General features: G+C 48.9%; 1 long non-coding RNA gene across 1 annotated transcript; it reads left to right on the top strand.

The window, feature by feature from the left end:
- Positions 1-30,087: 30,087 nt before the first annotated feature.
- LOC307111627 lies at positions 30,088-50,960 on the top strand. Its single transcript, XR_013814610.1, has 4 exons — positions 30,088-30,264; positions 31,027-31,091; positions 31,266-31,367; positions 50,400-50,960. It is a non-coding gene; the product is annotated as an uncharacterized lncRNA (long non-coding RNA).
- Positions 50,961-57,500: the final 6,540 nt, after the last annotated feature.

Below are 57,500 nucleotides of genomic sequence, written 5' to 3'. Positions count from 1 at the left end.
AGGGGGCGCGGGCCGTCCCGCGGGGGACGGGCCCCGACGGCGGGCGCGGGGAGCGCGCGACGAGGCGCCCGGGCAAGACGCGTCGAGAGCCGGGACACGCGCACGCACGCGACGGAGCGTGGACGGCAATCACGACGGCTGGCCGGGGACCCGAACGGCAACTCGGGCGCGCCCTTTCCGAACGGGGCCCGCGCACGGCGAGGGACGGACCCTCGCGCCCCACACGCAACGACGCCGCAGCGGCGGGGCGGCGGCGGCGGGCACGGAGCGGAGAGCCGCGGCGGACCCGGGAGGCGACACGCGACCGCGGGGCGCGGCCCCCCCGTGACGGCGTCGGGCAAGGCGGGCACGACGGACAGGCGGACAAGGCGGAGGAGACGAGGCGACCGCCCCCGGGCAGCGAGGCGCGGGGGGGAAAGGCGCGGCGGCGGCGGCCTGAGGGGCGGGCGGGGCACCGGGGCCACCGCGAGGTGCAAAGTCGAGGACATTTCGCTGGGCGCGAGAAAGAACGGAAGGGAAGGACAAGACCGGGAAAGCGAGTCGGTTCGTCGCATCGGGACAACGCGGGGTCTCACCGCCAGAGAGGCCCCTCCACAGGCCCATGGCCGGTCCCGCGGAAACCCGAGAAACGCCGACTGGCTTTCTCCCGCCAGAAAACAACCTTCAACCAACCTCGCGGAGGTGCCAGGCCCCGCCGCCCACCGGCCGCGGCCACCGCCTCTGACCCCCGGGCGCGCCAAGAGGGAACCTAGAGTCCTCCTCCTTTCTTCTCCCGGGCGCAGCACGCGGCCCAACAAACACCCCCCCGGCGACAAGCACCGCGCGCCACGAGAGCACTCTTCCTTGCCCAGGGCCGCCACCAACACCCCCCCCCCGCCCCGGAGGTGGGGGGGGGGGGCCGAGGGGCGACACCCGCACGGCAGGAGGCCGGCTCTCGGGGCGGAGCCGGGCAGACGCCACCGGGGGGAGGGGGTTTGTTGCGTCGGCGGCGACCCCCGGGAGGGGTCGCGCACGCAAGAATTCAAAGACGGTGTGGTAGCAACAACGGAGGAAGGTCCCGGGCACAACGACCGAGAGAGAGCGGACACCGAGGTAAGGCACCGGACCTGGACGGGCCACCGAGTAAACAACGCGGGGATCCCACCGCCACAGACACACAGGGCGGCCCCGCGACGCCCGGGACGCCGGGCCGGTCCTCCCAAGCGCACAAACCTCGAAGCCTCCCCCTCCCGCCGAGGGGCCCCGGCCCCGCCACCGCGGAAGACCACACGCGACCCTCGAAAACCACCACAGGGGAAAGCCGCCGCGGCTTCCTCCAGCCGTCCACCAGCCGTCCACCCGCCCGGGTCCGACCCGGACGGGGGGGCTCGCATCCCGGGCGGAACGCCCCCCGAGGACAAGCCGGGCCCCCAAACCGTGCCCGCGCAACACGCAGACCCCGCCGGCTGCGAACTCGGGACGGGAGCGGACGGAGAGAGCCGCTCGCTCGAGGCGTGGGAGCGGGCACGCCAGGGGACGGGAAAGGCCTCCGCGCCCCCACCAGACCCCTTCACGCACGCGCCCGAATGAGCACGCGGCAAACACGCCCGCACGCAGCGCAGCGCAGCGCAGCGCTTCCCCGCGACGGACGCCGGCCCCGGCCCGGCGGGACCCTCCCCCGACTCGGAGGGGGGAGGCGCGGGCCACGGTAGGGCAAAGGCAACAGCTGCGTCGTCGCTCGGCCCCTCAAAGCCGGCGCGAGAGGGGCCCGAGTGCCCGAACACAGAGGCGGCTACCGAACGCGCTTCCAGAGGAGGGGCGGCGGCTGGGGGATCCGGTACCCCAAGGCACCCTCTCGAATCGCTAGAGAAGGACTTCCTCACCGAGGGCGCGTCGTCCCCAACCCCAACGCCAGCAACCCCATCGGGCCCGCGAAGCCACACTTCCGTGCGACACTGGGGGCGGGGGGGGTGGCACGGGGGGGGGAAAGTCCCGACCTGGACAGAGAGTCAGCACAGGGAACACACGCGAGCGCTCGCGATAGGGGCCATCGAGAGAGGGAGGGAGGGAACGAGCCCGTGCTGCCTCGGGCCTTCGTCCTCTTTTGACTCACCGGGGGGCCTCCATCCACAGTTAGCTAAAAGCAGAGAGCCCCGCGATGCTGCGTCGGGAAGACCGGCAACGACGCAGACAGGAAAAAAAATAACTAGCGACGGAGGAAAGAACAGACGGCAGCAGGAAAAAAAAAAAAAAAAAAAAACCTCTCACGGGTCAAGCCAGCGGCCGGCCATCGCTGACTCGGCCTCATCGCGATCGCCCGGCGCGGCACACAGCGTTTCGAAACCCGGGCCCCCCTCACGCGAGGGGGGACGGGCGTGCCTTCCCCTTGTCCGGCCAAGACTCCTCCCCCGGTGCTCCTTTCCACGGCACCACCGACAGCGGCGGCCCGGCGGGGGGCTCGCGGGGAACGGGAAACGACACCACCTGCTCGGCCTCAGGCACCTGAAGGACGTCCTGGAGCGCTCCAGGGGCACCAACCGAGGGCCAACAGCGCCCGCACGCCCAACGGGGGAAGGCGCGTGCGACGCGACGGCGGGACGCCCCCTCCCCGCCGCGGGGAGGGGCGGCCCGCAAGACGCAGCCTTCGGGAAGGCTTAGCGGAGAGTGTCCGCTCCGTCTGAGAGACCACGGGCGTGAAACACCGAGGTCGGGCCGGGTTCCGCACCCCTTTTCCCTCCCTTCCACACGCCGCCACCGGACGGGGGGCGGGGGGGAGAGGCGAGGGGCCCGCGGGCAGAGCGAGAAGAGCGATCCCATTCGCCAAGGAATGTCCGTCCCTCGTCTGGCGCGGCTTAGGCCCGGCCCGGGAGAGCGCAACGTCACCACATCGATCAAGCGCGGCAAAAGCATCGAGAAGGAAAACGAGGCAAAAGCAAACCCGTTCGAAACGGGCCTGTGCTTTCCGAAGCCTCGCCACGTAAGCCCTGCCTTGCCACCTTTCCTCCTCAGGCAGAGGTCCGGCACGGTCCGCGGGGACGGGGCCCGAGACTCACAGCAGCCGGCGCGCGCGCAAGGCCCGAGGCAGGCAGGCGTAACGGCTGGCTGGCTTTTTCCTCTCGTGCGGCCGGGAGGGGGAGTTGTCAGGCTTCGGGTCGCGGGCCGAGAAGCTCCCGGGGACAACTTCCCCATCGTCCAAATACCCAGGGACAGCGTGTCCACACTAATCTCGTGGTACAAAATGCCAACTTCAGGCAAAACATGGACTGTGCCCGATGACGGGGCGTCTGTGTACAGATCACGCCGGCCTCCCGGAAGCGAGTCACGGCCACCGGAGACCCCACAGGACCCCATCGCCACCAAAGAAGGGCGGGGGGGGGGCCATCTGGTCGACCCCCGAAGCCCGTAGTAAAGAGCGTGCCGCGGAACAGGCGGCAGCAAGAGGAGCGGGCCGGCCCGTCCAAGGCCTCCCTCACCATCTCGCCCGCGCGGGCACGGCCCCGGTCAAACGTGCTTCCGAATCGGGACTTTGAAAGAATTCCGCGGGGCGCCTACGACCACCGTGTCTCGGGAAGGGCCCGGCCACGGCGACGGCGTCGGCGTCGGCGTCGGCGTCGGCGTCGGGCGGCAGAACTCGCTTGCCCTCCCAGAATCCGCACCGGGACTGTGGGAAAACGATGAAGAACCCGTGTCCGAAGGCCGGGACCAACGCGTGCGCCCGTAACGATCCGCCTCGCCCTCCGGCGTCCTCCACGCACGGTCCCTGCCGGCCCCCACCTACGGAACTCCGCGACTCTGATAAACGGCGAGAAAGTCGAGTGCGGTGAACGGGGAGCACTCGGGCACACGCCCGCCCGTGCAGCCGGGTAGACCATGGAAGGCGCGCGCTCCCGCCTCCGGATCGGGACTCTGAAAAACTTCGCGGAAGGCGCCTCTGATGAACGGACCCCGCAGGAGCAAACGCGTACACACGGCACGGGTCGGGTCGGGTCGGGGCAGGAAGGCGTCCCGGCGCAAGCCACCCTCTGTGGCTACGCCCGCGGCGGCGGCGGCGGCGGCGGCGGCGGCGGCGGCGGCGGCGGCCCCGGCCCCGGCCCCGGCCCCGGCCCCGGCCCCGGCCCCGGCCCCGGCCCCGGCCCCGGCCCCGGCCCCGGCCCCGGCACCGGCACCGGCCCCGGCACCGGCCCCGGCCCCGGGTCGACACGTCCCGGCGGCGGCCACTCACACCTTCAATAGCCCCGCAGGTCCAATCTCCGGAGAACCCGACAGGCACCGACGGAGCGGCGCGAGTCACCCTCCACGGCTTCGCCTGCGGAGGCAGCGGCGGCGGCGGCCCCGGTCGGTCCTCGCGGAGAGGTAACAGAGAGCGCTGGTCGACCCGCCCTAGCGGCCCACCACCGCGGCGGCAGCGACTCACTTCCCTCAATAATGCTGCAGGTCCAATCTCCGGAGAACAGGCCAGCCACTGACGGGCCGGCGCCGCCGGCACAATCCTGAAAGCGTTGCCGGCATCCTGGAACTTAGCCCCGGGCAGTGAGGCCGATTCTCCGCCTTAGAGGCTCCGCAAGGAAGAAACGATATAAAAGCGGCCGCCAGGTGGCTCCCGACAACCGGCGCGAACGTCAGCGGCGGGACGGATCCAGATCCCTGGCCGGCAAGGGCGCCCCACCGCCCGCCCGGGGGGCCGACCGCGTCCCGTGCCCCCACCCCCATCCCCAACATCCTCCGGGACGGCACGGCGGCAGCGGAAGGGGGCGTGGGGGAGTCGAGGGGGGGCTTAGGAAAATCTTTCTCGGGGGATGGCCGCAACACGGGGTGTGGGCCGGCCCACTCGCAAGTGAAAGACTTCCCTGGAGTCGCGCCCCCCCTCCCCCCTCCCCCCCTCTCTCTCTCTCTCTCTCTCTCTCTCTCTCTCTCTCTCTCTCTCCCTCCCTCCCTCCCTCCCTCCCTCCAGGGAGGACATAACAAAAACATTTTTGCAGCCCGGGAGCTAAAACCTAAACGAGGCAGAGACACCGGTTCATAAAACCATACGGGTTTTATTTTATTTTATTTTATTTTATTTATTTTATTTTATTTTATTTTATTCTTTTAATATATTTTATTGTTTGGGGGGGGGTGTCTGTTTCTTTTTTTTTACAGAGAGAGGAAGGGAGACAGAAACATCAATGAAAGAGAAACATCAATCAGCCGCCTCCCGCGCACCCCCCCCCCCCCCCCACTGGGGATGTGCCCACAACAAAGGTACATGCCCTTGACCGGAATAGAACCTTCACTCCGCAGGCCAACGCTCAATTCTGGCCAAGGGCACATGCCCGGGTTGCAGGCTCGATCCCCAGTAGGGGGTGTGTAGGAGGCAGCCGATCCATGATTCTCTCTCATCATTGATATCTCTCTCTCTCTCTCTCTCTCTCTCTCTCTCTCTCTCTCTCTCTCTCTCCCCCCGCCCCCCCCCCCTTTCCTCTCTGAAATCAATGAAAAAAAAAATTTTTTTAAACATCAGGAATCAGTGTAGAACAGTGTTTGACAACACTTGGGAGTCATGGCTAAAGAGCAGTACACTGTAGAACAGAGTTTGAAAACACTTAGAATTCACTTCTAAATGGCACGAAACAGAGTGATAGTGTTTGAAATCACTGCTATAGAGCAGCACACTGTAGAACAGTATTTTTTTAAAAATATATTTTATTGATTTTTTACAGAGAGGAAGAGAGAGGGATAGAGAGTTAGAAACATCGATCAGCCGCCTCCTGCACACCCCCCACTGGGGATGTGCCCGCAACCAAGGTACATGCCCCTGACCTGACCGGAATCGAACCTGGGACCCCCGAGTCCGCAGGCCGACGCTCTATCCACTGAGCCAAAACTGTTAGGGCCCACCCTCCTCTTTTCATTCTTCTCTTTTGTGGCCCACAACCTCCACATCCCACCCAATATCTATGATTTTCAGCACAGGGAGGAAGTATTTCCATGTCCTATCGACTAAGCCCAGAAGCCATACAGGCAATGAACGGTAAACTCGACCCCAGAAAACTTGAGGAGAAATCTGTCTCTGCCCAAAGACAAGAATGTGGGGGCAGGAAACTTTGGTGGTGCCTCCGATTTCAGCAAGTGGAAGAGAATATCACGTGAATACATACTAGTACATACCACATGCAGCTTTTGTTCCGGTTGTGGCGCGGGGCGAGGGGGTGATGTATCGGGCGTCCACCCGCCTCTCCGGACAGTGTTTGAGCTGGAAGCGGCTGCGGAAGGGCAGGCCCTTCCGCCAATGGAGCCCTGTAAGCTCTTCACCAGCCAATCACGGCGTGGGTGTGGCCTTGCCTCCCTGTGGGCGGGGTCGGAGAGCCCCGAGGCGGTGCACGTGGGAAACAGAGAGAAAGGCGCCTAGAGGAACGCAGCGGGGGTCGCTGCTGGGTGAGTTGCGGGCCCCCGGGACGGGGGGGGGGGGGGGGGAGGCGGCGGAAGTCTCTTCCTGGTGATCATTTAGCGTGGTGCCCCCTGTTTTCACACAGTGCAGTTAGTGGGACCGGTAGTCGACCCCAAACTTCGGCTGCTGCCCCCTGAATCGTGGGCACAGTGCAGGGAATGGGTCAGGCCCTGGGAGCGGACCCCCATTTTCAGCAGGGTGCCCTCCTCCCCTAGGGACACGCCAGGGATGGGGCCGAGACTCAAGGACCTTCCGGAACTGGCAGGAGGGACCCCTGATCGGGGGCTAGAGGCTGGAGAAACCTGACTGCAATGGAGTTGCGAGAGGATGACTTGAGGTGTTTTTTGGGGAGCAGTCATTGTATTTTCCCGTGAAGGCGGAAGTCCTGGGCCGCTTGAGGATGAAGACGATACTTCATAAAAAGCCCGTGTGCACAGTTTCCCCTCAGGGAACTGCCTTGGCTGCAGAAGCTGACGCGGGTGCGCGGCCCGTGGTGCGCGGGTGCCCTGTCCAGCTGGCCGCCCTCCTCCCTCTGCGGGACTCTCAGCGCTGGACGTAGAAATCTGGTAAATGTATTGATTTTTAATAGGAGTCAGTGTCCTGAGAAAGCCGCAGCCGAACTGGGTGCACTGACTTCTGCAGAGGTAGAAAGTTCTCATTGACTACAAGTGCAAAGGGCTTCAGTCTTTTCTCTGGTGGAGACACAGAGTAAAGCAGCTGCCAATACTCTGCACCTCCTGCCGGAGTCACTCTCCCTCCAGACAGAACGTTGCAGGGATAACACTGTCACTGTTCGAGTGCTGGAAATATGCTTTGAACATCTCTCTCTGTGTCTGTGTATATATACACAAAATTACCTTCGAGTGATTTTCTGAGTAAAATGAAGGTCTGTGATATATATTTGATTTCAGATAGGAAGGGGGAGTGAGAGAGAGGTAGAAACATCCATGATGAAAGAGAAGCATGGATCGGCTGCCTCCTGTACGCCCCCTACTGGGGATCGAGCCCGCAAATCCGGCCTGTGTCCTTGATCGGAATCAAACCTGGTACTCTTCAGTCTGCAAGCCAAACCTCTATCCAATGAAACAAATCGGCTAGGGCTGAACACATCTTTTATAGAAAATTAATTAGAAAAGAAGGGTGAAATGAACAGTTTGCATAGTTTACAATATAATTTGCCACAAAGCTCTAACCGATTGGCCGCAGGATGTGATTTAGTGGCTATTGCCTGCCATAGCCAGGAGGGCACAGTGGCCTTATGGTCAGGCATAGACGTCTATGATTTCTTGTCAGTAAGTAAAGTGGTTCATCCAGGAGCTGTTTCAGATTGACTAGTGCCCCATTAAAGGTGTTTAGACAATTAGGGAAGAGGTAAAAGTCAAAGTTTTCCAGAATGAGTGTTGCTCTTATAAAAGTGGAGGCTGAATTTTTAGTTTTACCAAATTCATCATGTTGCTATTTTGAGATGCACATTTTCTCCAAAGGGTTTCTTTGTTTCTTTGTTTGTGGTGAAGTTAGAGGGAGACTGCGAATTGTGGGTAGATGCGCCTGGTGGGAAGGTGCTGGTCATGGCAGCCCTGGGTTGATTTCTGGACTGTTCCCCTCACGCACAGCTAAGTCAAAGACCTGCAGTTTACTCACAAAATTGATGGAAGGCAATTGTATGAAAATGCTCTTTAAACTGAATGTGTTGTTCATAAGCTGGAGCAAAGAAAAAATGCAGTGATTTTGGCTATACTACTCTGTGAATAATACTTTTGAAAAACGTCATCACTAAATTGTGGAAGCCCTGTTGAATGATACATAATTCTTTTACTGCACAAAGCAGAAGAGACAGGCAGCGTACAACTTCTAGTGTCACCATCCCTGAGCAGGGATGTCACCCAGCGTGTGCAGGCCTCCGAGCAACTCAAGTGCTGCACCAGGTGCCGGGGTTTAAAGTAAGACAGACCTCCGGAGGCATTTCTGTATTACTTTCATTCAATTCTGTTGATTGGGATTCTACTTGAAGTTCTACTGGGGAAAACTAAATGTTCTGGTGGGATTCCTATGTGAACCTTTGCGTAGCAGCTAAGAAACTTTGGAGAGACAATAGCCAGTTTTGGTTAGTGAATAGAGCATTGTCCTGCAATTGAAGGGTCCAGGGTTCGATTCCAGTGAAGGACACAGGCCGGGGTTGTGGGCTCGATCCCCAATGTGGGGCATGCAGGAGGCAGCCGATCACTGATTCTCTCTCATCATTGATGTTTCTCTCTCTCTCTCTCTCTCTCTCTCTCTCTCTCTCCCTCCCTCCCTCTCTCCCCCTTCCTCCCTCCCTTTCTCTCTCTCTCTCTCTCTCTCTCTCTCCCCCTTCCTCTCTGAAATAAAAAAAAAATTGTATTACAAAAAAAAACTTAGCAGAGGTGTCATATTGGTGTCACTACCAACCATGAAATAGACTTAAACTACTGGTATTTGGGACACATTCAGGGCAAGACTTTATATTTCGGCATTAGCAGTCTTTAGTGACGTCATTCTGCACATTGATAAGACACAAGCTCTGTACGTGTGTTGCCAGTACCAGCTACAATGTGTCTGACGGACACCTGCAGGGACAGACACTCGTTCCAATGCCCCATTCCACCTGAGCTCCGTCCTGGGCCTGTGCAGAGAGCAGCAGCTGCCAAGGAATGGCTTCACTGGAGAGGGCTCCACTTCACACAGGATATTAAACATGTTCGCAGATGTTCTACAGGCTCTGTAATCAGGAATGCCTAACGAAGAAGTTACTAGCATGGAGAAGATTGTCTTCAGTGAAATAGACCTCTCCAAAGTTTTGAATCCGCTTCACAAAGGTTATAATAGGAACCCAAGATCTTGAATCACATCTGCAAGTTTTTCTGTAACAGCCAGAGACTCAATGTCTAATAGTCTCCACTGAAATCACTCATCTTCTCATCATTCATTCATCCACTCACTCATTCACTCATTCATTCATTCACTCACTTGTTCACACACTCATTCATTCACTCACTTGCTCCTTCAGTCACTCACTCATTCACACACTCATTCATTCACTCATTCATTCTTTGCACAAGTGTATGGGCAGGTCAGTCTCACCCTAAGACCTGGATGGCGGATGGTGAGCAGAACACCTGTCCTCAGCAGCTGGTGCCTTCACAGGTGATACCCACAGAGGCGCTTGGAGGGGGCACTGTCCCCCGTTTTGGGGAGGGGGTGTCAGGGCACGTGCATGTCACTACGCAAACCTGAGGACACTACACACAACCACTGTCCCCTTCATGGGGGAACGTGCATTGTAGGTCCTGAGGTTCACGCTTTGCTTCATCCCTTGACAAGTATTTAGGAGCCTGTTTTGTGAAACACTTTTTAAAGCTTTATCTTTCTAAGAAGCAAGTTTCATAGAAATCACTTCGAGGTGTGTGACCCAATCCTGAAAGCTCAGCAGCGTGAGCTTGAACTTCCGGAGGCGAGTGCTGACAGAAGGATCAGCGTGTGGCTCGGAGTCAGGCCCATTCTGAGCCTGTGCCCAGCCTCTCCCTCAGAACTGAAGTATGGTAGCAACCATACTTAGGTAAAAACTGCTGTTTGAATTTTAACCCTGCTATTCTGGCTTCTGCACGCACTTACTTGCTTAAAGTAATTTTCCTGTGCCTGTGGACCAGAACTACAGGAGATTGATTCCCACTGACTCAGTAGCTCCAAGAGTAGAAACTGTAGATAACCTTTAGAGACAACCTGCTTTCGCAAGATAGGGCCACATTCCAATAATGTCCAGCAGATTGTGGCTGGGAGCGGCCCTGCAGGCTGTTCCCAGCCTTTAGAATTTAGAATTCAGAACAAAGGAAAATTTTTGTGGTTTGGACCTTTAAAAGGACTGCCTTGGGACAGTGCAGTCGTGAGGGTGAATTCCACCTGCGTGTGGTGCTCTCACGGCCGTCCTGGCCAGCTCAATAAATCCTTGCCTGCTTTTTTAAATCAATTAGCAGCCTCCGGTGGTCTTATTTTTGACTCCAGGGTTCGACCCCACAACAAGAACAGGCGCTTTTTTCTGTCCCTGTGTCAGGGATACATTGGCATTGTTGGTTGGCATTGTTTTCCTGTCATATTTAGCTGCCACAGGAACTTAGGAGATGAAGACAATGGTTTTGGGGAAATGTCCTGGAAACTTCTATTCTCCCGTTGAAGACATGGATCGCTCTAGCTTACATTCACCAGTTTGTTTCGTGAATGAAGTGACTACTTAATTATACAGCCAAAGATATCTTCCCAACTGCGCATTGCTTTCCTCCTGTGCCTGGGACACAGCAGGGCTGGATAGTAACAGAGTGGAGGCAGTGGTTCCTTGGCCAGGTTTGCTTATTACTCAGTCAGGTGGAAATTCAAGATCATAGCACAAACTTTCTCTTCCAACTTGTAGGAAATGGATGGTTTCATATCTTTTTCTTTTCATTTATTCATTTTTTTTTAATCCTCACCGAAGTATATTTTTCCCATTGATTTCTACGAGAGTGGAAAGGACGGAGCTACAGAGAAACATCGACATGAGAGACACACATCGCACGAGTCCCTACTGGGCTGGGAAGCCTGCAACTGAGGTTTGTGTCCTTGAACAGGAATCGAACCCATGACCCTGTGGTATTCAGGTGGATGCTCTAACCACTGAGTTAACCGGGTAGGGCTCATTTTGTAATTTAATTAAATATAAGCATCAGAGGATTAATATGCTCCTCAAAGATGAGACTGCAAACTAGAAACGTGTTCTTACATCCAAAACAGCAGTGAAACAGCAAGAAGTGTGCTTGTTGTGAAAAACTTGCAAAATATAGAAAATCAATGGTTTCATATGAGTGTACACCAACTTTACACAGAATGATGATAGCGTATTTGCAGGCATTCCATAATGTTCCTACAATCAGCAATGTATAAATTATCTATATAAAAGGCTAATATGCTACTTGTCATTCCAACCTTCCAAATGGCCACTATGACACACACTGACCACCAGGGGACAACACTCAATGAAGGAGCTGCGGTGAAGCACACAGAGAATCGGCACTGCAGACCTGGCGCCCCAAAAGCAACACTCGGCTTCCCCTAAGTGGGACACAGGCCCTGCCACTACCCCGAAGTGACAGTTCACCAAACCTCAGCCAATTCTGCCGAGATCCCATGGCACAAAATTAGGCCCACAGCCAAGCCCAGCCTGGAAACAGTGGCTGTGGTTGCCGGGTAATGATGTCATGTAGCAATGCCCACCTTCCTCTCCCTAGCGACGACTAGCCCCTTGCAGTTTCTTCAGCCCACAAACACAGGTGGAAACATTCCACACTTTAAGCAAATGTCTGTGAAGTGTTTTCCCATGCCTCATCTCATTTGATCCTCACAGAAGTCCTGCAGTAGGTAGATAAGAGACTTGGTGGTAACCTATTTTCTTTTCATTAGCCAGAAAACGGAAATATAGAAAGCTTAGAAACTTGCCCCGACTGAAAAGAAGTAAGAAATGGTGGACCTTGAAAATGACTTCAGGTTTTCTCACAGCACAGAATACAGTCAAACACTGCTGTAGTTAAATATTTTACCCTTTGTTCTCCCTGTGTGATGTACAATAATAATCTGCTTCGTGTTGATATTTAATGTTGTGTTGCTGACAATTACCTGAAAAAGAAGTTGGGGTCCTTCACTGGGCTGTAAAAAGTTTAGCTACATCAGAAAGCAGGTCTACTTAAGCAAGTTCATTGTATCCTTTTTAATAAAATACTAATATGCAAATTGACAGAATGGCAGAACGACTGGTTGCTATGATGTGCACTGACTACCAAGGGACAGACACTCAATGCAGGAACTGCCCCCTGGTGGTCAGTGTGCTCCCACAGGGGGAGCGCTGCTCAGCCAGAAGCAGGCTCAAGGCTGGCAAGCGGAATGGCAGTTGCAGGAGCCTCTCCCGCCTCCACTGCAGGCCGGCGGTAAAGAGCGAGGGGTCCCAGACTGTGAGAGGGATGTCCAACTGACAGGTTAGGCAGGCATCCCCCAAGGGGTCCCAGAGTGCAAGAGGGTGCAGGCTGGGCTGAAGGACAACACCCCCCCCCCCCGCAAGATTTTTGTGCATCTGGCCTCTAGTCCTATATGATAAAAGCCTAATATGCTGTGTCCAGTTGACCAGTTGGCAGTTCAAGCAATCAAAGCGTAATATGATAATAATATGCTAAGGCCGTTCAACTGCTTGCTATGATGTGCACTGACCAGCTGGGGGCAGACGCTCCACCAGTAGGTTAGTTTGCTGCTGGGATCCGGCCAATCGGGACTCAGTGAGATGGGATAGACACACCCTGGAGCCCTCCCATGGTTCTTCCCCAGCCGGCAAACCTTCCGCGTCTCTCCCTGGCCCCAGTCGTGCACTGGTGGGGTCCCTCAGCCTGGCCTGCACCCTCTTGCAATCAAGGACCCCTTGAGGAATGTCAGAGCGCTTTTTTCGGCCCGATCCTGCAGGCCAGACAGAGGGACCCCACTGGTGCACAAATTTGTGCACCAGGCCTCTAATATCCTATATAATAAAAGGCTAATATGTAAATAGACCGAATGGCAGAACAAGCAAATAATTGGTTGCTATGATGGGCACTGACCACCAGGGGGCGTGCACATAACATGGCAGGCGTCAGCCACGGCGGGATGGTTGAGCAGGTGAGCAGGGGCACCAAACCAAGGTAGGGTGCCTGTCATGTCATCAGGGCAAGTCTCTAGTGGTTACTGAAAATTCTTTCTCCCGCGCAAGAACGGTCCCACCGGGCACTCGCACCTGCTGCTGGTACCTGGCACTGGTCTCGATTGCTAGGCACCATCTGCAGGTGTGAGCGGTGGCTGCCAGCTCTGATCACCCCTGAGGGCTTCTCCACCTCCCCCTGCTCCTGAGGGGCAATCAAGGCAGCAGCTGCTGCTCACACCTGCTGACAGCGCTGCCCCGCTCATACCCGCTGCTGGCGCCGACCCCAATCACTCTGTGCCTTCAGGTGGTACAAGCAGGGCCAGCGCCATCAGCGTGTGGGAGCAGGGCTGCTGGCAGACGGGGATAGGGGCCATGGCTGAGGGGCTGGGTGGGGGTTTGGAGGATGGGCCAAGACCCACCCCTGTGCCTACCACAGCCTCGTGGTCCACAGTTCCTTTCAAGGTGCACGAATTCATGCACTGGGCCCCTAGTATATATATAAAAGGCTAAGTTGACTCATGCATGTGTGATATGTATACAGCTCTCTGGCACCAATCGCACACGTGTTTCCAGCTGTTGTTTTCAATCATGAATCTGGTTCACACTTCTATTATAGAGAAAGGGCAAATAGCAATATTAAAATATTTCTCCTACTTAATTTACTTTCAGTGTGCACAAATTCGTGCACCGGGCCATTAGTGAGTAATAAGCATGGAAATTTTTGTCTTAAGGGGAAGAGACCTCTTTAAAATTCTTAACCAACTATTCAATGATTATAAAGGGAATCCTAGGTCAGAGGTCAGCAAGCTGTTTCTGTAACAACCAGAGACTCAATGGCTTATGATTTCTGCAGAAACTCCAAACCTCTTCTTATTATTGGATATCAGTCATTGACTCTATGTAAATAAGTACCTGTGGCTCTATTAGAATAGATATTTTCTTGTGAACAATAAAGTTTGAATTTCATATAATTGACCTGTATTAGGCAACTAGGCTTCCCTTGAATCTCAGAGAATTAGGCAAAGGACCTAGCCTGCTAGGACCTTGGACTCATGGGGACATTTCTGTTTTACTAGATGGAGCAACAATGTAGTGGGCTTCCTATACCCACATCTAGGAACACATGACTCTTCAGCCAACACTGTATGTCAGGGCCAGTCAGACTCACTAGATTCTGCTTGGATTTGCTGTATTTTAGGTTCATCAGATCCACCCGGAGTTCAGTGACTGATTAGACAAGGCCCAGTGCCCCTGCCACTAGGGGATCCAATGTCTCCCATCACATTTAGACTTTCCCATTGAGAGGGTGCAGTTCCCAAGGTCTGGTTTTCATTGAAGAGTCTTCATGCAGCTCTTTAAATGTGCTGTTTCCAGTCATCAATACAATTCCCCATGCATTGGTGAAAGGTATGCCATGTGGGCACTCCCAGAGTGCAATAGGGCTCACATCACCAATCGACTCCAACATCAACACCTCCCTAAACTTTTGAACTGCTTCTTCATAATTTAAAATGAGGGAGAATGGGCATTTACATGTCACATAGAGTAGCACACCACCTCAGAGGTCAAACTCTCCCCTCACCTTTAGTGTCCTACTGGGATTTGAGTCTAGTCAAGGTAGCAACTGTCATAGAAGAGCTCACTGTCTTTATTAACCTTGTGTGTTTCCTCTTGAACATTTTACTGTTCCCTGACAAATCCTGAGTTATTCTACTTTCCTCCTGTGTGGGTTATAACACAACCATGATCCATCCAATTTTTCGCACATCTGGCTTGAAACCTGTGACAAAATTGATCTCTTCATGCTGAATCAGGTATTTTGGAAACAAATCAAGTAAACCATCCATGTCCACGGTTCTGGAGCACTCAGAAATATTTCAGAATGTCTGTGTTATCACCACAGACATGGAAAGAGAACTCAAAATCCCCATTGGATTGCAACCACAGCCCCCACTCCTCCATTTAGTGATGCCATAGCCCAATGTTTACTAAGTGTCTTGAGCAGAATCTGGATTAGAACTTGTTTTTTTTAACACTGAATAAATGATTTATCTTTTTATAGGCACAATTCCTCATTAACTGTCTGATGCCTAAGGCCCTACAGCGCACCTACTACAACGCAGTCTGAACAGAACCTCACCCTGATATTAGTGAGGAAAAGGTAAGTGCGGAGAAATGTACTCATATTATTCCAAAAGAAAATAACATTGCTCATCAACATCATACAAATCCATCAGTAGGACAGGCAGTGACTACTTCAATGTCACAGGCTACAGGGAGCTTTCTATGAATGAACAGGTCTAGGTAGACAGAGGGATTCCTTGTTTGACAGGAAGGCACAAGGCATCACCTCATATAACTGCTTTGATCAGCCCAGGTTTGATCAGGTATGGCCCACACTAATAGATGTAGTCTTCCCATGCAGGGCCCTTAATGACTGTGAGTGACATCACACCCAGGTCATAATGGACAGCTCAGGTTGCATGGTAACTTGGTGGCCCATGTTTAAGATTTGTTCTTTGTAACCCAGGAAATCCTGTGGGACAAATCTCCATCCATTCCCAGGGTGATGACAGCCCCTCACCCTGAATGTTTGTCCCTCTGGACAACTTTTGACTAAAGGGGATGGAAGCCACCAGTGATGCCCTGATGGACTCAGCCAGAGGCTGGTGCCTTTGCCGCCCACAGGTCTGTGGGAGCCAGGACACCCATGCAGCTTGGCCCCTCGTTACCTCTTTCCCAGCTCTCACCAACCCAGGGAACCTTGATGATCAGATTTGCCAGCTTTCTACCATGAACCTTTCCAATTTTTCTCACTCTGGCTTGGGATCATTGACATAAACATATACTCATACCCTGAAGCTCTTTGTGCTGAATATGAGTCTTGGCTATAAGTCATGTAAACAATCCATGTGTGCTGTTTTGGACAACTCAGAAATTGGTCAGATGATCTATGTCATCACCACAGACATTCACACCAGAAGCCAGGAGAGCCATTGGATTGGCACAGCGATTTTCACTCCTTCACCTAGTGATATTGTCGCCCCGTATTTAGAAACTGCCTTGTTGGGTGGACTCTGGAGTTAGAAAGTGGTTCTGTAACTATTAGTGATTTACTTTCCTTCTTTTCATAGACACTGTTCCTCATTAACTGTCCGATGGCTAACACCCTGCAGTACTTGCTGCTGACAAGTCTGAACTCAGGCTTCATGTCATCCTTAGTGAACCAAAGGTAAGTAAACAAGGATATGCTCATGTTACTCAGACAGGGAAAAGGTATCTTCTTTATTAAACAAAAGGGGGAAGTGACAAAGTGTCTTTGTAAAATTAGTTATGTATTCTTAGGATATAACCTTGTTAATATTACATCAATGTCACCAGTACATCTTCATAGCACAACAGAGCATACTCCATTATGTGCTCACAACCCAAAGTCTACTTTCCTTGTATTTGACCCCCTTGACCCTCCTAATCCTCACTCATGCTTTTCCGCTTTGGTACCAACCATGATTTCATATACAGGCCTGAGATTTTGTTGGTTCCTTTGTTCTGTTTGTGCCTATTTCATTCCACAGATGTGAAAAAATACAGATTGTGCCAACATATTCTCTTAATTAAATCCTTCCCGTGGTGGCTCCACTGTGATAAGCATCATTAGAGGCACAAATATCTTTTTGCCCATTAAGTAAAAACTGTCCTCACACATCGGCCCAAATCCCAGGGTGAGGAATTTTCCAATCATGTTTCTTTTATGTCCCTTGCCGGAAGCCAATTCCAGCATGTCGTAATTACAAGAGTTTCATTAAAAGGTTGATGAAACTTGGGGGCTCAACAAGGGCTGAGTCACATATGTAATCACCTATTGGAATGGCTAAAAGGCACTTCCCCCAAAACTGAATAGGATGATTGTTTGCTGCCAGACAGCTCAGGGCATCTCAATCTTCACGTTATTGCCTCCTGTTGGCCAACCACCTGAACAGCTGTAGGCTATTCCCCAATCTGACAATGCTTCTGTACCCTACTCTTTGAAGTATTATCTCCACCTTGCCTTAGGACAAATGCTGGAACTAGAACCCCTGCATTCTCTCACTATTGATGGGAAATATTGGGCAGAGCCATGAGTCAGCATATCCTTTCATGTCAGATCATTTGACAGTCAAGCAAAGTGAGGGAGGAGGTGAGCTGCTGGGAACTCTGCCCATCGAGTCAGTTTCCTTACCTCTGCACTTTGGAAATATTAACAGATGTCTGTCCTGCTTCAGCTGCCCACTCGGTGGTTGCTGATCAATGTCATGCTAAATTACCTGTAAGTCCAGCCAAACCTTTCCATCCTCTGTCAATAGCACATTATAGATTCTCATTAGTCCAAGAGCTGAAATGGAAGAGTGATCATGGGCAAAAGGGCCACTACTTACAGAACGTCTCTGTGCCTCCAGGATCATCCCAGGTTTGATCAGGTATGGGCCAATTAAAAGTGATGTCATAGTCTTCTTGGGTGTAGCCACCTTTATGTCCCATGGTAAACATCACACCCAGGTCCAAATGGACAGCTCAGGTTGCACAGTAACTTGGTGGCCCATGGATAAGCATTTCCTTTCTGAAACCAAGGAAGCCCTTTCTGACAAATCGCAGTTTACCTTCAGGGGTGACGACAGACACTTCTCCTCAATGTTTGCCCCTTCCAGCAGGGACTGCTGTGGACTTGACCGTGGATGGAAGCCACCTGTGATGCGCAGATGGACCTGACCCAGAGTCTGGATCACTTGCGCTTCACAGGTCCCTTGAGAGCCAAGACCCCGCTGGAGCTTGCCCTCTAATGTGACTACTATCCCAGCTCTCTACACCCTAATGGGCCTGATGCTCATGTTGCCCAGCCTCTGGGTCCAATATCTGCTGTTTCTCTGCGACTCAGGAGGGAGTAACTTCGTGGAGGGGCTTTGCTGCCTTTGTCCTGCTCGCCATGGTTCTTCTGAGTCTGGACACTAAAATGACAGAAGAAGGGAACCCTCAAATGCTTGTGTACTGGGTGGAGATGATGCTACGTGTTGAGAGGTTGTCCCAGCACGTGGCTTCTTTATTAAGTAGGAACTTTTCCCCCCAAATTTGACTCAAAAGAAGGCCAAGAGTTGCTACTCAGAAGAACGCTACTTACTTCTGGATGGTATCGGGACTTGGTGGGGAATCCTAAGCACCTACACTGTGACTCACACACCGGCCTTCCTAAGGTCCCAAACAGAATCACCATCTGCCAGGGACACTGGTAGGACCATCACGTCTGCTGCAGTACATGGAGGAAGACACACAGCAGCTTGGACCTGTGACAGTGCCTGTCTTTTTCCAGGTTGAACCCAAAAGAAGCAAACTTTCAGGTCACTCCATGGAGTCATATACCAAACTGAGGAATAATCTGCCTCTAAAATTCAGAGGCCCCCTGGGTGCTGTTTATCCATCTTGGCAGCAGGTGGGGCCAGATGCCAGCAATCATTGTTTACGTCAAACAGTTGCCTTCCCAGCAGAATAGCACTGGACACAACAATACTTCACTGAGTAAGAATTCTGAATTTCAGTCAGATTTCTTCCTCAGCTACTGACTCTAAAAGTGTATCAACTCTAGAGTAGTATTGTCCCACTCACTTGGTCCATTCTGCATAACATCATCATTGTAATCGACCAGCAAGAAGTATATCCTGTGGAAGAAAAGGCAGTGAGGACCTTCAGCCTGTAGAGATGATTCATCCCAGAAGAAAGGTAATGAAGGTATAAGGGGGCCTTGCCACCTGAGAGAAGGCAAATTTGATTGAACTATGGAAACACAAGGAGGCATTTGCCTGCACTGTAGGTGCATATGGTACAAGGTGATGTGGACTTTGAAGTCACTCAAGCTAAGTAACCACATGGTACAGCAGCAGCATCTAGGGTCTCCTTTAGTTAAGGAAAGGTTGAGTACGCTGCCACTTTCCAAGTTGTTTCTTCTCCTCTCTCTCTTTCTTCTCCATCTCCTCCTCCTCCTCCTCTTGCTTCTCATCCTTTTCCTACTCCTTCTATTTCTTCTAAACCTTCTTTCCTCCTCCTCTACTCTCTCCATCTTTTCCTCCTCTCTCTCCGGCTCCTGTCCAACCTCCTCCTCCTTCTCTTCATCCTTCTTTTTCTCAAGACAAACCGAAAGAGTAATGAGGACGTGCCCAAATCCGCACTCCTGAATCTTTCAAATTCTTCATGGTGGCACAAATCTCTCATATCCATCAGGCAGGCGGTATAGCTTCTAATTTAATACTTGCACAGTTATAGGCAGTTCTAATGGATTTGTTTAGACTTTCACTCCATCCAAGTCAAGTTGCCTTGACTCATTGGTGATGACTGTGTGGGGTAATTCCACTGGTATAGCTATTTCAGTTATGGATTTCACAACCAGGAGCAACCACAGAATGGGTGAGACAGAATTTAGACCTATTTCAAAATGGACTTGAGCTAAAATTCACTGGTCACCTGACCCTCAAAAGCTTCTAGTCTTAGTGGGGAGTTATGGTATTACTTTGGTTTCTGAGACCAATTTCTGTTCATAACCATTTTCCTGTGGTCGCTGAAATATCTAGTTCATTGTTTCCCACAAAGAGATAGTTACTCAGATAAAACTTTTTAAAAAGGGCTCTGAGTCAAATGGCCAAGCAAAGCATTCCTTCTTCTACATTAGAGCAAGAAACAGTGGGCATTTCCATGTCACAATTTTTGGTCCATCTTTGGATGCCTTTTTCAGCCCACCATCTCAAGAAACTTCATATGACTTTGATAATGACCTGACCTGCAGATATAAATGCACGATCTCTGTCTTGTCACCCCAAATTATTAAATTCTCTTTCATCACAATGTATGTTTCTTTGAGCATTGTTCCCCCACCATAAATTATTTCCTTACATAATCCATGTTTCCCTGCTTGTGTAAATTACAGAATTCACGTGGCTCTTGTAAAGGGTCGCACACTTCCCCCAGGGTCACACTCTGTCCCTCACCTTTAGTGTCCTGCTGGGATTTGTCTCCTGCTGCAGGAGAGCTCACTGCCATTATCAACCTTGTGTGTTTCCTCTTGCACATTTTCCCAGTCCATGAACAATTCTGAATTATTCAAATTTCCTACAGGTTATAGCCATGTAGGTTATAACTGTACCTTGAACCTTTCCAATTTTCTCACATCTTTGTCTTGGAACTGTTGAGAAGGTAAATCTACTCATGTCCTGAATATTTTCAAGCTGAATCTGGTTCTTGGATATAAATCAAGGAAAACCTCCATGTCTGCTGTTGCGGACCACTCAGAAACTTTTCAGAACATCTATGTCATCACCAGAGACATGGAAACTAAAAACTAAAAACACATTGGATTGCCACAGCAATCCTCAGTCCTCCATTTAGTGATGCTGTAGCCCAATATTTAGAGATTGTCTTGAATGGACTCTGGAATTAGAACTTAGTGTTTGTTTTAATGATTATCTTTTATTTTCATAGACATCTTCCTCCGTAACTGTCTGATGGTTGACGCCATAAGCACACCTGCTACTGCTCAGTCTTAACAGAGGCTTTCCATGATCCTAATGAACAGAGGCAAGTAAACAAAACTATGTTGGCATTATTTGAAAACAGAGAAATGTCTCTTACTTTCAGAAAAAAGAGCAAGACTGACAAAGATTCTTTTACAATTATCCCATTATTAAATATTGGGGGATAATGTAGTTAATGACATTATATTAACTTTTACTAGTACAACTTTACAATACAACATAGCATACTCCAGTATGTGCTCAAAACCCATAGGATAGTCTCTCGGTATTTGAACTCCTTTGACACTGCACCTTCACTCATGCTTTTTCCCCTCTGGTGACCGCCATGGTTTTGTCTGCAGGTAGGAGATCTTCAAGGTGAATGGCCCAATCTCTGCCCATCGTGATGGATTCATCGCCCACTGTCCTTCACAAACATCCAGAATGGTCCATTGTAGCGCAGCAGTCCAGTTTCTGGGTGGTCATTGACATCATGCAAAGTCATCGGTAAGCCAGGCCACGACTTTGCTTCCTCTGTCAGCAGGTCATAGGGAACCTTCTATGCGCCCACAAGTCTAGGCTGAAAGAGGACGTCGTTGTTTGGTGGGAGGACCTGAGGGCAAGTGGGTCACCTCTTATCTCACAGCTCTGATCCTCTGAGGTCCCGTCATGTATGAACCATTTTAACTTCATGGTCTTCCTGTGTGTGCCCTCTTTAGGCTCCCTGTGTGACATCGCACCCAGGTCACAATGGACAGCCAGGTTGCCTGGTAATAGTGGCCCATGGTTAAGCACTACTTTTCTAAAACCCAGATAGCCCTTTTTGGATAAGTCACAGGCCATATCCTCAGTGTGAGGACTGCTCCTTACCCTCACTATCTGCCCCTCAAGGCTAGGACTGCTTAGGCCTAAGAAGGGGACGGAAGCCACCAGTGATGCCACATAGACCTCAGCCAGAGACTGGAAATCTGGCTCCTCCAGTCCGCTAGGGACCCTGGATCCCTATGGGGCTTGTCCTCTGGGGAGGCTTCTTCACACTCTCGAATGTTCTGAGAGAGGCCCAGGGCCAAGGGTGCTGGGGCCCTGTGCCTGGCTAGGACTTTCTGAGAGAAAGGCCAGGGAGTGATGTATCAGGGCACTGAGCCTCCTAAGACAATCTAAGAGAGAGGCCCAGGGCCCAGGGCCATTGCTTCAGGCTTCGCCCGTCTTCTCCCTGAGCGAGGCGCAGCCCTTTGGTGATGGGCTCTCTGTGCGGGAGCTTCAGCTCAGACGCTGGGCCAGACTCTGAGGCTAGCATAGTCATTAATGATGTCATGCTGACATTGACAAGTCACAGGCATTATTCTTTTTCTTCTTTGAATGCTAATTGTCTCTGTGTTTTCTTTCAGTTTCACCATAATCTTTGCCTCCAGATACATATCAATGCAGCAGATTTCTTTTTAAAACCTGGTATTGAATATTGAATATCTTTCCCCATTTTAACCTTACATTACTCTCCCAAGGGCAAATATGAAAACTCAAGGTATCTGAGGCCCGGACACACCTCCATGACCAGCGGGCTGCCTCGAGGCTGGGGACTCTGTGCTTCCTGCCATCAGCAGATCCAGCCCCAGAAAGAGATCAGTTTACAATCATTTCTGAAAACTGCCAGAAATGGATGGCCTGTTCTAAGCTGGGTTACCCAGTAAGGACGGGGGTAAGAGAGAGGCGTTTTGCTCCAGAAACAGAATTCCCAAAAAGGCCCAATTCATTATTTCCCCCCAAAATGGTCGGAGGAGAGTAAAATCCCAACATGAGCTTTGAAGGCCGCTGTACCCAGGGGATGGCGTTGCCTGCTGAGGAGGAGCAGCAGGGGACACGGGCAGTTTATCCACAGGCCGCAGCCAGGAAGCTGGGCTGGAGCCTGGCGGGCCCTGGATTCTCTAAGAGGTTCTTCTAGAAACAGACCCCTCAGATGCTTCCCCTCACTTCAGGTAAGAAGTTATTGTTAAGGCACTTGGGGAGTTCCCCTTTCAGCTTCAGAAAGGAGGCGCAGATACGGGAGTCATCAGTGCAGCCACCCTCCAGGCTTTAGCGGGATTCCTGAAGGTGGGGGACCCCGTAGAAGTGGACGAAGGCTGCTGCCGCCACCATGACACTAAAAACCCGATGTGACTGGTTCCATGTGTCATACTTAACAGGACCGAGCGCTCTGTAACTCGAGCCGCCTCGAGGCCAGCTCTGGGGATGCACAGCCTAGCCATGAGGAACAGCCAGCCCAGCTGGCCCACGTGTGGTCTTGACACAGCCCCTGGTGAGAGTCAAGGGCTTGGTGAGCACAACACTGCTCCAGCCAGGGCCCAGGGACATCCCTGGCCTTGTCCGCGGGTGTTTAGGGGGGGACCCACTGTGCCACAATGGTGGCGGGAATGCCCAGGACACAGATGATGGAGCGGTACATGAGCCAGGGCTGCGGGGAGCAGGAGCAATGGAGCCAGGGCTCAAAGCTCCGTAATGTAGAGCAAGCCCCGCATAATGCAGTTTGCAAACTGTCCGAGAGGCTTTCTGGGAAGAACAATAGGTGGCGTGAAAGAGCCAGGAGAAGCTGAGGCAGAGCTCTGTGCCCAGGAACATCCCCAGCCCACCTGCCCCAGCAGGGGCCGGAAGTACCTCTGGTCTGAGCAAGGTCAAGGTTCACAGAAAGAGAAACAGCAAAAAGAACAAGTAACCAGAGCCATGCAGTGAGAGCCCTTTTCTGTGCGGGTGTAGACGCTGCTGGGAGCAGCCTGCGCGGAGGGCCTGGCCTGTGCACTGCAGCAGGAAGCTGTCCTGGAGCCGGTCAGGGAGCACGGGCTACAGTGCGGGCCTCAGCGTCCCTCCCAGACCTCATGCACCCACTCCATCTCCTCCCTGGCTGGCTGGGTGCTCGAAGCCGAAGGGCAGGCCCCCCACCTCCCCCTCCCCCTGGGGCACTGCACATGCTCCTCTTCAGCGCTGGTTGGGTCAGCGATTCCCCAGGAGCAGTTCTCCAGCAGGTGCCCCAGCTCACCCAGGTCAGCCTGTTACTGGAACGAGCCCTGTTGCACTCGGCCACCACTGGTCCCTTCTGAGTAGAGATCTAGCTGGTACCTCAATGCCCTGCACCTCCAGCTGGGGAACAGCCTGGGTGTGTCACCCCAGGGAGCAGAGACCTCCTTGTGAGGTTAGGCAAGCCGGCAACGCCTGAGCTGGGGCACACCGCCCTCCCACTACACCCCGCAGCGGGCCAGGCGGCTTGCAGCTGAGCCTCCTGATCTTCATGCTCTACCAGGCACCGTTCTTCTGATGGCAACTGACAGTGGGTCTCAAGGCTCAGAGCACAGGACTGGCCTGCAGGGAGCAGACACTCATTCCAAGACCCCACTACTGCTGGCTCCATCCTGAGCCTGTCAGAGAGCAGCCGCTGCCTAAACGGGCCTCATCTGAGTGTGTTCCAGCCTCATGCAGAGCACAAGGCATGTCTGCAGGTGTCCCGGAGCGTTCCCCTCACCAGGTATGGCCATCAGGATGGAAGAGAATGTCTTTAGTGAAAGAGACCACTCCAGGGACCTCAGCCAGCCATGCAAAGACTATCGAGTTATTCCAAGGTCCCGAATCAGAGCTGCAGACTTTGTAACAGCCAGAGAGTCGATGGCTTAAGGTGTGTATTTAAACTCCAATGTCTTCTCATCAGTTCAGCGTCATGGACAATATGTGAGCAAATAGGTGAGGCTATATTCCAATAAAGCAGTGATTGTAGACACCAGGGTGTGAGTTTCACATAATTGATTGACATGTGTTAGGCTGCAGGGCATTGTTTGGACTCCAAGACAGAGGCCCAAGGTCCTGGGCCGCCATTGAACTCTCTGAGAGAGAGGAGCAGGGCCCACGGTGGGCCTCACTAGGAGTCTCTGAAAGAGAGGCTGGGCTCTTCAATGCTGGCCTCTGCTCTTTGGGGTTGGGGAAGGCTCTTCAGGGCTAGGTTTTGCCCTCTGAGGCCACAAGGATTAGCTCAGCGGCTTTGGGGCTAGGCTGGGCTCCCAGGTGGATGTCATGCTGCATATTGGCACATCCCAGGCTTTGATTGTGTGTTCTCATTGGCAACTTACAATTAGTTACATGGAGCACCAGGCTGGCCTGCAGGTAACCCACACTCATTGCAGCCCGCCCCCTGCTGCTGAGTTCCATCATGACCCTGTGCCGAGAGCAGCAGAGGCCGTGGACTGGTTTCATTGGAGTGTACACAAACTTCACACAGAAGTATACAAGCATTTACAGTTGTTCCAGTGTTTCTATCACCAGGAAAGTCTCAATATTGATCAATTAGCTTGGAAAAGATTGTCCTTAGGGAAATTGACCCAAAATTCTTAACCAGCTCGGCAAAGACTAAAAATGGAGTCCAAGCCCTAGCTGGTTTGGCTCAGTGGATAGAGTGTCAGCCTGCAGACTGAGGGGTCCTGGGTTCAATTCTGGTCAAGGGCACAGGCTGGGTTTCGGGCTCGATCCCCAGTAGGGGGTGTGCAGGAGGCAACCGATCCATGTTTCTCTCTCCCTTTCCATTCCTTTCTGAAATCAATAAAAATGTATATTTTTTTTAAAAATGGAGTCCAAGACCCTAGAGCAGAGGTCTGCAAGCTGTTTCTGTAACAGCCAGAGACTCGATGGTCTCTGCAGAAACTCCAAGCCTCTCATACTTTGACAGCAGCCATACACCCTGTGTAAGCAAGTAGCTGTGGTTCTATTAGAATAAATCTTTTCTGTGGAAAATTGAGTGTATATTTCATAAATTGACCTGAATTAGGCAACAAGACATCCCTGAGAATCTGAGAGCATTGGGCACAGGGCCTAGGCTGCTGGGCCCTGGGACTCACTGGGACATTTCTGCTTCACTAGATGGAGCAACAATGCAGTGGGTGCCCTCTCCACACCGCTAGGAACACTTGACTCGTTAGCCAATCCTGTACATCAGTGCCGTCAGACTCACTAGATTCTGCCTGGATTTGCTGTATTTTAGGCTGATCAGATCCACCGTGAGTTCAGTGACTGACTGGACAAGGCCCAGTGCCCCTGCCCCTAGGGTTCAATGTCTCCCATCACATTTACACTTTTTTTTAAAAAATATATATTTTATTGATTTTTTACAGAGAGGAAGGGAGGGGGATAGAGAGTTAGAAACATTGATGAGAGAGAGACATCGATCAGCTGCCTCCTGCACACCCCCTACGGGGGATGTGCCTGCAACCAAGGTACATGCCCTTGACCGGAATCGAACCTGGGACCTTTCAGTCCGCAGGCCGACGCTCTATCTACTGAGCCAAACCGGTTTCGGCCACATTTACACTTTCACATTGAGGGTGCAGTTCCCAGGTCTGGTTTTCAAAGAAGAGTCTTCATGCAGCTCTTCAAATATGCTGTTTCCAGTCATCAATATAGTTCCCAATGTATTGGTGAAAGGTATGCCTTGTGGGTACTCCCAGAGTACAATAGGGCTCACATTACCAATCGACTCCAACAATCCCACCTCCCTACACTGCTGAACTGCTTTTTTTTTTTTTTTTTTTTTTTACAGAAAGGAAGGGAGAGGGATAGAGAGAAACATAAATGAGAGAGAAACATCCATCAGCTGCCTCCTGCACACCCCCTACTGGGGATGTGCACGCAACCAAGGTACATGCCCTCAACCGGAATCGAACCTGGGACCCTTGAGTCTGCAGGCCGACGCTCTATCCACTGAGCCACACCGGTTAGGGCTGAACTGCTTCTTTATTGACAAGAGACAGTGGGACAATGGTAAGATATGTACACATATAATACCTTAATTAAAAAATAAATTAAAATTTAAAAAAATAAAGAAGAAAAAAAATGCTTTAGATTTTGTAGATGACTCATACAGACTTCCTGGAAAACAAAAGAATGAATTAATGCAAAGAAAGAAATGAAGACCTTTCGAATAAAATTCATATATGTGATCATTAAAAAAAAAGAAAAAGAAAAAGAAAAGAGACAGTGGGCACTTCCATGCTGCCCCCTTTGGGCCATCCTTGGATGCAGTTGTCTGCCAACAATTCCAATCAACTTGTGAGGTCTTCTGAAATCACCCACACTGCAGATACAAATACAGACTCTTCCTGTGGGCCCAAATTAATAGGTTCCCTCTCATCCACATTTATGTTTCCTTGAACATGTCCTCGACCACTAATTATTTCCACACAGATTGCACAAGTTTCTGCCTGGGTAAGTTACAGTACTCACGTAGTTATTCCATACAGTAGCACACCACCTCAGAGGTCAAACCTTCCCTTCACCTTCAGTTCCCTGCTGGGGTTTGAGTCTAAGGTGGCAGCTGCCACAGGAGAGGTCACTGCCTTTATTACTCTTGGTGCTTCCTCCTGCACATTTCTCCAGTCTCTGACAAACCCTGAATTACTCCAGTTTCATCTCATACCGGTTACAACACTCCCATGATCCATCCCGTTTTTCCTCACATCTGGCTTGAAGCCATGGTGAAATACACCTATGCATGTCCTAAGTCTCTCCAAGCTGAAGGAGGTGTGCTGGCTATAAACCAGGGAAACCATCCCTGTCGGCTGTTGTGGATTACTCAGGCATTTTCAGAACATCTATATCATCCCCTCAGGAAACTCCGATTTTCTCCACATCTGCCTGGAAGCATAGAAGGAAACTATTGATGCCCTGAGGCTCCTCAGGCAGCATGGGGAGCCCTGGACATGACTTCAGCAGGCGATCTCCAGTGATGAGAGGGAGCATGTCCATTTGTGCTGCTGGGGGCCACTCTGAACTGTTTCAGATTGCGTGTCATCACCAGGGACACGGGAACTGGATGCAGGAACCCCGCTGGTTCCCACTGCAGTCCTCATGCCTCCATCTAGGGACGCTGTAGCCCAGTGTCTATCTAGCTCTTGCCTTGCTGGGCAGGAGCCAGGAATCAAAACCGGGTTTTATAACACTTAGCCATTGACTTCCTTTCCTTTTCAAAGATGCCGTTGCTCACTGACTGACTGAGGGTTAATGTTCTTCAGCACAATTGCTACTGCCCAGCTGCAGCAGATTATTCACCTGGGTTTTATTGAACAAATGATAGGTAAACAAATACATGTTCATATTATTCAAACACAGAAAAACGTCTCTTCATTTCTTGAACATTAAATACTCAAAAACTATTTTGTGATTACTTTTTTGAGGGTAACCTGGTTAATCGCATAATAAACCTTCACTTGTACAACTTCATGGTACAACATAGCACACTCAGCTATGTGCTTGCCACCAATGTCTGTCTCCTCTGCCCACTTGCATATGAGCCCCCCATTATTCACCTAGTGCTCCCCCCTGCCTCCCCTGTGGTAACCACATGATTCCGTGTGTGTGTGTGTGTGTGTGTGTGTGTGTGTGTGTAGGAGACTTTTTTTGTTTGTTTCTTTTGTTTGTGCCTTTACATTCCACTGATGAGGGAAAATATAGAATGTGCCAATTTACCCTTTTGACTAATGACATCTCCCACTTTGAGGCTTCACTTTGGTGAGCATTACATGAGACACAAACATCTTTGAATATTTCTGACCACCGAGTGAGAACGTCCAGCGAACTTCTGCCCAGAGAACTTGTGAAGGGCCTCCTAGTCATGCTCCTCAGTGCCTCCGCCTGATGCTGCAAACCCTAGGCAGAACCCTGAGTCAGCATCTCCGTCCACAGCTGGACATTGCCAGCCACGCACAGTGAGTGAGGAGGCGGGCGTCCCACCTCTGCCAATGGGGAGGGCTTTGTTGCCCACTGTCCTTCACAGACGTCCAGAGTGGGCTGTCTGCTGCAGCTGCCCCTCTCTGGTTGGTCATCGATACCATGCAAAGTCATTCGTGAGCCGGGCCACAGCTTTCCTTCCTCTGTCAATAGGTCATAGGATACTTCCCAGGAATCCACAGGTCTAGGCAAAAAGGTGGATTCATTGTGTGGAAGTTGGTACTGAGGTAAATTGGACCACAGATTATATTACTGCGCTGGTCCTCCCGGGATCGATCATGTATGCAGCACTTTAAATTGAATTTGTAGTGTTCCTAGTCTTTTTATTCCTTCTCCTCCTCCTTCTCCTTCTTCTCCCTCTCCCTCTCCTGTTTCTCCTCCTCCTTCCCCTCCTGGTTCTCCTCCGTTTTCACAAGTCAAATCAAATGGTTGGTGAGGATGTGTTCCAATGGACACAATCCTGCATATTCAAATCCTTCCCGTGGCACAAATCTCTGCCATTCACCCAGGAACGTGGTGAGGCTTTTGATTTCCTTCTTATCCAGTTGCAGGCAGTTCTAGAGGCTTCTGCTTTGACTTTCTCACCCTAGTAGCCCCCACTCATCAGTGATGAGTGTGGGGCTCATCCTGCTGCTTTGTCCATTTCAGTTATGCCTCCTGGGACCAGGGGCCAAGGATGGTCCCAACGTATCTCCCCACTTCAAAATGGACCTGAGCTGAGACTCATTGGTCACCTAACTCTTAAAGCTCCTAGATTTAGTGCAGGGCCACAGTTATATTTTGGTTTCTGAGATTAATTTCTGTTCAGAACCATTGTCTTTGAATTATCTTATTCATTGTTTCTTCCATATAGATAGCTACCCTGGCTAAAAATAAATTAAAAGGCCTTCAGACCACTGGGGAAGGCATGAAGTAACTTCTACAGTATACATTTTTTGTTGTCTGTTGGGGATCTTTTCTCAGGAGGTTCTGGTCTTTCCTTTATTTGAGAATTATGGGTGTGTAAACTGGCTCATGCCAGGAGTCGGTTAATGTGCTGAGCGAATGGTTTTATGGTTCCAGTGACACCATTGTTACTTCACCTAGAACATTTCTGCTTCAGTAGGTCCAGAGAAGAGTGAATTAGGGACGATTAAAGAAAGCAAGAATGATAGAGGAAAAGAAAGCATGGAAAAATATAAAAAAGAAAAACAAACCAAACAAACAACAAAACCACAGATAAAACAGAAAATGGGTGGAATAAAAAGAAATATGAAGGAGCAGAGAGGAAATACAGAAAATAAAAATAAAGAATTGGAGGAACATGGGAAGGAAACGGTTTAAAATAAAGGAAGAAAAACAATAGAAAAGGAAAATAGAGGAAAAAGCAGATAGATCCAGAATGAGAGAAGTAATAAAAAGGAGTAAGCAGGAGAAAAGGCAAAGAAAAAAATGAGTACGAAAATGAATAAGTCAAATAGAGATGAAAATAATAACAAACCAACAAAGCAGGTAGATAAGCCTGTTTCTGAAGGGGATTGAGGCAAAACGGGCGTCTAGACCTCAGGTCTCCAGGAGGGGGCGGTGCTGCACCGCTGTAAGGGACGGGGCTGGGTGTCTTTCCAGGTCCTGGAGCTGCGCCTTGCGAGTGGCCCAGAATACGACTCTGCCCTCGGTGGGCGGAGAGCCTCGCATGCAGTCCCCAGGGGTTAGCTGGAAACTTGGGGTTTCTATCAGCTCTCGGCGGGAGCCGGGGGACCAAGGAACGCCAGTCAGGTTCCCAGGATAGTGGGGCGGACGGCCCCACCCCATCCAGTCACTGACCCTCGTTGAAACTGTCCAACACTCTAGGCGCGGCCTCCGCAGTTGTCGCATCTGAAAAAATCCACACGCAGGTATGTCTGGCAGGGCTCCTGGGGAGGTGGGGGGCCTGTTTCCTGAGCTGCGGCTTCTGGGAGGCCAGCTCCTCAGGGGAAAAGGCCGTTCCGTTTCCACGTGGGGGGATGTGCCCTGCTGTGCAGGACTCCCTCCGGCAGCTGCTTTTCCAAGTCGCCTGGCAAGGCTGCCCACCCAGCCTCTCCGCAGGCGCTGTCAGCCCGCATTGCCCTCCCTGCATCAGAGCCTTGTCTGAAAGCTACAAAAACAAAGCAAAACAAACAAACAAACAAACAAACAAACAAACCCTCCTGTGCTTTGGGGGGAAATACAAGGAAACAGGCTTTCTCTCCAACCAGCTCCAGGCGACTGGCTCCAGATTCCCTGGCCGACCCTCCGGGAACCCACAGGCCTCTCACTCTGGCTCGGCTCCTGGGAGCTGGGTCAGCCCCTGAGGCTGCGGCTTCCTACCAGCCTCCAGGCGGTCCCATCGGTCCTTGATACAAGTCAAGCTCAGCGGGGACTCAGTGGGTAACTGGGGCAGAGCCCACACTTTATTTAGTTCATTGTTAGTCTGGCTGTGAAGGGGGTGCAGTGAAGGTCTGCCCGTTCCACCACCACCATCTCTCCGCACCTTAATCTTTTGATTAATTAAATCCTCCAGTTTGCTGCTAAGCAAAAATCTCTTATATTGTGCCCATTGGTGAGAACTGTCCTTACGCCTCTGCATATTCCAATGTGAATATTTCCCACTCACACTTCTCCTCTGCCCATCTCTATAGGACATTTCGGCCAGAGCCATGAAGCAGCGTGAACTTGCATCTCAGCTCATGTGTCGTTCAGCAGCGTGAGTGATAGTGACCTGCTGGGAACTCTGGCCCTGGGACAGGTTACCTGGCCCTGCCCTCCAGGAGTGTCTGCAGGGCTCTGTTGGGCTGCAGCTGCTCACTCTCTGCTTGGTCATCGAGATCATGCTAGCTTGTCGCTAAGCCAGGACACAGGTTTCTTCCTCTGCCCACAGGTCATCAGGAGTTTCTCATGAGTCCAGCCAGGCTGCAAGCCGGTTGGAGGACAATCGGGCCAGCACTGACATGACTTCCTTGAGCTTCCTGAGTCCTCCCAGGTGAGATCACGTATGAACCTCTTTAGATGGATGTTGCAGTCATTCTGTGTGTCACCAACCTTATGGCTCCATGGGTTCCATCACACCCAGGTCATAATGGACAGCTGGGTTGCCTGGTCACTTGGAGGCCCATGGTTAGGCATTTCCTCTTTGAAACCAAAGAAACCCTTTGAGACAAACCTCAGTGCATTTTGAGGGGCAACAGGCCCATCCCTGCCTGTTTGCCCCTTATACCAGGGTGACTTCGGGCTGAAGGGCGTTTGGAAACGGTCATGTGGTGCTCATGGAACTGAGCGAGGGAACGTTTCCCTTGACCTTTAGAGGCCCCTGAAGGGTCAAGATACATATGGACCTTGACGTCTGGGGTTACTTCTCCATGGCACTGCGCAGCACAATGCAACGTGAGGCTCCAGTTTGCCAGGTTCTGACTCAGTTCCTGCTGTTTCTCTGGGGCTCAGGAGGTGGGAACATCGTGGAGGGACTCTGCTGCCCTGTGCTATTGTCTTCCTTACCTTCCTCATTCTGGACACTAACATGACAAAGGTGGGAACTCTTAAATGCTGGTTCACTGGGTGGAAAAAACATTATTTGCCAAATTTGCCTCAAAGAAGGACAAAAGTTGCTCCTCAAAAGAACAATAGTTGTTTGTTGATGATAACAAGACCTGGGTTTGAAAGTTTGAGCTTTTATAGTGTTTTCCACCCACAGGCCTTCCTAAGGCTCCACCAGAATCGCTATCTGCCAGGTATGCTCAGAGGACCATCGCGTCTACTGTGGTGCATGAACCAGGCCACAGAGCAGCTTGCACAGCAGCCTGGACCTGAGGGATCTACTGCCTCTGAAATCCAGAGGCCACTGGGCGCTGGGCCTCCCCCTTTGACTCGGGGGGAGGGGGGGTTGGATGGCAGCCATTATTTTTTACCTCAAAACAGTTACTTCTCCTGCTGAATACACTAGATACAAAACCATTTCACTGAGAGAATTTCTGAATTTTAGTCAGATTTTTTTCTCAACTTCTGACTCTAAAAATGTATCAAGTCTAGAGTAGGACGGTTCCCACTCACTAGGTCCAGTGAGCCTAACAGCATCTATGTAATGGACCGACAGGAAGTACATGCTGTGGATGGAAACCGCAGTCAGGACCTCTGCAAAGGGCATGAAGCTGTGGAGCTGACTCACCCCAGAAGTGAGATAAGGAGGAAATATTCCGGCCTTGCCAGCGGAGGAAAGGCAGCTTAGATTGAACCATGAAACACAAGGGGAGGCGTTGCCTGAACTGTAGGTGTATATGGGTACCAGGTGATGTGGACTTTGAAGTCACTCAAGCAAAGTAACTGCATGGGTCCAGCAGCAGCAGCAGGGCCTCTGTAGCTATAGTCTGGGTGACTGAACAGCCATTTTCTAGGTTGTTTCCTCTATTTATTTTTCTACGCTTTCTCTGTCTTCTCCTCCTGCTCCTTCTATTCCTCCTCCTCCACTTGCTCCTCCCTTTCCCACTCTTCTTCTTCCTTCTCTCCTCGTCCTTTTTTTTTTCTTCTCCTTTTGCCCAAGCGAAATCAAAAGGTTAATGAGGATGTGCTGCTGTTGGCACTTCCTGCATCTTTCAAAACTTCCCTGGTGGCACAAACCTCTTCTCTTCATCCAGGCCTGTGGCACCGCTTTCCCTTTACCGCTCACCTAGCTCCAGGCAGTTCCCATAGCTTCTGGCTAACCTTCCCCACCACAGTAGCCTCACTCATCAGCTATGGGTGTGAGGGCTCATTCTGCTGCTTTGTCTATTTGAGTAATGTATTCTAGAATCAGGGCAAGCTACTGGATGGGTTCGAGCAAATTTGGACCTACTTCAAAATGGACCTGAGCTAAAACTCGTTAGTCTTGTGAGCCTCAAAAGCTCCTAGTCTTAGTGCAGGGCCAGAGTAATATTTTGGTTCTGAGAACAATTTCAGTTTAGAACCATTGTCCTGTTGTCCCTGAATTATCTGGTTGTTTCTTTCTTGCAAAGTCACTTATCCTGCTTTTAAAAAATGCCATCATTCCATAGGGGAAATGCCTGAACTTTGGTGAACAGTATACATGTTTTCTTGTCTGTTGGGGGTCTTTTCACAAGAGGTTCTGGCCTTAATTTTTTTAAGAACACTGGGTGTGTAAGCTTGCTCATGTCAGGGACTGCTTAATGGGCTGACTAAATGTTTCATGATTCCAGTGACAACACTTACTACTTCATCTAGGACTTCTGCTGAAGTAGATCAAGGAAGAAAGCATTGTGCTGGCTGTCCACAGTTCTGGGAACATGATTCACTAGCCAGCACCATAGTGGGTGCCAGTCTGCCTCCTTGAAGCTGCTTTGACTTGGCAGGGTTTTACTGTGATCAGATCTACTGTGAGTTTGGTGGCTGCATAAGGCCCTTTAGCCGGTGCCTCCTGGGTACCCACGGACTCGGTTCTTTGTAGATTTTCCCATGGAGAGGCTTCAGCCTCCAGCATCTGGCCTTCAGAGAAGAGACTTCACCGGCTCTTCAAATGTGCAGTTCCCACTCTTCCCTGTCTTCCTCAGTGTCCTGGGGGGAGGCTCGCCAGCTGGGCATGCACAGAGTGTGGGCTAGGCCTCACATGACCAATCCCCTCTAACACTGCTGCCTCGTAAACTTTTGAACTGCTTCTTCTTTATTAACACAAGAGATGGTGGGTACTTTCATGTCACATTTATCGGGCCCGTCACTGGATGCTTTTGACAGTCAATCATCCCAGTAAACTTTTAGAGTCTTTTTTTTTAATTTTATTTTTATTTTTATTTTTTTAAATTTCTTTATTGATTAAGGTGTCACATATTTGTCCTCATCCCCCCATTCCCATCCCACACCCCTCCCCATGGATGCCCCAACCCTCTGTTGAACTTAAGCATTGGTTAGGTTCATATGCATGCACACAAGAATTTTGGTTGATCTCTCCCCCCTCCCCCCACCCTCCCCTATCCTCCCTCTGAGGCCCGATAGTCCGATCGATGCCTCCTTGTTTCTGGTTCTGTTCTTGTTCATCAGTCTATGTTGTTCATCATTTCCCTTAGATGAGCGAAATCATGTGTCACTAGAGATACACTTATAAGAATTGAATACGCGACGAGCAATAATAGTTATGCTGACAGGCAAATGAATCAGTCTGTAGTGAGTTTCTTTCTGGTCCAACAGTTCTTTTGAGACCCAATATCAATGTCCACCAGTTCCTTATGAGTACATGTCGGCACTGACCCCTCAGCTCTGGATGGTGGACAAATGGTGGTAATGCAGGTCCAACTCCCTCTGGTTTGGTCTCGGCCGGATCCAGGGGCTTTTAGAGTCTTTTCTAATCACCCACTGCAGATCTGAATGCAGAATCTCAGTCTGGTGGGCCCAAATTAATACATTCCCTCTCATCCAAATCTGTTTTTTTGAATATTGTTCCCCAACATTAATTATGTACACACATATCCCATACTTTCTGCTTGTGAGTCACTGTGCTCATGCAGTTCTTCCCAGGAGCAGCACACTTCCTCAGGGCCACATGTTGTCCTTCACATTTAGGGTCCTGCTGAGAGTTGTGTCTGTTCAAGCCGGCAACGGCTGCCAGAGAGCTCACTGCCACCATCACACCTTGTGTGTTTCCTTTTTTTTGCACATCTTCCAAGTCTGTGTGACAAATCAGGAATTATTCTAAGTTCTGTCATACAACTTTACTAGGAATCTTTCCAATTTTTTCACCTTTGGTTGAACCATTGGAAAAGAATAATCTATTCATGTCCTTAATCTCTTCCATCGGATTCTGGAGTCCTGGATATAAACTAAGTAGGCCAACTGCGGTGATGATAAAGAGCATGTCCATGTCTGCTGCAGGGGACCACACAGAATTTTTTCAGAATGTCTGTGTTATCATGGAAACTGGAATGCAGCAAACCCTTTGGATTGCCACAGTGCTTCTCACTCCCCACCTACTGATGCTGTAGCCCAGGACTTAGAAATTGCCTTGCTTGGCAGGAGTTTGGATTGAGAACTCGGTTTTTTAACCATTAGCCATTGATTCTCCTTTTCTTAGACATGATTCATCCATAATTGTCTGATGGCTGATGCCCTACAGCACACCTTCTACTGCCCAGTCTCAACAGCTGACTCACCTGACCCTTGTTGAACAGTGTCGGCAACCAGAATATATTTATATTATTCACAACCCAAAAGTGGTTCCTCTTCTTTTCTTGAGCACAAGTGGGACTAAGAGCATTGCTTTAAATATTATTTCATTTTTAAAATTTGGGGGGTAACATGGTTAATAACATTATATAAATTTCATTTGTGCAACTTTATGGTACAACATAGCACACTGCATTAGTGCTCACCAGAAAAGTGTGGTCTCCTCTGTCTTCTTCAAGACCGTCCTTATCCTTTCCTTTTCCTTTTCTTGTAACCACCATGATTTTGTCTGCATAGAGATTTTGTTCGTTTGTTTCTTTTGTGCATAGTTTTATATTCCACAGTTGAGGACAAAATAGAATGTGACACTTCTAGATTAATGAAATCCTCAACCAGAATTCACTGTGAGAAACAGTATATGAGACACAAATATCCTTGTATATTTTTGCAAATTGAGTGAGAACTGTCCAACAAACTTATGCCCAATGCTATAGTGAAGGATCTTCCAATCATGTTTCTTTCATGTCCCTGACTATTATTGCAAGATAATGGCCAGCACCATGAATCATTATCTCCTTACACATCTGGTCATTTGACATCCCTGCAAAGTGAATGTGGAGATGAGTAGCCCCAAATCTGCCCATTGTGAAGGTTTCATTACCCACGATCCTTCACAAATGTCCAGAGAGGGTCGGCAATGCGGCAGCAGTGCACTTTCTGGTGGGTCATCCAATTCATGCAAAATCATTGGTACCCAAGCCTCGACGTTCCTTCCTCTGCCAAAAGGTCATATGGAGCCTTCCATTAGCCACAGGTCTAGGCTAAGAGAGAGATTCATTGTTGGCAGTAGGACTGGTAGGAATTTGGACCACCTCTATATAACTGCTTTGATCCTTCCAGACTCGCTCTTGTGTGGGCTACTTTAAGTTGATGATGTCTCCTTGTGCATGACCTCTTTGTGACCCCATGGTGGACATCACACCCAGGTCATTATGCATAGTTCAGGTTGCATGGTAACTTGGCAGCCCAAGGTTAAGCATTCCTTGCACCTGAGATAACTCTCTGTGACCACTCAGAGTCTATCTTCGGGGCAATTACAGCCCCAATGGACCTCAATCAGAGACTGGAAATGGCTCCTCCCCCAGTTCTCTGGGGAGCCAGGATCTCTATGGAGCTTGGCTTCTAGGGTTACTTCTTGCTTCACTCAAGCTCTCCAAGAGAGAGGCCCAGGGCTAAGGCTGCCTCGGGCTTGGGCCTTGCTCTGACACTCTGAGAGAGAGGCCCATGCTGTGTTCCCAGGCGGTCCTGTGCCTCACTCTGACTCTGAGAGAGGGTCCCAGGGCCTTGTCTGCCAATCCTGAAGGTCCCAGGGCCTTGTCTGCCAAACCTTCACTCATACTCTCACAGGGAGAGGCTGAACTCTTCAGGGCGAGGCTCCACTCTTTGAACAAGACTCAGTTCTCCAAGGATCTGAGGCTTGACTCAGAGGGTCCAAGGCTAGGCTAGACTCCAAAGCCAGCATCAGTCTTTAAAGCAGCGGTTCTCAACCTTTCTAATGCTGTGACCCTTTAATACAGTTCCTCATGTTGTGGTGACCCCCAACCATAAACTTATTTTCGTTGCTACTTCATAACTGTAATTTTGCTACTGTTATGAATCGTAATGTAAATATCTGTATTTTCTGATGGTCTTAGTTCTCAACCTAGCAGGCTCGCCTAAGTTTAAATGATGTCATGCTGTACATGGAATAGTCACAGGCTTTCTTGTTTAGCCTGGGTTCCTACCCAACTGCCCTTCCCTACTGCTCTCTGTACTTCCTTTTATTTTCATCATAGTCTTTGCTCCAGAATAAATAGCAATGATAGCAGATTTCTTTTTAAAGCTTAGAATGAAACATTAAACACCATTTTCCTTTCCCAACTATAATCTTGCATTACTCTGCCAAGAAATAAAATTAGAGCACAAGATATTAGAAGCCTGGACACGAGGCCATGACTAGCCAGCTCCCTTGAAGCTGGTGACTGTGCTTCCTGCTGTCAGCAGGTCCAGGCTCAGAAAGACAAGACTTGCTTACAATTTTTTCTGAAAAGTGTGCTAACGGTCCCACTCTGCGATAAGGATGGCGGAAATGCCCAAGACACAAATGACGGTGTGGTAGACGAGCCATGGGTGTGGGAAGCAGTAGGAGTGATAGAGCAGGGGACTAAGCTCCCATAATCAGTAGAGCGAACCCGGAGGAATCCAGCGTGGGGAAAGGCCTGGAGACTTCCTCTGAGTGACAGTAGGCAGGAGAAGGAGCCAGGGGAAGCCGAAGCAGAGTTCTCCCGCCTCTGGAAACTGGCGGCCTACCATGCAGACCTGTCATGCACCGCATCCCAGGGCCAGACCGAAATACCACTAAATTTGAGAGCATTCACCTGGAATTACCAACTGAGGTCCAGCTGAGGAGAGGTATATCAAGCTTTTTTCCCCCTTTGGTGACCACCATGATTTCATCGGTATGTCACAGATTGTTGTTTTTAATTTTCAAAGAGAGAAAATAAGACAGTGTGATCTTTTGAGTAATTAAATCCTCCACGTTAAAGCTACACTGTGATAAATAGCATAAAAGACACAAATGTCTTTGTATATTTTTGCCCATGGAGTGGAAACTGTACACATACCTCTGCCCAAATTTCAACATGAAGAATTTTCCATTCATGTTTCTCTTATGTCCCTCGCTATTGTGGGAAATATTGGCCAGAGCCATGAATCAGTAAATACTTGCATATTTGATCATTTGTCTTTCAAGCAAAATGAGTGATAATGTGAACTGCCCCATCATGCAGCACATAGAACTCGCTGTTCCCCCTCCTCAATAGATTTCTCAATGTGTTGGTGGAAGTTATACCATGTGGACATTCACCGAGTGTGGAATAGGACTCCTATGACCCATCTACTCAAACAGTCCCGCCTCCCTAAGCTTGAATTACTTCTTCTACATTAAAACAAGAGAGTAGGCATTGCTATGTCACATTTTTGGTCCATCATTGCATTTTTCAGCCAACCATCCCAATAAATATTCATAGCCTTAGGTAATGTACCAAGCTGAATATGAGATTGCACAATCTATCTGGTGGGCCCAAATTAATGAATTCCTTCTCATCCAAATGTATGTTTCTTTGAACTTTTCCCACCACCAGTAATTATTTCCACACTTATTCCATACATTTCTGCTTTTATAAAATACAGAACTTCTGTATTTCATACAGGAGTATAAAATGGATCACACTTAGACCTTCACCTTTAGGGTCCATCTGAGTCTAATCAATTTGGCAGCAGCCACAATGTAGGTAAGCGCCATTATTGCTCTTGTTGTTTCCTCTTGCACATTTTTCCAGTCCATGACAAACTTACTTATTCTCGTTTCCTCCAATATAGATTAAAAGTCTACCTGGAATATTTATACTGTGTCTCACAACTGACTTTAAGCTATTGAGGGAAAAAAAAATGACTCATGTTCTGAATGTCTTCGAGCTGAATCTGGAGTCTTGGATATGAATTAAGTAGGCCATCTCAAGTGATGATACACAGCATCTCCACATCCGGTGCTTGGGGCCACTCAAGTTTTTCAGATCTTCTGTCTCTTCAACACTGACATGGAAATTAGAACCAGGAAACCCATTGGGTTGCCACAGCAGTCCTCACTCCTCCATCTAGTGATGCTGTAGTCTAGTATTTAGAAATTGCCCTTCCTAGTGGGAGTCTGGGATAAGAATTTGTGTATTGTTTTTATAATTTATCTTTATTGTTGAACGTATTACAGATGTCAGCTTTTTTATTCTTTGTTTTTTCACCCTGCCCCCTGCCCCGGGTCTTCACCACCCTATTGTCTGTGTCCATAGATTATGCATATATGCATACAGGTCTTTGGTTTACTACCTCCCACCAACCAACCCTCCCCTGCCTCCCCTCTGAGATTCTGCACTGTGTTCCATGCTTCCATGTCTCTGGATCCACTCCATTCATCAGTTTATTTTGTTACTTAGATTTCACATTTGAGTAAGACCATGTAATATTTGTCTTTCTCTGACTGACTTATTTCACTTAGCATGATACTCTCCAGGTCCCTCCATGCTGTCTCAAAGGGTAAGAGATTTTTCTTTTTACTACTGCATCATATTCCATGGTATAAATGTACCACTGTTTTTTTATCCACTCATCTACTAATGGGCACTTGGGCTGTTTCTAGATCTTAGCTATTATAAATTGTGCTGCTATGAACATAGGGGTGCATACATTCTTTCTTATTGGTGTTTTGGGTTTTTTAGGATATGTTCCTAGAAGTGGGACCACTGGATCATATGGCAGTTCCATATTTAATTTTTTGAGGAAACTCCATACTGTTTTTCACAGTGACTGCACCAGTCTGCATTCCCACCAGCAATGTGCAGGGGTTCCCTTTTCTCCACAACCTCGCCAGCACTTGTCATTTGTTGAGTGATTGGTGGTAATCATTCTGACTGGTATAAGTATGATACCTCATTGTCATTTTAACTTGCATCTCTCAGATAATCAGTGACTTTGAGCATTTTTTCACATGTCTCTTGGCCTTCTGGATGTCCACTTTGGAGAAGTGCCTATTTAGGTCCTTTGCCCATTTTTTACTTGGATTGTTTGTCTTCCTTATGTTAAGTTGTATGAGTTCCTTATATATTTTGGAAGTTGACCTTTTATCAGATGTATCATTGGCAAATATGTTCTTCCATGTAGTGGGGTCCCTTTTCATTTTGTTAATGGTTTCTTTTGCTGTGCAGCTTTTACTTTGATGTAGTCCCATTTATTTTCTCCTTAGTTTCCTTTGCCCTAGGAGATGTATCCATAAACATATTGCTAGGAGAGATGTCTGAGATTTCGCTGCCTATCATTTCTTCTAGACTTTTTATAGTTTCACGACTTAAGTATTTTATCCATTTTAAGTTTATTCCTGTGTATGGTATAAGTTGGTGGTCTAGTTTTGTTTTTTGGCATGAACTTGTCCAGTTTTCTCAAAAGGAGAATGTCTTTACTCTATTGAATGCTCTTGCCTCCTTTGTCAAATATTAATTGAGCATAATGACTTGGGTCTATTTCTGGCATCTCTGTTCTGTTCTATTGGTCTATATGCCTGTTCTTGTGCCAGTACCAGGCTGTTTTGAGCAGAGTCTCTTTGTAGTATAACTTGATATATGGTAATGTGTTTCCTCCAACTTTGTTCTTCTCTCTCAAGATTGCTGTGGCTATTTGGGGTCTTTTTTGGTTCTGTTTATATTTTTAGAGTATTTGTTCTAGATCTGTGAAATGTTCCGTTGGTGGTTTTAATAGGGATTGCATTTAATCTATAGGTTGCTTTAGGTAGTATGGACATATTAATGATGTTGATTCTACCAATCCATGAACATGGCATATACTCCCACTTGTTTAAATCTTCCTCTCTATATTTTTTCAATGTTCTATAGTTTTCAGAGTACAGGTTTTTCACCTCCTTGCTTAAGTGTACTCCAAAGTATCTTAATATTTTTGTTGCAATGGTAAATGGGATTGAGTTTTGTTTTTCTTTAGTTTCTCTTTCTTTTTTAAAAATAAATACATTTTATTATTATTATACTAGAGGCCCGGTGCACGAAATTCCCACCCCTGAGGGCAAGCTCCTACTGCCCTAGTATCTGTATCCAATTGGTTATGCTAATATGATTACATACAAGTCTTTTGGTTGATCTCTAACCATCCCCTCACCTCCCCTGCCATTTGTCTCTGGATCTATTTTTGTTCATCAGTTTATGTTGATCAATATATCACACATATGAGTGAGATCATTGATATTTTGCTTAGCATAATGCTCTTCAGTTCCATCCATGCTATTTCAAATGGTAAAAGTTCTTTTTTTTTTATAGCGGCATAGTATTCCATTGTGTAGAGGTACCACAGCTTTTTAATCCACTCATCTGCTAATGGGCAATTGGGTTGTTTCCAAATCTTAGCTATTGTAAATTGTGCTTCTATGAACATAGGAGTGCATATATCCTTTCTGATTGGTGTTTCTGGTTTCTTGGGATATAGTCCTAGAAGTGGGATTACTGGGTCAAATGGGAGTTCCATTTTTAACTTTTTGAGGAAACTCCATACTGTCTTCCACAGTGGCTGTTCCAGTCTGCATTCCCACCAGCAGTGCAAGAGGGTTCCTTTTTCTCCTCATCCTCGCCAGCACTTGTCGTTTGTTGATTTATTGATGATAGCCATTCTGACAGGTGTGGGATGGTATATCATTATTGTTTTGATTTGCATCTCTTGGATGATTAGTGACTTTGAGCATGTTTTCATATGTCTCTCGGCCTTCTGTATGTCCTTTTTTGAAAAGTGTCTATTTAGGTCCTTTGCCCATTATTTTATTGGACTGTTTATCTTCCTTTTGTTAAGTTGTGTAAGTTCTCAGTACATTTTGGAGATGAACCCCTTCCTTATCTGAAATAGCTTTGGCAAATATGTTCTCCCATGAAGTAGGCTTTCTTGTTTTATTAATGGTTTCTTTTGCTGTGCAGAAGCTTTTTATTTTGATGTTTATTTTCTCCTTAGTCTCCATTGCCCTAGGAGCTGCGTAGGTAAAGATATGGCTACGACATATGTCTCATATTTTGCTGCCTATGGAGTCTTGTATGAATTTTATGGTTTCCTGTCGTACATTTAAGTACTTTAGCCATTTTGAGTTTATTTTTGTGTATGGTGTAAGTTGGCAGTCTAGTTTCATTTTTTTTTTTTTTTGCATGTATCTGACCAAATTTCCCAGCACCATTTATTGAAGAGACTGTCTTGATTTCATTGTATGCTATTGCCTCCTTTGTCAAATATTAATTGAGCATAATGGCTTGCGTGGGTTTCTGGGTTCTCTCTTCTGTTCCATTGGTCTATATGTCTGTTCTTGTACCAGTATCAGGCAGTTTTGAGAATCCTGGCTTGGTAATATAGCTTGATATCTGGTATTGAGATCCCTCCAACTTTCTTTTTCTTTCTTAGGATTGCTGTGGCTATTCAAGGTCTTTTTTTTATTCCAGATGAATTTTTGGAGAGTTTGTTCTACGTCTTTGAATTATGCCATTGGTATTTTAATGGGGAGTGCATTGAATCTGTAGAATGCTTTGGGTAGTATGGACATTTTAATTATGTTGATTCTAATAACCCATGAACATGGTATGTTCTTTCATTTGTTTATGTCTTCCTCTATCTCTTTTTTCAGTGTCCTGTAGTTTTCTGAGTAAAGGTTTTTTTTACCTCCTTAGTTAAGTTTATTCCTAGGTATCTTATTTTTTGTGTGTGCAATGGTAATGGTAAATGGGATTTTTTTTTAGTTTCTCTTTCTGTGAGTTCATTATTGGTGTATAAAAAGGCCATAGATTTCTGGATGTTAATTTTGTATCTTGCTACATTGCCAAATTCATTTATTAGGTCTAGTAGTTTTTTGATGGAGTCTTTGGGTTTTTCTATGTACAGTATCATGTCATTTGAGACTAAGGACAGTTTTACTTCTTCTTTTTCAATTTGGATGCCTTTTATTTCTTCTTGTTGTCTGATCACTATGGCTAGCACTTCCAGTACTATATCAAACAGGAGTGGTGAAAGTGGGCATCCCTGTCTTGTTCCTGTTTGTAGAGGAAATGGATTTAGTTTTTGCCCATTGAGTATGATGTTGGCTGTAGGTTTGTCATATAAGGCTTTTATTATGTTGAGATATGATCCCTCTATTCCTACTTTGCTGAGAGTTTTTATCAAGAAAGGGTGTTGGATTTTGTCAAATGCTTTTTCTGCATTGATTGATATGATTATGTGATTTTTGTCTTTCAGTTTGTTTATGTGATGTATCACATTTATTGGTTTGCAGATATTGTACCATCCTTGCATCTCCAGAATAAATCCCACTTGGTCATGGTATATGATCTTTCTAATGTAATGCTGGATCTGATTTGCTAGAATTTTGTTGAGGATTTCAGCATCTATGTTCACCAAGGATATAGGCCTGTGGTTCTCTGTTTTTGTGGTGTCTTTATCTGCTTTTGAGATTAGGGTAATGCTGGCTTCATAGAAAGAGCTTGGAAGTATGCTTTCCTCTTGAACCTTTTGGAATAATCTGAGGAGGATAGGTTTTATTTCTTCTTTGAATGCTTGGTAGAACTCCCCTATAAAGCTCTCTGGACCAGGACTTTTGCTTGCTGGAAGATTTTTTAAAAAATATTTTATTGATTTTTTTTTTTTTTTTTTTTTTTTTTTTTTTTTTTTACAGAGAGGAAGGGAGAAGGAGAGAAAGCCAGAAACATCGATGAGAGAGAGACTCTGAATGTCAGTAGACAGTGGGAGAGAACCAGGCAGAGCTGAGACGGAGCACTGCCCCAAGAACATTCCAACACCACCTTCTCCTGGAGGGGCAGGGAGTAGGTGTTTGGTGTGATCATGGTCGAGTTCCAGAAAGAAAAACAGCGCAAACCCAAGCAGATGGTCCCAGTTACAGCTGCTTTCTGCATCGGTGCTTGGAAGGAGGGATGGGCGGCGTGTGGCCCTGAGGCAGTGAATCGCGGTCCTTCTGCCAGTCAGGGATTCCTAGCATGTCACAGTGGGTGTGGGTAGTGGCAGCCAAGGATTCACAATGGAATGTGGGCTACTTGGAGGCCTCAGGGCAGAGTGAGTCCATTGACAGCTATGGGGGATGTTGTTTAAGGATGACTCAGGGGCATTGGGGCATTTTGTCTCCCAGGGCGTCCAAGCAGATTTGCAGAGAGGTGTCACTTATGTCACTCTAGAGTGTTGGCAGTGCGAGCCCGGAATGTCTCCCAAGCGTGTCTGTGTGTAGGACCCAGTGGTGGGACAGTGGACAGTGGACACTGAAATCCCATCAGATTGAAAGTGGCACAAAAGCGCTGGGAGACAGTGCATCAGAATGGTGTGTGGAAAGGCAGAGCCCTAGAATGTCAGACGTGATTGTGGGCGCTGGGGCTCCAGCGTTTCACAGAAGCCTGGCCCGTGGGAGCTCTGAGTTGTAACAGAGCAGGGTGGTGAGTGGGAGACCTTGGGTGTCACGGTGCTGTGTCTGCAGGGGGAGCGCTGTGCGTGTCGGTGTGGAAGGCGGGCAGTGTGTGCCTGGGCTAGCACCGTGATGTGCTGGCAGTGAAATACCTCGGGTGCCACAGGGGAATGTGGGCAGCGAGGGCCCGAGGGTTTCACTGTGGGGTGTGGGCATCGTGGTCTCTAGAGTGTCACCATGGAGCTTTGTGCCTGGAAGCCGTTTTTGTCCTGGAGAGAGTGGGAAGTTGGAACCTTTGGTTTGAGAGTGGAGCGTGGGCATGGGAAGGAGTGGGTGTCCCAGTGCCATGTGGGAGCGGGAGCCCACGCATGTCACAGTGCAGTGTAAAGACTGGGATCAGCACAGTGTCCACATGAGTTGGGCGAGTGCCACCCTTGTGTGACACGTAGGAGTGGAGGCAGTGGGTTCCGGCAGCGTCACAGTGGAGTGTGGGCTGGGAAAGTCCGGAACACGTCTCAGGTGTGTTTGCGCAGTGTGACATCTGGGGAATCCCGGTGTGAAGTGTGTATTAGGAGCCCAGCAGACTCACCGTGGATGTGTGCCGTGGGGACCCACTGTGTCATATGGATCCCGGGCAGTGACAGCCCTCAGGTTAAATGGTAGGGTGAGTTGCAGGTGTACTGGGAGAGTCACAGTAAATATTGGAAGTTAAAGTTCGTGGGTTCAAAAATGGATCCTGGCCACGGGTGGTGTTGCTCAGTGGTCACTGTGTCGGCCTGAGACCAAAGTGTCCTGAGGAAGCTGGAATTTCTCATTGGAATGTGGCCCGTGTCCAGGGCATGCACCTGGGTTGTGGGTTTGTTTGCACCCCATCCCTTCTCGGGCCGTGTGCCTTGGGCAAACAGTTGATGTGCCTCTCTCACATCGATGTTTGTCTCTCACAGCCTCCCTCCCCGTTCCGTCCTCCCCCTCCACGGTCTCTGAAAGCAATAAAGGTAATATCCCCAGGTGAGGATGGACAGCACAGAGAGGATCCGCACAGTGGGGACCTTGGTGTAACAGCAGAGGGGAAGCAGCAGGAGTCCTGGAAGTGTCTCAGCGGGTGTGGCGGCATGCACCCTGGGGAGTCAGTGGGGTTCCCGGACAGTGAGAAGCTGCAGGTCTCACAGTAGCATGAGGCCGGTGGAGGGTCTGGTGTCCCTGGGGAATGTGGCCTGCAGCCCAGGTGTCCCGGGCGCTGCTGGTGGTGGAGGTCCTGGGTGGCACGCTGGAGGGTGGGCAGTGGGAGACGTGCAGTGTCAGTCGTGTGTTGTCAGTGGAGGTTGTGAAGGTGTCACAGTGGCAGGTGAGGAAGCTGGAATTTCTCATTGGCGTGTGGCCTGTGGCAGCCCTGAGCTGTCACTGTGGAGTGTGAAGCACCTGGGACCTCAGGGTGCACTGTAGGTTGTGGGAGGCTGGAGGAATCATAGTGAGAAGAGGGAACGAAGGGGCTCACAAACAGTTGTCACTCATGCGGGCCCAGGACTTCCCACAATGGAGTGAGGACAGCGAAAGCTCGTTGTAAGCGCTGTGTGCACGTGCCAGGAGCTGTGGGTGTCCCACTGGAGGTGTGCAGTGGCAGCGCCGGGGAGAGGCCGTGGAAAGGCTGGGTGTCCTGGTGGAGGGAGGACAATGAAATCCCTGGGGCATCACCAGGGACCTGGGCTGCGAGCCCAGCAGTGAGCAGTGGAGTGAGAACACCCCAGCTCTGGAGGGTCCCACCGTAGTGCTGGCCTTTCGGTCCCTGGGTGCCCAGTGTGATCACGGGCAGCAGGCCACTCAGGCAGTTGCAGTGGCTGTGGGCATTGGGAGGTGTGAGTTGTCACTCTGTCACGTGGGTATTGGGATGTGGGTTCAGAATACCATATCGGCCGTGGGAGACGGGAAGGTCTCAGGGAGGCTGAGGACATTGAGAGCCCTGGTATGTCATAGGAGAGTGTGGGCAGTAAGCGTCACCTTGGGCCACAGCAGTGTGAGAGCAGTACGTGGCCGAGGGGGGCCGAGTGGACTGGGCTTGGGGTTTTTGAGGTGTCCCACTGGAATATCTGTATTGAAAGACTGCTCATTGCCCTAGCCAGTTTGGCTCAGTGGATAGAGCATCGGCCTGCGGACTGAAGGGTCCCAGGTTTGATTCCGGTCAAGGGCACATGCCCGGGTTGCAGGCTCGGTCCCCAGTGGGGATCATGCAGGAGGCAGCCGATCAATGGTTCTTTCTCATCATTGATATTTCTACCTCTCCCTTCCTCTCTGAAATCAATTTAAAAAGTAAAGAAAAAAAAATCTTTAAAACAAGAAAGAAAGCCTGCTCGTCGCAGATGCGCGTGCGCAGTGGGAACCCTGCATATCACAGTGGGATGTGGCCTTGGAAGGCCAGCAGCTGGCGGTGCGGTGTGACCTGCGGGGACCTGGGGTGGCTCGGTGGTGCTTGTTATTGGGGAGCCTAGAATGTCATACAGGATCGTGTCCAGTAGGACACCTCTCGGGTGGCACTTTTGATTGTGGCCTTTGCTAGCTCCGCAGTTGTGACAGAGCAGTGTGGGCAAGGGGAGACTGGGTGTCACAGCGGTGTGTGAGCAGTGGGGGCGGGGGACGTGGAGTGTGACGCTGGAGTGTGAGCAGTGGTAGGTCTGAAGGTGTCACTGAAACAGGAATTTTTTGGGGGTGAAAAAGACAGGTTTAGGAAATTTTAGAAATTAGGGGACCATGGAGGGAGAAAGCACAGGACTGCAGAGCAGCAGCAGGTATATTTCCATACAATGGGAGAGCTGAAAAGCTGCAACAGGTGCATTTCCATAGAATGAGGGAGCTTGGAACAGCAAAAGGTCTATATTTACAAAAGGGAAGGAAGCCCTTCATCCAGAAGGAGAAGGAGAAGGCCAAAGGGAATAGGAAAACAGTAAGAAAGGGGGAGAACCTCACATGTCCCTTGTGAGGTTCGACCTTTGATCTCACGAGTTGCTATGGTAACAAGTCTAAGAAGGGAATAGTGACCGATCAGAAGGGACATCAAGGCACCAAGATCTGCAGCCTTTATAGGCCGCAGGGAAAAGGGACTCAGTGGTTACCCTCCCCCCCCCTCCCCACCACCACCTGGGAGTCTGTACTTGTTCTTCAATAAATCTTCACCTTCGCTCTACCACCTTCCGTCAGTGGATTCATTCTTCGATTCCGACGGACAGAGAGCCCAGGAACCAGCTGCCCAGGGGAACACCACGTGCTCAGTCCAAAACTCCCGCTTCATCACAGTTGTGAGTGGGCAGTGAGGCCCCTGTGTGGTCTCCGGGGCCATGGCCCAGGACGATGGCGGCTCCGCTGGAGCTGGAACGCTGGGTACATGGCAGCACCCTGGGGTTGCCCCATTGGCGAGTACGCAGTGGGAGGGGGTGAGGGGCGCGTGAGCTCAGGTGGGGGCCCAGGGCAGAGGGGCCTGGAGGCCGGGCTGCGTCTCTTGGGACTCCCAGGTGCCGCCCCCACCACATTCGGGGATACCACTCTGAGCGTTCCCCATGCCTCTGAACTGGGAGGCTAAGCGGCCTCGAGCCTGGTTAGTGTGTGAGTGGGAGGCTGTCTGGGAGTACCGGTGCTGTAACCTTTGTGCCCCAGAGATGGCCACCCCCCCATCCCGTCACAGCCCCCACGCCTGGGGCTGCACCCCGGGTGCCCAAGTGTCTTGTTCCGGAGAATTTCCCCGCTGCCCACCCTGGCCGTGGGCTGTCCCTCAGGGACTGTGCTGACTGTTGCAGGCACCACCCAGCCCCTCTTGCCATCCTGATACTATCATCTGACCTTCCAAGTAGCTGTGAGCCCTGCCAGTGAACAAAAGGGGGCCCAATGGGATCTCCGGCTCCTGCCTGTGTCTCCAGGGCTTCCAAATGCTGCTCTGACCTGAATAGAAAGTCAACCCATAAGCCCTTCCCCCCAGGCACAGCATGTTCCAGGGCCTCCTCAGCCTGTGTTGGGAGCATGTGCCGTGCCCTGTGGCGGCCGGCACTGAGTCTCGGCTTCCCTCTGCCCCACAATGAGTCAGGGGTTGTCCCACAGAGCAGGGCCCTGGAAAGGGCCAGAAAAGGCAAACAGTTGAGGAGAGATTGGGATCAAGAGCTACGGATGACTTAGGGTCACCTGAGAAACACAACCAATGGGATGGATCGCTATTTTTATCATCTCTATCTTTCTCTCTCTCTCTCTCTCTCTCTCTCTCTCTCTGACACATCACACACACACACACACACACACACACACACACCATTTTTAAGAGTTTTACAAAAATTGTTTCACATGATTTTAAAACCCAGCAAGTTCAAATGTGCAGTAGCATATATATGGCAGGCCACAGACAGAGAGAAGGATGCAACACGTTATCATTTCATTCTGCAGGCAACCTGCTGGCGAATTCCCATCCTGGAGAAGTTAGTTTTTGAACTATCGAGGCACGCTGCTGATTTCCTAATTCCCACCGACATGTATGGTGATCTCTGCGCATCAATCTAATTATTTAATTATTAAGTGAGGTAAACAGACACAGACACAACCAGAGTGAAACTTTAACAAGAGTCTGAGACCAGGGGCTGCCTCAGCTCCCACAGGGCAAGCGCCGTCACAGCACCTGGGGCTCTGGCTGTGGGAGGGAGTCAGGGGAAGCACTGTGCTGAGTTCAGGGCTAAGGGCAGCTTCCAGGTGCCTCCATGTGTCCTGCAGTCCCCTCGTCCTTGTGACCTCCAACACGACCCAGGTGGGTGTCCTCGATGCACATGTTCAGGTAGCGCCGCCCAGCTCCACCACCTGCAGGGTGGGCCCTCCCCTCTGCACAGGGCTCTGCAGCGCTCCCCGCTCACCCAGCCTCTGTCCTGGGCTGTGACCCAGGAACGAACGCCCAGACCTGCTGCCTGGAGAGGCGGGGCACTGGGGACAACGGTGCGATCCTGACACAGCAGCACCGCTGTTCGCTCAGCCCGCCTCTGGGCCCATGAAATGCACACCCTCTTGGGATGCAGGTCCTGGTTCTGGTCTCCATGTCACCTCCAGCAGAAGCTCCTGCTTACAGCTTATGGAGGAAGCCACACAGCACTGACCGGCAAACGACAGGTCCACGCAAATGTGAGGCCACCTCCGGGTGCCCCCCAAACAGTACTAATTGTGGGTTGAATATTACTGTCTTAAAATTCTTATATGTGTAAGGTTCGAGGCGCAGGAAACGGGAGTCAGAGACCAAGACATGTTAAAGAGGAGGTTTATTCCGCAGTAACGAGTGAGATTCATTACGGAGGAGGTAGAGAAACCAGGATTAGAGGAGGGGGAGGAGAAGGAGGACCGCAGCCAGACTGCCTCCTGCAGAAGAGACAGTAACACGTGCATGGGTGGAGACTCCTTTTGAGGGGGGGAACAGGAAGGGGTTGGGAACAGGCAGGGTTGGGACCAGGGCAGAACGAGAAGGAGTGGGCCCCAGGGCACTCAGCACGCGCTGATTGGTGGTTCAATGTCTCAGCGGCAGACACCAGTTGAGGGGAGGGAGGATCTATCAATATGAAGTGAGGACAGGAGAAATGAGTCTGTAGCTCATCTTTTTACTGTTTTCTCACCCAAACCTCACACAGGTAGCGTCAGTGCTTGCTTCTCAGCTAGAGTGTGTTCAGATCTGGGGCTTTCACACCATTCTCTTTCCTTTTTGAAGTCCCCATCTCATTTCCCCTTTCCCTGCAATCTCAAATGTGTGTTCTGCTTTCTCAAGTGAATTGAACTGTGGCCAAGGTGAGAGGGACCACCAAACCCTGCTTCCTGCTCTCACTTGTATTTTTTGTGTCTTGCTTCCAGGCTGTGCTGACTCCTCCAATGGCCGTGTGGTTTCAGGGCTCAGGATCGAGAGCATGTATAAGAGAGGAAGCAGCACCGCAAAGATGCGTGGGTGGCCTGGCAACAAAAGCAGCCAAACAGCAGCCGTAGGAACTCGGACCTGGAAGGTCTGTCCCGCAGCCATGCAAGATGGAGCCCAGGCTTCACATCTGGCAAAAATGCTTCCCAAGACTCTCTGAGGTCCTGTCACCAAACGGGCTGAGCATTAGGGCCTGACATGGGGAGATCTCGGCAATGTTCCACGTCAGTGAAGCGTGAAGACAGCCTGTCTGCCTCCAGCTGCTCCCTGCACTCAGTGATCATTCCTGCCGCCAACCTGTGACCACGCTGAGGCCTGATGGCTCTCCAAGCGTCTCTGCTTTGAGGGCAGCTGGAATGTTTCTCACTGCTTATTCTCAGCCTGGCGACCTCCCACAGGCAGACACTGTATCCTCTGGGTGCAGCTTTTTCCTGGACGATCAATGGAATTGTCAATGGGAGGCTGATGCCAAAGCTCAGGAGGTAAGAGACTAACGGAATCTGACCTCAGGGAACCCATGTAATCCAATCTCAGGTCTTTGTGAACAAAAAAAACAACATAACTGTGACTGCTGCTCCCTGTCTGCACCCACCCTGCCTGTTGCTGGTTCTCTCTATGTCTCTGTGGCAACAGGTCTATGTCTCTGTGGCCACAGGCGGTCATGTTTCCTCTGATTTCCTATGTTCCATGAACACGTGCTCCTTGTGAGCCCCTGCCCTCAGCCAACAGGCTCCCTGGTAAAGACAGTCCTTCCTGCAGAAACAGGAAGCCAGTGGGAAGGCGGCTCTGGGAGCCACAGGCAGCAAATTCCCTGCTGGAAAGGAGTCACCTTGACGCTTGCGGACCCATGTTCTCAGTATCGTGTGTTCCTGATCTCATGGCTGTGTCAGCATTGTAATGCATGGCTCTCTATCCAGAGAAGGAGAAATCTGTGACAGTTAAGGAGAGCAATGTGCATAGCTCTGACCTCATCATTTTATAACTCAGTCAGAGCACCTGCCTTAGGCCTGTCAGCTCCCTAGAATTTTCTGGAAATGAAAGATGAGGGCTTCATAACATGAATTGGGAATAAAACATGACAGTTTAGTAAATGTAACAAAATTTTTTTAAAATATATTTTATTGATTTTTTACAGAGAGGAAGGGAGAGGGAGCTAGAAACATCGATGAGAGAGAATCATCGACCAGCTGCCTCCTGCACACCCCCTACACCAGGGATGTGCCCGCAGCCAATGTACATGCCCCTGACCAGAATCGAACCTGGGACCCTTCAGTCCGCAGACCGACGCTCTATCCATTGAGCCAAACCGGTTTCGGCTAAATGTAACAAATTTTAATGAACCAAATAAATAGACAAGTGGGGATCCGCTGTGGGCTGAATAAGTGCATTTGTTTTACTATCATCTTTTTGGAGTGACCTCAGTGGAATGGTGGTATAAGGGTGTATTTTTTCCCTCCCCCTGAAATATCAACAAGTTAGCAATATATAATTCAATAAAGAGATCCCTGCTCAACACAGAGGCATGCCTGAGAGACCTGCACAATGAAACATGTGGTGGGCTCCCAGGAATGAATGGGGAGATGAGAAAAGAGAAAAGCACAGGTGGCCCACACATGCAGCCCTGCAGCAGCGGGGAGCTAGCGGCTGGACTGGGAGAGGGGAGGAAATGCAGTAGCAGGAAATTCCTTTGGTGGGGGGCGGGGGAGGGAGGCCCAGCAGGGTGGGCTGCAAGCAGCCAGAGAGTGATAGTGTCTGAGTGGGCAGACGCCTGGCAGAGCAAGGGGTTCTCCCAGGCAGCTCCACACTGTCGGGCTGGGCGGTGGTGTCTCAGACAAAGAAACAGACCACAGAGCCCTGCTGCTGCTTGAGCTCACAAAACTCCCCTCCCATTGCCCTGGGAGTGGGGCTCAGGAGCATATGATCTGTAAACCAAGAGCTGCTGTGGTAGAATCCTGTTTCCCTCTGTGACTGAGCCCCAAGAGGGGTGTTTGGGGTGGGAACCCATGGAGGTCACGGGTCGCCATTAAGGTGAGAGCAACACAAACCCCACCCCCAGGCGGCACAGCTGCACTTTTATGGAAGTTGAGTCAGTTCAGCGCTGGGAGACCACAGAGGTAAAAATCTTGCGATTCAGTGCATCTACGGGAAAATAGCAGAAAGACCTCTTCAGTAATAAACGCATAAGGAAACGAGGACAGCAAACATCATGAAGAACCACAGTAATGAAGATGTCCAGAAAGAAAATGAAAAATACCCAGAGTGCAGAGTGGAACTCATGGAAATATGTGATATAAATGACAGAGATTTTAAGACTGCAGTTCTGAAAATACTCAGTGAGATGTGAGAAAATACAAACAGGCAATTCAGTGCACTTAAGAAACAAATCAATGAACAAAACAAGGAAATTGAAGCTATAAAAGAAACAAGCAAAAATCCTGGAAACGAAGCATGCAATTAAGGAGATTAAGAGGAAACTACTGAGCCATATCGATCAGAAAAGAAAAAATAAAAAGCATCTAAATTGGAAAAAAAAGTAAAACTGTCATTATTCGCAGATGACATGATATTGTACATAGAAAACCCCAAAGACTCCATCAAAAAAGTACTAGACTTAATAAATGAATTTGGCAATGTAGCAGGATACAAAATTAACACCCAGAAGTCTATGGCTTTTTTATACACCGATAATGAGCTGACACAAAAAGAAACTAAAAACACAATCCCATTTACCATCGAACCAAAAAAAATTAAGATACCTAGGAATAAACTTAACTAAGGAGGTAAAAGACCAGTACTTGGAAAACTATAGGATATTGTTAAAAAAAGAGAGAAGAAGACATAAACTGTAGGGAGCGGCTATAGGGTTAAGCCTCGGACTGACCTGTGGCAAAGCCACAAACAAGTCCCAGCTTAGAGGGCACAGCCCTCTTAGCATAATTAAGCTTGACCTTATGACACTCCCTAGATCCTTCCTGGGTAAGCTAATGGACTGTGGGAGGTGCAGAAAGTGCTGCAAAAGCAAGTGAAACTCACAAGAACATTGTAACCATGGTGACCACTTTCTTGTTTACCTCTGGCTATAAAATAAAGCATCAGCTTGCCCTCTGTGGTCTCTCTCAGGCACAGGAGATCCTCCCTAGACCCAGCTTATTCTCTTTGTCTGTCTTTTCTTTGATCCTTCGCCGTACCCCCTCAGGCTCACCGAACCCTTGGCTGTGTTGGCCCGGCACAATAAACAAATGGAAGAATATACCGTGTTCATGGATTGGTAGAATCAGCATCATTAAAATATCTATACTACCTAAAGCAATTTATAGATTCAATGCACTCCCCATTAAAATACCAACAGCATATTTCAAAGACCTAGAACAAATGCTCCAAAAATTCATATGGAATAAAAAAAAGACCCGAATAGCCACAGCAATCCTGAGAAAGAAGAAGAAAGTTGGAGGGATCATAATATCAGATACCAAGCTATATTACAAAGCCACAGTTCTCAAAACTGCCTGGTACTGGCACAAGAACAGACATATAGACCAATAGAACAGAACAGAGAACCCAGAAATTGACCCAAGCCATTATGCTCAATTAATATTTGACAGAAGAAGCAAGAGCATACAATGAAATTAAGACAGTCTCTTCAATAAATGGTGCTGGGAAAATTGGATGGGTTCATGCAAAAAAAAAAATGAAACTAGACCACTAATTTACACCATACACAAAAATGAACTCAAAATGGCTAAAGAACTTAAGTATAAGATGGGAAACAATAAAAATCTTAGAAGAACCCATAGGCAGCAAAATATCAGACATATGTCATAGCCATATCTTTACCGATACAGCTCTTAGGGCAATGGAGACTAAGGAGAAAATCAACAAATGAGACTACATCAAAATAAAAAACTTCTGTGTAGCAAAAGAAAACAACAACAAAACAACAAGAAAGCCCACTGCATGGGAAAACATATTTGCCAATGTTATATCCGATAAGGGCATAATCTCCAAAATTTACCTGGAACTCATACAACTTAACAAAAGGAAGATAAATAATCCAATAAAAATGGGCAAAGGACCCAAATAGACACTTTTCCAAAGTGAACATACAGAAGGCCGAGAGACATATGAAAACAAGTTCAAAGTCACTAATCATCTGAGAGATGCAAAGCAAAACAACAATGAGGTATCATCTCACACCTGTCAGAATGGCTATCATCAATAAATCAATAAACGACAAGTGCTGGCGAGGATGTGGACAAACAGGAACACTTGTGCACTGCTGGTGGGAATGCAGACTGGTGCAGCCACTGTGGAGAACAGTATGGAGTTTCCTCAAAAAACTAAAAATGGAACTCCCATTTGACCCAGTAATCCCACTTCTAGGAATATATCCCAAGAAACTAGAAACACCAATTAGAAAGGATATATGCACCCCTATGTTCACAGCAGCACAATTTACAATAGCTAAGATTTGGAATCAGCTTAAGTGCCCATCAGCAGAGGAATGGATTAGAAAACTGTGGTACAATGGAATACTATGTTGCTATAAAAAAGAAGAAACTCTTACCATTTGCAACAGTATGGATGGACCTGAAGAGCATTATGCTAAGCGAAATAAGCCAGTCAGAGAAAGATAAATATCACATGATCTCACTCATTTGTGCAATATATTGAACAACATAAACTGATGAACAAAAATAGATCCAGAGACAGGGAACAGACTGTCAAACCTCAGAGGTGTGGGGTGGGGGGATGGGGGAGGGATAAGAGATCAACTAAATCAGGAAGAATTGGAAAACCTAAATAGACCAATCAGCAGTGAGGAAATTGAAACAACCATAAAAACCTCCCAAAAAAAACAAAGTCCAGGACCAAATGGCTTCCCCAGTGAATTCCACCAAACGTTCAAGGAAGATTTAAAGACTGTCCTTCTCAACTCTTCCAGAAAATTGAAGAAGAGGCAACACTTCCTACGAGGCCAACATAACCCTGATACAAAAACCTGGCAAAGAAAGAAAACTACGGACCGTTATCTGTGATGAATACAGAAGCAAAATCCTAAACAAAATACTAGCAAATCAAACACAACAGTACATCCAAAAAATAGTACATTATGATCAAGTGGGGTTGATGAGATGATGTTTTGATTCCTGGTGGGTTGTCTGACCATGCTTACCGGTTCTGCTTGCTGGATTCACAGCTGAGTCACCTCCTCAATCACTTCGCATAGGCCTTGGAAAGGAAACTTAAAGAAAAGCTTAATCCCCTATTCACATAAGTATATGTGTTCTAAGATTTAAAATAATATTACTTTTCAATTTAATTCAGGTATTCTATTACATAGAGTATAAGTCCTCCCATTACAACAAAACTTCAGAAAAAGAAATGAAAAAAAATCATTTTGCAATTGCAACCAAAAGAATAAAATACCTAGGAATAAACTTAACAAAGAATATTAAATACCTATATACTGAAAATTACAAAGCATTATTAAAAGAGATTGAAAAAGACACAACAAAATGGAAAAATATCCCATATTCATGGATTAGAACAGTGGTCGGCAAACTCATAAATCAACAGAGCCAAATATCAACAGAACAATGATTGAAATTCCTTTTGAGAGCCAAATTTTTTAAACTTAAACTATATAGGTAGGTACATTTTATTAACTTAATTAGGGTACTCCTAAACTGGCCTTTGCTAAAAACTCAAGGGGCCAAAGAGCCGCATGTGGCTCGCGAGCCACAGTTTGCCGACTACTGGATTAGAAGAACTAACATAGTTAAACTGGCAATATTACCCAAAACAATATACAGATTTAATGCATTCCCCATCAAATCCCATGTCATTTTTTAAAGAGAGAATGAGAAATCATCAAATTTGTACGGAACCATAAAAGACCCCAAATAGCCAAAGCAATCCTGAGAAAAAAGAATTGACTTCAAATTATACTACAGAGCAAGATCATCAAAACAGCATGGTATCGGCAGAGAAACAGACACACAGATCAATGGAACAGGATAGAGTCCAGCTACAAAACCACAGGTTAATTTTCAACAAAAGAGCCAGAAATACTCAATGGGGTAAAGATAGTCTCTTCAATAAATGGTGCTGAGAAAACTAGAAAGCCACATGCAAACAAATGAAACTGGATTAATTTGTCCCCATGTACAAAAATTAATTAAAAATGGATCAAAGACCTAAATATAAGACCCGAAACAATAAGTTACATAGAAGAAAATATAGGTACTAAACTTATAGGTACCAAACTTGGTCATAGAAGACAATTTATTAACGTGATCCCAAAGGCAAGGGAAGTAAAGTAACAAATAAACAAATGGAGCTATATAAAACTCAACGTTTCTGCACAGCAAAAGAAACAGACAACAAAACACAGAGGCAGCCTCCCAGGACCAAACCAGAGAGGGTCGGACCTGCCATTACCACCATTTGTCCACCATCCAGAACTGAAATATCATTGCTGACATGTACACATAAGGAACTGCTTGACATTGAAATTGGGACTCAAAAGAACTGTTGGCCAGAAAGAAACTCACTACAGACTGATTCATTTGCCTCTCAGCATAACCATTATTGCTTGTCTCATTTTCGGTTCTTATAAGTGTATTTCTAGTAGCACATGATCTCACTCATCTAGAGGAAATGATGAACAACATAGACTGATGAACGAGAACAAACCCGGAGACAAGGAAGCATAGATCAGACTGTCGGACCTCAGAGGGAAGGTAGGGGAGGGTGGGGATAAGGGGGAGACATCAACCAAAGGACTTGTGTGCATGCATATGAGCCTAACCAGTGGTCACGGACAACAGGGGGGTGGGGGCATGCGTGTGGAGGGGTTTGGATGGGAATGGGGGGATGAGGACAAATATGTGATACTTTAATCAATAAAGAAATGTAAAACAAAAAAAGAAAAGAAAACACACAGAGCAGCCAAACATATGGGAGATGACATTTACAAACAGTAGCTCCAACAAAGGTTTAATTTTCAAAATACATACAGATTCGTAAAACTCAACACCAAA

The sequence above is a fragment of the Cnephaeus nilssonii genome, assembly GCF_951640355.1.
Source record: "Cnephaeus nilssonii genome assembly, chromosome: 15".
In the NCBI taxonomy this organism is placed as follows: Eukaryota; Metazoa; Chordata; class Mammalia; order Chiroptera; family Vespertilionidae; genus Cnephaeus; species Cnephaeus nilssonii.
The sequence above is the reverse complement of the archived record's forward strand: the minus strand, read 5'-3'. Positions and strand labels throughout refer to the sequence as shown.